Here is a 72,089-nt window from a genome sequence, read left to right as displayed (position 1 = left end):
GACTTTTTAATGAAGTCACACGCTGGGACTTGTGCATACGCACACTTGCTGAATTCTTCACTTGTGCGTACGCACACTTCGGAATGCTCTTCTCCTTTGTTTCTTCTTGTGTTATCCCAATTTGCATGCTTTCTTTCCACTTCTCTCAAGCCATTTTTGCCTAATTAACCTGAAAACACTCAACAAACCACATCACGGCATCGAATGAAATAAAAAGTGGCATAAAATTGCTCAATTTAGGCATGAAAAAGCATATTTTCATATTTAGGTTAAATTTAGAGAGAAAACACAAAATTATGCTATTTTAGTGAATAAATGTGAGTTTTTGTGATGAAATTCACTCAATTCAATCCAAAATTTACCATCAAATATGGATTCATCAGACGCCCCTCATCACGTCGAGGTGAGTCCTTCCTTGAGGAGAGCGAGAATGTAACACCCTACCACACAGAGCTTTACGCCTAGGTCGTAAATCAACGGTGGTGAGGTATCACGACTTCTAAAAACAAAATACATACATATATAATGGAAGGAGTATGATATACTAGGAGCCCATGAAGAAAAGACATAAGAAAAATTGCATCACGGTTAGAAACCGGTAATATACGTAAGCAGAACGACTAAAGAATATATATATGATTGAAAGGTTATACATAGCAACACTAGCCTTGCCCTGCGAAGATAAGGCCGACTAGTTAATATAATACAACCCAAGAGTATAAATATAAACATAAATCCTGTTTCTCTAGAATCAACCTCTAAAAGGGATATAAAATACAATATTGGAGAATATATATATATATATATATATATATATATATATATATATATATATAATATCTAAGCAAAAGTCAAAAAATCCCCAAAAGACAATCTTCACTTCGCAGAGAGAAACCGACACGCCCAATGAGTGCATCATGTAACACCCTAGCTACCAGAATGTCACGCTTCTGGCTACGCCAATCTGATAGATCGGGTATTACAACGACTCTTAACATATTTACTACTAAAATAGGAACCTGTTAAAATTTAAAATCGTATAACCATTCAAAAGACTTTTTAATCAAAAACATAAATCCATACTTAGTACACATTTTATATTACTTACAAAGAATATATATATATATATATATATATATATATATATATATATATATATACACACACATAATATTACTTTACAAGCATTTCATATCAAATTCATATCTCTCTTACAAAACATGTACAATTAAAGGCGAGGAAAACATAATAACTAAAACAATATAAAATATCGTGTAAACAGAAAACGAAATAAATTCTTCATAACTTCTTCGTCCATACCCTGAAAAGGAAACACCTGTAGAGGAGTGAGAACATCGTCCTAGCTGGTTCTCACTATAGAGTTAGAGAATTGCTATAATAAGATACGTAAAATAAAATTGTTTTCAAAATACAGTGATCGTTGTTCGCCTTATGTATCTTTTCAAAAAGAAATGTTTACATTCAAAAATCCCAAAATCCTTTTTAAACGAGAATTCTGTTGATTTTTCAAAATCCAAAACCTTTTTCTTTTGTATCAAATATTAAAACTTATCATACTTTACTAAACCAAAAACACAAACCAATCACAGCCCTAGGCCCACACAACTCAATCAACATCCAATCCACCACCATTCACTCAGTTACAAATACAAGTAAGAAGGTTCAAACACAATCAAGTAGTTACATCAAGTAGAGCAATTAGCAGTTAAACATAATTATTCTATGTATGGCTCATATGGCTCATAAGGCTCTTGGTATGGTGGGTAAAGATTAGGGTCATATGGGGGTATTTGGTAACATGGGACTTGTGAGTACGGTAGTTCAAAATTATGTTAGGGAGGGGGTTCATAGGCATATCGTGGGGCTTGTTGGTAACTACAAGGAGGTCCACCATAGGTATTGTCTTCATATGCATCATGGAATGGCTCTTGCTCATAGTACGTTGGTGGAGGTTGTTGCCAAAATGGTTGATCATAATCTTGAAGTTCCTCCCACCTTTGATTGTCCCATACTTGATGCATGTTCTCATTGTAGCGTCCATTCCCTACAACATAATTTGAACCAAACTCATAGCCAAAGGGGTGAGAATTCATAGTAACAAGAGAGAATAAAAACAAAAACTAATAAGAAATAATGAAAATAAACTCCTAAAACTAGAAACAACTAACAAAGAAACAAAAAGGCAAATATATTCACAATATTCACAATAACCAATAATAAGGCACATATTTGCAATTCTCCGGCAACGGCGCCAAAAATTTGACGGAGAAAAAATGTTGGTAAAGATTTTCACTAAAAATATTGCGTTGCAAGTACAGTTTTAAACCGACAATTAGATCTCAATCAATATTTAAATTATTTGTCACTTAAGCAAACCCAATAAAATTAACCAAAGTATTTAAACCTCGGGTCGTCTCTCAAGGAATTGCAGGGAAGTGTAGTTTTTATTGGTTATGAAAAAGTACATTTTTGGATTTTGTTGTGATAAGAGGCAAGTAATGTAAATAACAAGGAAATAAAATAACAACTATGGATTAAAGGAAACAAGAGGAATTCATAAACTAAATTGGCAACATAAAGGAATCAACAAGAGAAGTAGATAAACTAAAAGTAATAGAAAAAATAAAAATGGAAGAAACCTAAATTAAAGCAAGATAGAAATCTGATTTGAGAAGAAATAAACCTAAAAAACCCTAAAACCTAGAGAGAGGAGAGAGCCTATCTCTCTAGAAAACTACATCTAAACCTAATTAATGTGAATGAAAGTGTGAATGAATGATTCCCCAACTCTGCAGCCTCTAATCTGTGTTTTCAGGCTTGACACTAGGCCAAAACCAGCCCAGAAACCGCCCCAGCGCTTTCTGATATTTGCAGCACGTGACGCTTTGTCACGCGTACACGTCGCCCACGCGTACGCATCACCTAACTGCAAGGCAACTATTGCAAATTGCATATCATTTTGAAGCCCCGGATGTTAGCTTTCCAACGCAACTGAAGCCGCCTCATTCGGACCTTTGTAGCTCAAGTTATGATCGATTTAGTACGAAGAGGACAGGATTGACAACTTAGCAATTCCTTCAATTTCTTGTGTTCCTTCCACTTTTGCATACTTCCTTTCTATCCTCTAAGTCATTCCTACCCTATAAATCCCGAAAATACTTAACAAACATATCACGGCATCAAATGGTAATAAGAGAGGATTAAAATTAGCAAATTTAAGGCCAAAGAAGCATGTTTTCAATCATAGCACAAAATTAGGAACGAAAATGTAAAACATGCGAATTCTATGAATAAGTGTGAGAATAAAGGATAAAATCCACTCAATTCAGTATAAAATAAACCATAAAATAGTAGTTTATCAAGGGGCCCTGCTGAGTCCTATGAATTAATAAAAGTACTACTGTTTCTCTTTGATCCGTGTTTGATTAATTCTAAGATGTATATTCGTACTTCATCGTGGTGAATAGGATGATCTAACAAATTAGCTCTGTTCACCACATTAAGACGAACGTGCCTGACAAACACCCGTGTTTACTTGGGTTCAAAGTGCGTCTTTCACCAGACAATGACGAACCAACAGCTTGAATATACGTCGCTCAGACGACTAATCCACGACTTCGTTGGGGACTTCTCGAGACATCATTTCAGTCAATTTCTGGGGAGATTAGGGTCTCTGTGGTAGAGGCTAGAACCTAAAGATGCAGCATTCTCTAATCCAGAAGATCCGACCTTATCTGTGGCATTTTGAGTAGGGTCATTAAGGAGAATGGACTGTACGAGCTTCACTCTCAATCAGAATGGATCCGCACTAAACCTGGGGTTCAGATCTGGAGGAGTATTGGCAGCTGCTCAAACTAGTGTCAATCACATACAGCCTGCCATTGAAGAAATCACTCACAAGCAAAGAAAGTAGTAGTACCAGAGTTAATTCAGAAAGGCAAAGCAACTTTAATCCTTAACCCTATTCCTATCATTTATTCTAATTCGGTATTCCTTTCACACATCACTCTTACAAGCTCCATATATGACATAAAATCAGTAACCTTCTAATCTGCCTGACTAAGACCTGCAAGATGACCATAGCTTCCTTCAAACCACAATCTCCGTGGGATCGACCCTGACTCGCTCAGGTATTACTTGGACGACCCAATGCACTTGCTGGTACTGCTGTACGAAGGTGTGGGGTTCGTGCGCACCAAGTTTTTGGCGTCGTTGCGGGGGATTGTTGTGTTTGGACAAACTAATGGATTGTCTTGCTCGCTAGATCAGGTAATTTTTATTTTATTTGAGTCTTTTATTTTTTTTATTTTCTTCTCCTTCAATTTTCAAAAAAATCAAAGAAATAGTTTTCAAAAATTTTTATTCTGTTGATCTTTGTTTTTTTTTTATTTGAGTCTTTTAATTTTTGTTTTCTTCTTCCTTAATTTTTTGAAAATTTTAAAACCTTTTTCAAGAAATATTTTTCTTTTCTTTGTTTAATCTTTGTTCTTGGTTTGAGTCTTTTATTTTATTTTCAAAAATCTTTCAAAAATATTTTCTTTTTTGCATTAATCTTGATCTTTTTATTCAAGTCTTTTGATTTTGTTCTTGTTCTTGTTTGAGCTTTTTTCGAATTTTCTTCTCTTTCTTTCAAAAAAAATTTCAAAAATAGAGTCTTTTGTTTGAGTCTAATATCAATTTTTTAAGTTGGTATCCCTTATGAGTTCTTTGTTTCCCTTGAATTTACGAATTTATTCTTTGTGTTCTTTCTTGGTGTTGAAGTTGTTATTGCATTTTCTTGTTTTGATCTTTAAAAATTTAAGTTTGGTGTCCTCTTGTTATTTTTCTTTTGAATTTTCGAAAAAAATTTTTTGTTTTCTAAAAATTTTAAGTTTGGTGTTCTTTGTTTGTTCTTATGTTCTTTAATTTTCTTGAGTCTTGTTCTTAGTGTTCTTGTCAATCTTCAAAGTGTTCTTGTTTTTCCTTGTATCTTTATCTTAAAATTTTTTAAGTTTTGTGTCCCTTGGTGTTTTTCTTTGAATTTTCGCACACTAGGTCCATCTAAATCTAAAAATTTTAAGTTTGGCGTCTTTTACTTGTTTTTCTCTCTCCTCATTAAATTCAAAAATAAAAAAATATCTTTTCTATTTTTATTTAATTGTTATTTTTGAAATTTATGATTAAAAATTCAGATTTTAATTTCAAAATTTCTATCTTATCTTATCTTAGTTTTAAAAATCAAAATTCAAATCTTTTCAAAAACTTATCTTTTTCAAAATCTTATCTTATCTTATTTTAAAATTTAAATTTAAAATTCAAATCCAAGTTTTAAAATTTAAATTTCAAATTTCAAATTTTAAAAATTAAACATTTTCAAAATTCAAATCTTTTTCAAATCTTCATCTTATCTTGTTTCAAATTTAAAATTCAAATTTCAAATTTCAAATTTCAAATTTCAAATTTTCAAAATTTAAAATTTAATTTTCAAATTTCAAATTTTAAATTCAAATCTTTTTAATTTTAAAACTTATCTTTTCTTAACTTCCTTATCTTCTCTATCTTATCTTTCTTTAAATTTTAAAATCAAATCTTTTTTAAAACTTTTTAATTTCTTATCTTATCTTTTTTCTAATTTCAAATTTTAAATTCAAATCTTTTCTTATCTTATTTTAAATTCAAATCTTTTTTTAATCACTTCTCTTCTCTCTCCTCTTTTTTAAAACCTCCTAACTAACTCTTCTCTCTTAATTTTCAAAAACTCTCCCTTCTTATCTCTCTTCTATTTTCAAAAATACATTAACTAATTTTCAATTCTTTTTAAATTAATTAACTTAGTTTTCGAAAATTAATTAATTAATAAAATAAAAATAAAAATATTTTAATTCTTGTTTATCTCTCCTATTCCTATTTCTTCTTCCTTTCTTCTATCTTTCTTCATTATGAATCCAAGTGGGAATGAAGAGTTCAGAGAAACTCTGGAATCCTATACAAATCTCAATGCTGACTTCTATGGAAGAAGTATTAGCATACCTCATATCAGAGCAAGTAGCTTTGAACTAAACCCTCAACTTATTACCATAGTGTAGCAAACTTGCCAGTTTTCTGGACTTCCACAGGAAGAACCTACAGAATTCTTAGCAGATTTCTTAAAAATTGCTTGCACTGTACACCACGAGGGAGTAAACCAAGAGGTCTACAAGTTATTGCTCTTTCTTTTTGCTGTAAAGGATCAAGCAAAGAGGTGGTTGGATAACCAGTCCAAATCTAGCTTAAAAACTTGGAAACAATTAGTAAACAAGTTTTTAAATCAATACTTCCCCCCAAGGAAGATGACCTAGTTGAGACTGGACATCCAAGGCTTCAAACAAGGAGATGGTGAATCCCTTTATGATGCTTGGGAGAGGTATAGAAGGATGCTAAGAAAATGTCCCACTGAAATATTTTCAGAATGGGTACAGTTAGATATCTTCTATTATGGACTTTCAGACATGGCTAGAATGTCTTTGGACCATTCTGCTGGTGGTTCCATACACATGAGAAAGAGCATTAGATAAGCTCAAGAGCTTAATAAGACAGTTGCCACTAATCAGCATATGTACTCATCTATTGAGACTTCTACAAAAGGAGAGGTAAAGGCAGTATCTACTAAACCTAACCCTCCAAAACAGGATGGCCCATTAACTCAGTAATTGCACGCCCTTGCCCAGCAACTACGGAAACTGCAAGATGCTTTACGAGAAACTTAGGCTTCTAACAGGAATGTGGAAGCACAACTGAGTCAAACAAGGTAGTAGTTATCTAAGCAGATAACAGATGAATGCCAGGCTATTCGATTGAGGAGTGGAAAAACCTTGAATTTCCAACCACAGAACAACAAGAGGTCAGGAAAAGAACAACTGACAGAGGATAACCAAGTCTCTGCACAAGATGACTCTGGGCGTTCAAATGCCCAAGGAGGTGTCACTCTTGGTGTTGAACGCCAGGAAAGGGCAGAGACTGGGCGTTCAAACGCCCAAGGAGGCAACACCCTTGACGTTGAACGCCCACAAGGGAGTGATGCCCCTGGCGTCAAATGCCAGGAAGGGGGCAACAGCATGGGCGTTGAATGCCTAAGCAAAGGAGGTCAGTCACAGGCTGATAACAACCCACCTAAACAAGCTAGTAACCCCCCTTCCAGCACACATGTCACTCAGCCTTCATAAACCAAGATTGATAAGTATAAGGCTAAGATGCCATTTCCTCAAAAACTCTGTCAAGAGGAAAGGGATAAACAATTTGTACGCTTTGTTGAGTATCTTAGAATATTAGAGATCAAGATTCCTTTTGTAGAAGCTCTTGAATAGATACCTTCTTATGCTAAGTTCATAAAGGACATTTTGAGTCATAAGAAAAATTGGAGGGAAGTAGAGACAGTGGCTCTTACTAAGGAGTACAATGCAGTCATTCAGAGGAACCTTCCTCAGACACTGCAGAGACACCCTAACACTCTTCTCAGAGACACAAAAGTGAATCCAAGAGTAGAGTGTCTGGCCCTCAGTAGTACCAAGGAGGCCGAACCTCAGGAGCATGCTACTGAGGGACTTAAGGCAATCATGGACCAAAAAGATTCTGAGAATGCCATTGAGCATGATCTTGCAGAGCTAAAAGAGTCTCAAGAGCTACCTTTCCTTGGCGTGCAAAAAGAATTGGCAGATGAGCAGTTAGCTCATTTCCCAGCAGCCCTTAAGGAAATGCAAGTCAATATCTCTTTTACAGAGGTATTGGAAAAGAAGACTCCCTACACTGCCTATTTAAAAGGTATTCTTTTTGAAAAAAAAAAGACCTAAGGGAAGATAAAATAGAGATACTCACTAAGAAGTACAGTATCCTAATTCAGCATGAGCTACCAAGGAAGATGCCAAACCCAAGGAACTTTTAGATCCTATGGACTACTGGAAAGATCAGTTTTTACAAAGCCCTGTATGATCTTGGCTTAAGTCTAAATCTGATACCTTTCATAAGGCAGAGGCCAAATCTGGAGAAGCTGAAAAGGCATTGAACGCCAGTGAGGAAGCCCTCACTGGGCGTTCAACGCCCAAGATGGCAGAGAGCCTGGTGCTAAACGCCAGTGAGGAATCCCTCACTGGGCGTTCAACGCCCAATCTGGCAGCAGAGCTGGCGTTGAACGGCAGCCAGGGAGCACTGGCTGGGCGTTCAACGCCCAACCAGGTAGGCTTTCTGGCACTGAACACCAGTGAGGAACCCCTCACTGGGCGTTCAACGCCCAAACAGGCAGCCATTCTAGCGCTGAACGCCAGTGAGGAACCCCTCATTGGGCGTTCAACGCGCACACACCCAGGAAAGCTGGCATTGAACGCCAACAAGGATACCTCTGCTGGGCGTTCAACGCCCAAAATGCTAAAGGGACTGGCGTTTAACGCCAGTAAGGGTGCACAGCATGGGCGTTCAATGCCCAAAGAGCCACCAGAGCTGGCGTTGAACGCTAGATAAAGCCCACCCTTTGAGTGCTCAAACCCACTCAAGAAATCCCTATCCAAGAACCAAAGGAAGCCAAGGCTCATATAGAGACCATAGAGGTTCTTTTGCATGCACCTCTACCGTGCATGAGTTCTGATGAACACTCATACTCGGATGAGGATGAAGACACTAGGGAAGAGTAAGTTGCTCGGTACCTAGGAGCTCTTATGAAGCTGAATATCAAACTGTTTGGAATAAGGCCTTTGGAGGAAGAACCTCCATTGCTTTCCAAAGAACTCAATGCTTTGGTTCAGCAGAAGCTACCTCAGAAGCTTCCAGATCCTGGATGCTTTCTGATTCCTTGCACCATAGGCACCATGACCTTTGAAAAGGCTCTGTGTGACCTAGGATCAAGTATAGTCATGGAGAAGCTGGGAATCCAAGAGGAAACAAGGATTACCTTGCATAAGGACTGGATGGTATTCAAGGTCCTTGATCCTCCATTACCCCTAACAAGGGAGGCACTTGCATAAAGGATTCAACATCCAAACCTCCTCCTTTGGATGGAACTCATTCAATCCCTCCTAAGACCAAACGTAAGTTTGGTGTGAGATGTACACTATCCACAAAGGAGGAAGGCCCCAAAAGGAAGATACCTAGGGGCTGGAAAAATAAAAATATCCCTCCTGAGGGCTTTTCACCATGGAAGATGGTGGTATTCACTTATCTCATCATGGTATTCACCATGGAAGAGGGAAGTGACAAAAAGGGACACCAGTATACTGCTACAAACCCAACCCTGTCTCAGGAAGTGAACAAAATCCTGTCTCTTGAATGTATTACGCTATTCCATGAAAGCACAGGAAAGAAGCTCCCAGTAAGGAGTAAGGATTTATTCCTCTATGACTATCTTCCTCCTTGAAAGGAGTTGTCCGTCAAGCTAATGACATTAAAGAAGCACTTGTTGGGAGGCAACCCAATCTTAATTAATTATTTATTTCCTTTTATTTTGTTTTGTTTTTCTTTTAGGGTCATGATCATATGCAGCAGTCAGAATAGAGACAGAATTTACAACAGTGAAAACAGAACACTTTGGATGGAATGTTAAAGTTGAACGCCAGCTAGGGTATCCCTGCTGGGTGTTCAACGCCCCTAATGGGCAGCATTGCTAGCGTTGAACGCCAGCCAGGGAGCAGCCCCTGGGCATTCAAACGCTAGTGCAAGAGTGCATGGAATCTGGAATTCCTAACCTCTCAGGACCAGTAGGTCCCACAGAAGCTCCACCTACCCCACCTTTGTCTACCCTACTATTCCCTATTTGCTGGAGGACGAGCAAAACTCTTAAGTTTGGTGTTGCAAAAGCTTTGCTTTTTTACTTCTACCACTCCTAAGTATGGCACGAAGGACTGGTGAAACCTCAAGGAAGAGGGAGGGAAAGGCATTTGCCCCCACAAGAAGAGGATGGAGCAAACTAGAGAGCATGCACATGAGCCTGTGCAGCCACCTCAACAAAGACAAAGGAGTGATATTAAAGAGATCAAGCAGTACATTGGATCCTCAACGAGGAGCACTAGCCACCACCATTAAAGGTGGATTCGTTCTCTTTTACTTCCTTTCCTTCTATTATTTTTTTCTGTTTTCAGTTATGTTTTATCTGTTCTCTTGTTCTAGTTGCATTATCATTTGCACTGATGTCTTAAAGATGTAAAATGTTCCATATATCTCTCACCTTGCTTAAAAAAAAAATTTATTTAAAAAGAATTGAGAGATACATGAATTTCAAGTTTAAAATAAGAATAGTTTAATTATGTAGATGTGGTGGCATTGCTTTTATTTTCTGAATGTATGAATAAAAGTGCATATTTGAAGTTGAAATTTATGAATGTTGGCTCTTGAAAGAATAAGGAAAAAGAAAAAGTATTATTACTAATCTAAAAAATCCAAAAATTGATTCTTGAAGAAAAAAAAAGCAGCAAAAAGAAAAAGAAAAAGCATGTTGCAAAAGAAAAAAAATCATATGCATGCAAAAAAGAAAGAAAAAAATGGCGAATAGAAAAAAATAAAAAGCAGAAAAATTCACTACTGCCCAAAAATGCAGGAAAAGGAGGGCAGATTGAAAAAGTCAATAACCCTTTAAATCAAAAGGCAAGGGTGAAAAGGATCCAAGGCTTTGAGCATCAGTGGATAGGAGGGCCCAAAGGAATAAAATCCTGGCCTAAGCGGCTAAACCAAGCTGTCCCTAACCATGTTGCTTGTGGCGTGAAGGTGCCAAGTGAAAAAGCTTGAGACTTAGCAGTTAAAGTCGTGATCCAAAGAAAAAAAGTGTGCTTAAGAACTCTGGACACCTCTATCTAGGGATTCTTGCAAAGCTGAATCACAATCCAAAAGGGTCCACCCAGGTAAAGTGTCTGTGGCATTTATGTATCCAGTGGTAATACTGGAAAACAAAGTGCTTAAGGCCACGACCAAGACTCTAAAAAACTGTGTTCAATAATCAAAAAGAACTTAACTAGGAGAGTCAATAATATCATCTGGATTCTAAGTTTCTAAAGATGCTAACATCTCTGAATTTTAATGGATAGTGAGATGCCAAAACTATTCAGAAGCAAAAAGCTACTAAGTCCCGCTCATCAAATTGTAACTAAGCTTCATTGGAAACTTAGAAATTTATTGTATCCTAATTTTCTTTTTTATCCTACTGTGTTTTTAGTTGCTTGGGGACAAGCAACAGTTTAAGTTTGGTGTTGTGATGAGCGGATATTTTATACGCTTTTTGACATCATTTTCATATAGTTTTTAGTAGTTTTGCTTAGTTTTTCTTAAGTTTTTATAGGTATTAGTGTTAAATTCACATTTTGGGATTCTACTATTAGTTTTTGTGTTTTTATACAATTTCAGGTATTTTCTGGCTAAAATTGAGGAGCTGGAGCAGAAGTCTGATTCAGAGATAGAGAACGTACTATAGATGCTGTCCGGATCTGACCTACCTGCATTTGGAAGAGCTTTTCTGGAGTTACAAAAGTCCAAATAGAGAAATCTCAACGGCTATGGAAAGCTGACTTCCATATATTTTCAGAAATATATAATAGTCTATACTTTGCTTCGGATTAGAATGCCCAAAACTGGCGTCCAACACCAGCTTCTTGCTCCCTTCCAGGTGTCCAGTGCCCAAAAGCAGAGACTAGCGTCCAAACGCCCAATGAGGACCCCCTAGCTGGTGTTTCATGCCCAAGAGACCTCATAGTACGTGAATCTCATCAAAGCTCAGCCCAAACACTCACCAAGTGGGCCCCAGAAGTGTATTTTAGCACTAAATAAACTATTTTACCCTTACTAGTCATTTGTTTAGTATTTAAGGGATTATATTTATATAATTCAGACCTTTTTCGACCTGTTTACAGATTTTACATGTTTTATATTGTATTCTACTTCAGTATGAGTTTCTAAACCTCCTAGGTTGAGGGGAGGAGCGCTGCTGAGTCCTATGAATTAATAAAAGTACTACTGTTTCTCTTTGATCCGTGTTTGATTAATTCTAAGATGTGTATTCGTACTTTATCATGGTGAATAGGATGATCTAACAAATTAGATCTGTTCATCACATTAAGATGAACGTGCCTGACAAACACCCACGTCTACTTGGGTTCAGAGTGTAACAGCCCAGACCACCCGCTAGTACGATATTGTCCGCTTTGGCACACAAGGCCTCACGGTTTTGCCTTTGACGATAGGGATGATAGCCAAAACCCCCCACACTCACTCGTCAAAATGCGTCATGCTAGGGAGACGTATCCACACCCTTATAAGGCATGCTTCGTTCCCCTCTCCAACCGATGTGGGACCTTACAATCCACCCCCCCCCCCCAAGGGAGCCCAACGCCTTCGCTGGCACATCGATCCGGGCTCCGACTCTGATACCATCTGTAACAGCCCAGACCACCCACTAGCACAATATTGTCCGCTTTGGCACACAAGACTTCACGGTTTTACCTTTGATGATAGGGATGATAGCCGAAGCCCCCCACACTCACTCATTAAAATGCGTCATGCTAGGGAGAGGTATCCACACCCTTATAAGGCATGCTTCGTTCCTCTCTCCAACCGATGTGGGACATTACACAAAGTGCATCTTTCACCGGACAATGACAAACCAACAGCTTGAATATACGTCTCTCAGACGGCTAATCCACGACTTCGTTGGGGACTTCTCAAGACATCAGTTCAGCCAATTTTCGGGGAGATTAGGGTCTCTGTGCTAGAGGCTAGAACCCAAAGATGCAACATTCTCTGATCCGGAAGATCCGACCTTGTCTGTGGCATTTTGAGTAGGATCATTAAGGAGAATGGACTGTACGAGCTTCACCCTCAATTAGAATGGATCCGCACTAAACCTGCGATTTAGATCTAGAGGAGTATTGGCAGCTGCTCAAACCAGTGTCAATCACATACAGCCTGCCATTGAACAAATCACTCACAAGCAAAGAGAGCATTAATACCAGAGTTAATTCAGAAAGGCAAAGCAACTCCAATCCTTAACCATATTCCTATCATTTATTCCAATTTGGTATTCCTTTCACACATCACTCTTACAAGCTCCATATATGACATAAAATCAACAACCTTCTGATCTACCCGTCTAAGACCTACAAGATAACCATAGCTTGCTTCAAACCACAATCTCCGTGGGATCGACCCTGACTCGCTCAGGTATTACTTGGACGACCCAGTGCACTTGCTGGTACTGCTATACGAAGGTGTGGGGTTCGTGCGCACCACGTACCCGGAGTAGGGGACAGCTTCACCCTGCCTCTTACCCAGGTGATGTTACAGTTCTCAACCTAGAGCAAGCGGTTTCACAACTCAACCCTTGCATCTTACCCAGAGTCTCGAACTCTTATCCGGAGCAAGTGGATAACACCACTGCATCTTACCCGACTTTCTCGCCCCTTACCTTGAGCAAGTGAATGACACCACTACATCTTACCCGGAGGCAGAACACAATCAATTTCAATCTTATTATTATTATTATAATTCATTCATAATCCTTCAATTTCACAATCAAATTCAGTTTTCATCATCCTGTCATATATCACTTTTCTTCAAAATCACTTTACTTTGAAACCAAAATCAAACTCATCTTTGCCTCAATTTCAAAACCCTCATACCTCAAGCTATTTCAAGCTCATAATCTACTTTCTTCTCAAAATCAATTCTCTTTCAAAACGGAGCCATGTTATGTAACATTTTCCAAAACTTCCAAAAGATTTTCAAATATCATATCAAATGGAAATTCTCTTTGAAAAGATTCAAAATCCTTCACTTTAAATCATCTATTTAACTACTTTAAATCAGAGTTATCAATTAACTTCCTTGGCAAAGACTCAAGACTCTAGGGAGAATAACCTATCTCATTTCTTAAATTCTTTAAAAATCCTCGAATTCATAGTTACTTAAATTAGAATCAATTAAAATGGAGATTAAAACCAAAACCAAAGCATATAAGCCAAAAGTTCTGAACCAACTTCAAAACCAAATTATTTAAACCCAAGACAAATTTCAATTTCATTCTCAAAGCTGAAACATTCCCAAAGCTCGGAATTTGTTTAATTTTGCTAAATAAATATTTAAAGAATACTTTAAAACTTTTCCTTAAAATGTCGTAGAACGAAATTAATCAATCAAAGTTCAATTTCTTTTAAACCCACTAAAACTCCTCCAAAGGTACTTCTTTAATCAAACTCCAAAACATAGGTCTTTTCATATTTAAGTCAACCTTAAAACATATACTTTTCTTAAATAGATTAAACTCAAAACATACTTATTTCTTAATAAATCAAGAATCAATTAATAGAATCTCTTGAATCCAATCTTTTTCTAAATAACATTTTAAACAGAGTCTTAAATCTCATAATAAAATTTCAACAGCATTTCCCCTAAAACTTGGACTTTGCCACCCTTTTCGGGTTCTAACCAAACCACTCCTCAACCATATTCTAACAGGTTCAAAACCAAATTAGTTCAAAAATCAAGCTGATTCCAAAATCAATCATTTTTCAATAATTCAACTCATTTCCAAAACTTCAATAAAACCAATCCAGCAACCACCAATTTAACAAAATCTATCAATAATTCAATTTAAAACAACAATCATATTCATCCAAACAGCCAGACAATACATAAGGCTTATACAATCACTAAAAATGTATTTCTCACATCAATATCCGTTTATAACAATTCCAAATTATAAAAATTGAGTTTTTAGTAAAACCCCTACCTCGAAAAGTCGAACCCATAAACTAAATGTGACAAGAACCCTTTCTCCCAGCCCGAAATCAACTGCGGCTTCAACCACAGGTCCGCTCACTTTCGCAATAGCAGAAACGGCTTTAATCGCAATAGGCAATCTCGATAACTCAATCTTAAAACATAAATATTGCAGAAAACCTTAATAACATATAACGAAAAACTAGCGGCGTGGGTTTGAAATAAAGTACACTTACGGTAATAGTAGAATAGAGCAGCCGCAATCCCGAGCTGACCCGGCGGCAGCTCCAACAGCGGCCAGAAACTCCGGTGGTTCACCCACAACCTTAATTTTGACATGCAATTTCTCGGAACTCGACCCTACGGTACCAAAATCTCAACATCTTCAACAAACTTTAGCAAAACATTAACATTGAGAGTTCCAAAAAAAGGGGAAGATATCGTGCTCAGGATGGATGCCGGAACAAAGCGGTGGTAACTCCGACGGCGGCGCTGACAACGATGGCTCCCTCCGGTGAATACCCAACAACGGTGATAGTGAGGAAACCACAGCAGCAGCGGCAATGAGCTCTCTCTCGCAAGCTCCTTCTCTATCCTCGACGGCATCCCTCTCTCTATCTCTCATCTGTTCAGTCATCTCGATGGCAACTTGGTAGGGTGCAGTGACGGCGGCAACGAGGATGAACGGCGATGAAGGTGGCTGGGTCACCGATGAGGACGACGATGGCGACGGCGGCTTCCCTCAACGGCGAGCTCGCAGCAGACGTGACACCACTCTCCTCTGTTTCTCTCTTCCCTCTCAGCATTGGTGGATGGCACGATGGCGAGCAGAATGCAGCTGGGTGTGACGGGGTGTGGTGGAAGGCGCATTCTTCTCCCTCTCCTTCACTTCTTCCTCGCGACTCCCTCACCCTCTGAATCTCTCATTTCTCAGCTTTGTTCCTCTTTGCTATTTTCTTTCTTCTTGGTACCATGGGTATTAGGGTTAGGAGGAAGGTGAGTGGTGGCTGAAGAAGCTAGGTTTAGGTTTAGAAAAAATTAAGGTTAGTGAATTGGGAATTTAGGGTTTTTAATTTGGGAATTAGAGTTCGGGTAGAGTATTAATTTGAAACCAAAATTTAATCCAAAATAATTAACTTTAAAAATACTATTTATTTTTTTTAACTTACAAATTATTTTTAATTAAGTATTCTAATTTAAAATTATAGATAAATAAATAAACTTTCTTTTACTTCATAAAAATTAATCAAAATTTTCAATTATTTAATTTAAATTATATATAAAACTCTCTTTTATTTTCAATTACTAAGATTTTAAATCATAATTAAGAAATTACTTAATTTATATATAAAATCTCTTAAAATATAACCTTAATTAAGTATAATAAATCATAAATAAATTTAATATTAAATTTTGAGTTAAATCTCAAAGTAGTCCCTGAACTTGCACTCGAGCCTCAAAGTGATCCCTAGACTTAATAATTACTCAAATTTGTCTTCAAAATTGCCCTCCGGAACTCATAGTAGTCCCTAAAATAATTTCCGTCTATCTTTGCCATTAGAGAGGACTGAAACAACGTCGTTTTGTATTTATTAAAAAAAACCCCGATCACCTCATCTGCTAGCTTCATTTCAGATTCACAGAGAAGCGCAATCAACATTTGCTTGACCTGTTAGAAATAATGCAAAAGAACAATGAAGCTAGGATCACTAAAATTAATCGGACGTAAGCGAAGACGTAGATGAACACTACAACAAATCATATTTTAGTGGCGAATATCACTTATTAAGTGTTCGTAGAGCACACTTCTATAGGGCTAGTTGTTTTTTGATATCATGAAAAATAGAGTTGAAATCTAAGTAAATTGACACATAATAGGATTGCACTATATGCTACCTCTTGGCGTTCCATAAAGCCTGTGCTGTCCAAATCATAGAGCCTAAATGAAACTGCAAGAGAATTGCAAAACCTAAAATATGAGTTTCACAATCGAAATCTACTTTAACCAAAAAAGGGGTTACAATGTCTTCATTAACCTATTTGCATTGCAAATCATCGATTTAACAAAGTACATTTGTGATGCTAGATAGGCATTCACTCATGCATGCAAGAAACCTTAAAATGAAGGCCTTATTCATAAACCAGACGCATGTTGTGCATGTATGGTACCCGATTGGCAAAGATATTCTCCTTTTTCCTATTATTGAAGATTGCCAATTGAAATTCTTCCTGCAAAGAAAGAACACTATAATCAAAGAACAGACTATGAAATGAATGTGAAGAACAAATAGAAATAAAAAGTATTGGTAATTGTATAAGCAATTCATCATGATACTGTGTGACAGATTCTATTTAAGAAAATGAAAAGCACAAAAAATAATATAGTATATTGTTGATCATTAATATCAAGAAATAAAAAAGCACACCAAATATCTCATAATAAAATGAACATCACAAAATAGATGCCATAAATACAACTACGTTTGAGACTAGGAGGAAAACGTATTTGCTATATGGTACCTTGCCTATTAGTCCATCATCAACAACCAAACTGCTTACGCTCTTAAATAACTCAAAAAGTGCTTCAACTTCACTGACAGTGACTGTGAAACCAAAATTTGCTGTAAGTTTAAACTACTAAACTGGTATGAAGGCTTGAGAAATAGAGATAGAGCCAATTCCATAACAAATATAAAATAAGACGATTCTGTTTTTCAATAACTAATAGACCAAAAGACCGGTAAAACATATGAACCAACCAATTGGAATTGAAATTTGGAGAGGGAAAAACTAACACTTTTCCTACTAAAGTGGTGATAGGATGGATAGTAAATAACTTGATGCCATAGAAAACACATGCAGCTATTCTTAATCTTTTCAACCTAGTAAGTAGAAGAGGCTAAATTTTTATTTGTGATTTGGTTTATGACAAATTTCAGAAGGGGAACAGAAAGGGAAAGGGGAACTGGGGATGGGTTGGAGAAAGGGAAGGAGAAGGGGAAGGGAAAGGAGAACTAGGGATGGGTTGGGAAAGGGGAAGGAGAGCGGAGAAGGGGAAGGGAAATGGAATGGGGAAGGGGAGAATTTTTTTTAATAACTGCAAAACGACAACGTTTCAGTCATCTCCAATAGTAAGGATGGACAGAAATTAATTTAAGAACTACTATGAGTCTCGGAGGGCAATTTTGAGGACTAATTTAAATAATTATTAAATTCAGGGATCACTTTTAGGCTCAAGTGTAAGTTCAGGGACTACTTTGAGATTTAACTCTTAAATTTTTAAAAAATCCGGAGTCTTACACATCACGTCCAGTACCTGTAAATATGGAAATTTCTGAAATGGGTGAGAACATCATCCTTTTTGGGGTTCTCACCAGGGATAACAGATCCAAAGTAGAGACGATGTAAAGACTACACGAATCCTTTAGGCAATCCTAACACTTCAACAAACAGAAATCCAAGCCTAGAAATATACTAAAACAGAAAAATAGTAAGGTATGCAAGACCAACTAACTGCACTCATGCACCTTTGATTTTCATTCGACATTTCTCTCTCCAATAAACCTCAAGTCCTTCTCAAACTATCTCTTATTAGTTCTCTCACCTTTCACTTATCATGTTTCTTTCAGTCTCAAGTTCTCCCTATTTCATCTTAGCCTCCATATATACAAGTTCTCATAATAGAATAGTAACAACAAACATAAGTAATGAAGTTCAAGCACAACCAGATTCAATTACAGCAATTATAACAGATAGCAGTTATACAATAAACACACCCAATCAATGTCACATAGATGCAAATGATGCATGCCTGTCTACTGGCCATGAACTCACGTGTCAGTTATATTGCCAGACCCGACTCGGATAAGCGGGATTAAACCACCATCCTTGCTTGGAACACGCAAGCGGGATTAAACCACCATCCTTACCTCCACAGTAAGCGGGATTAAACCACCATCTTTACTGGGCACCTGGAATAAGCGGGATTACACCACCATCCTTGCTTCGGTTGCATTTACAAATAAATCAATCTACAAGCGGGATTAAACCATCGTCCTTGCCCAACACAAAACAATATGCAAGCGGGATCACACCACCGTCTTTGCTAAACAATTTATCAATACGTAAGCGGGATAGAACCTCCGTCCTCACTGTAGGCGGGATAAAATCACTATCCCTGTATATGCATAATAACCACGACAAGTAGGATCAAACCACCATCCTTGCCGGGACAAAACTCTTTATTCAACCAAGTCCCAAGGATATAGTGCCCGACTCACTTCCTCAAGTTCTTTCAAGTACATAAACCCTTTAGATAAGACATTGCTCAACCTCATTTGTTTCTCAATTCATATTCACTTCTCATTCATCACCAATATAACACTCCACCATATTTATACAAGTTAACCCATCCACAGAATTTCTCCAAGCCTAAGTCACCGGCTCTAAACTCATAATCAAAATACCCCTTTTAATTCACTTATTGTTTCTTCCTTGATTCAAAGTCTAAATACTAGCAAAAAGGTTTTAAACAGGTGTCACGGAAGTTTATAAGCATGCCAGGAAGGTAAAACCAGTAAAAGCAGAGTTTTTATTTAAAAATAGGGTATGTGCATACGCACAGGTTGTGTGGGTACGCACATACCAGAAGGCTTTTCCGGCCTGTTTGTATGCATGATATTGTGAGTACGCACAACTTGAAACACCTGCTCTATTCTATGCATATGCACAGAAGTGTGCGTGAGCACACATGACGATTTCCAAATTTTTTGCAACATCACAGAAATTAGACTTTTGACCCTAACTTTCAACATTCATAATTTCCTCTACAAAACTCCAAATTCAATAATTTTTATATCATTTTAAATCTCTCTTAATTATCTTTAATTTAAGCTAAAGTTCACTTGAATCCAAACTTCGAGGACCAAGTTATGACTCGCCAAAATTGGTTAAAATTTCTAACTTATCAAATTTATCCAAACACTTAATTTGACAAATTCCTCAATTCCATTCAATTCAAATCACTTCCTTACCCTTTCTAAGCCTTCCAAACATTCCATCATCAACTTCTAACTATTCCAAACCTAACCAAACCAATTATTCTCTCAATTATTCATTTCCAACAATTCTTATCAACATTCAATATTAATAAACCACAATTCATCCAATTCCACCAATCCTCCATTTATACATTTATAATTCAACCTAAACCACATCAACCCTCTTTCAACCTCAATAGTTATCATTCAATACACATCAATAATTCTTCACCAACCTATACCATCAAAACACACTTCATCGTGTCCACATTAAATTTCTTTCTAACATTCCACAATTTCAATAATCGTCAACCTCATCACCAAACATAATAATTCACATACAATTAATCACATATCACACACGTACCTCTTAGGGGACTTCTCACCCCATTTACGGCCTCCGGCCCAATATTCATATGCATAGCCATAATAAGCAACACAATCCACATATAACATACTCATTATATCTCATATCCAAAATCCACAACAATTTAACTCATATTTCACAACAACAACAAATTATCAATACTCAACCAACTAATCACAAACTCATACAATTCATTTCAATCCTATCCTAGGGACAACTAACCTAGGCATTCACATAACTTTACATAATGCCTACTCGAAACTCAAACCCGTACCTTGAATGTCGGCGGTTCAAACCCTTGAAGCCTTTTCTCGCTCAATCTCCATGGTCCGCCACCCAAATTTGTCAATCAAGTTCGACTTCACACTAAATTCAGCCCCAACAATTTTCTATTCCATATAATCTAGTCACACAATATATCTCAGCATTTATTTTTGGGTTCATACATGAAACTTGGGATAGTGAAGGGAGATAAGTTTTCTTATCTTAACCCATACGAAATATGAATGGAACCCACTAGGAATCCGTGCCAGAGCATCCCTAAACAACCAAAATCACAATAATTCAACAACCCCAAAACCAAAAACGTGAATTTGTAAGGAACTGAAAATTGGGCAAAAAACTGAGAGTTCCACAAGGCTTAAATAGAATTGAAGAGGATGAGAAGAGCTACGCGTGATCGCAAACGACTCGTCAATCAGAGCTCCAGATACAAAATTATAAGCGAAAGAAGATCAAAGTGAATAGTGACAAGGGTTTTCTTACTTCTCTTTTCTCTTCTTCGTGGAACTCAAGGGAAATGGGGGAGGAACAATGAGTTTGGTGCTGATATATAGTGTAGGCTTGGACCACTTACGCCTGGTTCACTCGATTTAGTCCGATGGCCCAATTTTGGAGCAAAACCTTTAAAATTAGTGTTTACATTCGTATTTTTAAAAATTTCTATCTTCTCAGAATATAAATTCTAAATTCTTAATCTTATTCACTTATAATTAATTTACTCACTCACAGTGCCGGACAGACTTAAGCCGGTATTGCTGATTGAATTACCAGTACGCATTTTTATGCATATTTCCGCAGAAGATTATTTTTTTCCATTCGAAAAAATTCACTAAATCCAATTATCATAGTTAAATCTTCAAATTCCTTAGCCTTGATTTTTGACTCCGTCTGAGCGCGTTTTAACTATTTTAACTTAATGATTAATTATCTAATTAATCATTTTATAATTTTCTCAGATATTACATCCTACTCACCTTAAATAAAAATTTTGTTCTCAAAATTTGACCACTCGTAACTAACTCTTGATGATTCTTCCTCTCAAGTATCTCTACTTTCCATGTATGCTTCTCAAGGTCCGTTCGATTTCAGGCAATCTTCATTAATGAGACTTCCTCAATAACCATAGTAAGATTCGCGACTTACATAACCTGTTCTCACTCTTTATAAAAAGCAGCTGATAACTCCACGCTACTAACGTCCCTTCCGATTTCATAAACCTAATTCAAATTGAATGTTCCAACCTGCTTTCGCTGCGTCACTCTGATTATTAGCCACCAAGAATCTAGCTATTCTTCTATGTTAATCAAAAGTCACATTGTCTCAATACTAAGAAGAGTCCTTTCTAATCATATTTAACATCAAGCTCTTATGTATGCTATTTTATCCTGGTTTGATTTCGAACGAACTTAACCAGCAGAACTTTTTTTCCAGCAAAACTCCTATGACTTAGTCTTTAGCTAGTAATGTTCTCATTTATTCGTATTTTTGATATGTCGTTCTTATCCAGAACCGTTACACAGCTGGTTCTACTTGATTTCTTCCCTCGTTATTCTTTCTTATGCCTCCTGTTATAAATAAAATGCAGTGAAAAAGAGAGAGCATGGAGAATAAAATTTGTGACTGAGTTGAAGTCCATTGAGAAGGAAAGATTTTTCGTCTAAGTATGAAAAGAGAGGGGAGAGGTAAGAGGATTATTTTGTCGTTCTTAAAAAAGAAGTCACAGTTAGAATTTTACCAATTACTCATGGTATCTTTAATTTGAGAATGAAATATTTCATTAACTCAAACTTTTTTTTATCACAGTAGAAATTTGATTAAAAGAGTTAAAATGATTTATGAACCCAATTAAAAAAATATAAAGACCTACAAATTTAATAAAATTATAAAAAATAAGGAAATAATTAAATCTATTTGTATTTAAAATGATAAAATACAAAAATATGATTAGTAAGATAAAAAGGAGACATCATTATAATTAAAACTTCTTTTTCATTTCTATCTTAAATAAGAATGTAATCTTATTATTTACATTTTATTAGAACTTAGAAGTTAGAACTTGTTTAGATTATGTGGATGCTGGACTTTTATTATTTTTTTATTTTTTATTTTTAATTTATATCACACAAAGTAATAATAAAAAATAGATTCTCTTAATTTTTTTAATTATTTAATAAAATACTTATTTTATATTTTTAAGTAAAAAAAATATTAAATAATAAAAAATCAAGTTTACTAAATAATTGAAGGAAAAAAAAAGGAGACATTCCCGTTCCGTAACAGTGTCTTTCTTCACTAGTGAAATGGTGAATAGACCAACCAACAAAATTATAGGAGAGAAACACTATCAAGCAGAGGCATGACCTGGAGTTCACTGGCAACAAGAGGTAAGAGATAGGCAACTTTGTCCCCACATGACTCTGTTTAGTAATCTTATTTTATATTATATTAATTTAAGGCATCAAGATAACCAGATAAGACCTGAGCCACCAATAATTGAATTTATTAGATGATATAAAGTTTTAAACAAAACAAAAAACGATGCTTACCATTAATGATAATAATAATAATAAAGAAGAAACCTTTCAATCATGTGATGAGATCGTTATTCTATTACTATATAGCCACAGCCCACCCAACACCAATTTTACTCTTCTTATTCTTATACCTGTTCTTCTTCTTTGTAAATTGCATTGATGGCTGTTTACTCTAATTGCTTAACTCAAATCCCACTTCGCAATTATGGATCATCTCTCAAATATCCAAAGAAAGAATTGAAGGCCAGGAGCAGCTTTGTTCCTCTGAAAAAGGCACCAGCAGTGAGGATCACAAAAGTCACAGCATCCATTAAAAACAAGGTCAATATAATATCCTCTTTCTTCTTTTATTTTTCTGCACTTCACTACAATACAATACAATACATGCTACTTTCTGTTTGATGTTTATTCTATTTTTGTCCAAGCAGAAGAAAAAAACAATTACCATGTGGGTTCAGAAATAAAAATTAGAAAATAGAAATAGTATATTTGGAATTGATTGATGTGTCTAAACTCTAAAGAAAACAGGTTTACGAGGATAGATCAGAGGGCATAGTTTGCTACGAAGATGAGCGGGGAGAAATAATATGTGAAGGGTATGATGAAGGACCATGCTTTCAAAGAATTCCAAAGGCAAGCTATCACCTTCCAAATAATCCAAGGTAGCTAGAAAATTTGATACTCTTGATAGTCTTTTTTTGTTGATGGTTATTGTTATATGACTTTAAGACTGCATTTGTCCAGAGATGCTGAAATCAGGAATCTTGTTATCCAACAAGGATGGCTTCAGATTGCTAAAGAGGAAGAAAAAGTGAACAATGATACAGTTGAGAGTCTCAAAAGAGACTTGAACTGCAATGGCTTTAACTCCTTTCGCTAGTCACTTCAATCTTACCATCTTGTATGTATTCGATCGATGGCAATTCTTTTCTCAATTTAATTGCCTCTCCTTTTCAGTCATTGATGTATACTACTATCTCTACCCTACTAGTATTGTAAATTATATCTCATGGAACAGCAGAGCATGACTTGCAATAAATTTGTTTGTCTTTGCGTCTTAAAAGCACAGCACACATACATATTTTATGCATTTGCATTATTTACAAAGGCTATCTTTCTATCCAAATGCATATTTTTATATACAAAAATGCTATCTATGTATTTGTATTCCAGCATGTATTTTATACGTAGTAGCTAATTTTAGTGTATACGAAACATAACTTTTTTATATATGGCCAACAAAGCCTATGCTACAAAAGAAAGGAAAAGAATAAAATGAAAAGCTAACTTACTAGATACTCACAGCACCCACAGTAATGAAAATTAGCGATTAACAGTTTTAAAGAGAAAGTATAACGATCTAGAAGAGAAACAGAATCACCCATTTAATACTATAAAATGAAAAAATATATTTTATGGGATGTAGGAAGGATGAATGTGCAAGGAAAAGCAAACAAATTGTGAATGTGCCCAGGCCAACGTATGTGTATCTGAGGACTGAGGAGGCAATGTATATGCATGTTGAATTATGGATCATGCAGAGCTCATCAAAACCTTGGTATTGTTGCACAAACAGAAGAATCATTGAACCGAAGTCCTACATTGTGATTTTGATTGTGTTTATGATAGTGTGTTATATATCCTTGCATAAATCGGATTGGGGATGATGGCCGGAGGAACAATATAGAGAATGTTGTATTTCAACTTGGGTTAAATACTACTTTCTATCATCACCAATCTTGCATTCACTGCTGCACTCTTTTTTTAATTATTTGTGACATCAAGATCAGGCATGGAGAATGCAAGTGATATACTTCCACTCTCGATCTTTTTAAATCATTTTTTACCAATTTGAAAAGTTAAATCCAATATCAACTAAACGAAAATCCATAAGTTGTTCAACCTAATGTAGTATACGTGATTTGCAGTATGCATTGTTAATGTACAAATATGAGTAAATTTTAGATTTCTTATTTTGAATTTAAAATCACTTGTAATTATGCTGTCTTTGAAAAAAATCGATGGCTTTAACAATTCTCAAATTCAATATAATTGGCTTTTTAGAGATCAACTTATTCTAATATACTCATTGAATTTATAAATTGTATATTATTTATTATATGAATTTTCTATTTAAATTTAAAAAAATAATAAATAAAAACTCAGATACAATCAATTTTAAATAAAATTAATAATTAAAAATTATTAAATAATTTAATTAATTTAACTAAATTTTTATTCAACAGCTTTTAATTATTAAATTCACATTAAATTGACGGCACAGATCTATCAAATTAATATGCTAGGAGTCACCAAAAAAAAAAATTAATATGCTAGGAACTCACTCAATCCTAAACGGCATTGAGAGAACTCATTGCACTAAACGGCGTCGTTGATAAATCCTAATTTAGCAGTAATTCCCACAATCTTGGCTTAAATCCCCAAAACCCTAATTTTACAGACTCAGGAGTCAGGATCACTTTCAATTATTTTTCCGAAGAAGGCGTTCTATAATTTCCATCTGTATACATACAGTGTTAACCACCAGTCGTATGGTTGTGCGTTGTTTTTGTGCTGTGCATAGTCTCTCTTGTAATTCGAATTGGAACGAGAATATCGGCGATTAAGAGAGAAGAGAAAAGAGGAAAATGTGGTGGAGATCCGCATCATTCATACTAGACAGGCAGCAGAACGACGCGGCTCTGAGGCCGGACACATCGTCCACCATTACTCCTCCTCCACCCACTGAATCCTCTTCCGCAATGGGATTGCCCACCGACCACAACCCTAACATCTCCGCCTACTACCAGACAAGGGCCGCCCACCACGCCGTCGTTACCAGCGACTGGCTCGCCCAGGCCCAGGCTGCCGCCGTCGTTGCCCACGACCCCCCTCAATCCACCTCCACCGCTGATCCCGACAAGCCCTTCAGCGTTATCGACGTCTTCAACAACTGGCGTAGACAGCCCGATTTGGCTGAGGCCGTCGCTGCCATTCGCGCCCTGGCTGCCGTCATCAGGTCCAGCCAGGCCTCCACCATGATGCAGCTCGAAATCGAGCTCAAGAAGGCCTCCGACTCTCTCAAAGTAATTTCAATTCACTCTCTTTCTTTCAAGAATGGTTGGATTTCTTAAATGAATGTTTCCTTATTAAGCTGGCTTTACTTTACAGGCTTGGGATACGACTTCAATCTCCTTGACTGCTGGCTGTGATTTGTTTATGCGGTATGTGACGAGGACCTCTGCTTTGGAGTATGAAGATTTTAATTCAGCCAAGTCTCGCCTAATCGAGCGCGCTGAGAAGTTCGGCGAAATCTCCTACAAGGTATTAGTTTATTCATTAATCTTAATGCAACTTATCAATGATCGATCAGCTGTACCCTCTTCAGTTTAAATTACTCACTTCCCAACTTGTTTGTGTTGCAGTCCAGGAAAATTATTGCCATGTTGAGTCAAGAGTTTATATTTGATGGCTGTACAATTTTAGTCCATGGGTTTTCCAGGGTTGTCTTTGAAGTTCTAAAACTGGCAGCACAAAATAAAAAGCTATTTAGAGTCTTCTGCACAGGTATTTTACCCTCTTACTCTCTTTGTTTTTGTTTATATATTGATATATAGATTTACTTCCAACTCACAAGCCAGGGCATTCATAATTGAGCTGTTAAATTTGAAATCTTTACCCGGAGCCAGTAGAAAAAGGTCCTTGTCTTCAAATGTATTGCCGTTGCCTGATTGTTTGGTTTTTGATAGTCACTCCACTGTCATTCATTGAAAACATAAACATTGCCACTTAGTAGGATAAAGCTTGGTTTTTGAATGTCGATTTTTTGCAAAGTTTCAGTTTCAATTTTTTCCACCATTTCCCTTGATTAATGCCTGTGAACCCTGCATCTCTAGTTTGGTCATTATAGAAATTTGTGATCTGAACTTCAAACCTTTTGTGCTTGGGACCACAGAGGGAAGACCAGATCGAACAGGATTACGGTTGTCAAATGAGCTGGCAAAGCTTGACGTTCCTGTGAAACTTGTAATAGACTCTGCTGTTGCGTATACTATGGACGAGGTGGACATGGTTTTTGTGGGTGCAGATGGTGTTGTTGAAAGTGGCGGCATAATTAACATGATGGGGACATATCAAATCGCATTGGTTGCAAATAGTATGAATAAGCCAGTTTATGTTGCTGCTGAAAGCTATAAGGTGTTTGCATGATAACAAAATTGTTTCAGATGTTGAATTAGGAGCGGTCTTGTCTTTCTGTGTTTACAAGTTTTTCTTTGTGTTGCTTTGCAGTTTGCTCGTCTCTACCCTCTTGACCAGAAAGACTTGGCTCCTGCCTTGCGCCCTATCGATTTTGGTGTACCAATTCCATCCAAGGTTGAAGTTGAAAGGTCTGCCAGGGATTACACTCCTCCTCAATATCTGACTCTGCTTTTCACAGATTTAGGTGTTCTTACTCCATCAGTTGTTAGTGATGAGCTGATCCAGTTATACTTATAGTCATCCATATATATGTAATTATTTTATAACTATTCTTTGAATCTGTTAGCCTCAATTCAAGATAATGTATTGTCTGATGGATTTTTGTTTTTCACACGAGTACGTGTGTGTCTTTTAACTAATTAGGGATAGTTTTTTTCTTATAATCAGGCAATACTTATGTGTTAACCGGCATCATTGCTTATTCCCCTTCTAATTGTTAACTTTGCCAATTCTTACAAAATTTCATGAATTGGCCTGGTAGCAAGTAGCAGCACTGCTTATGGACTATGTATACTTAGTGTTCGCGTATAAAGCAAACATGTTAATGGCTATGAGCAGGTGTTGATAGTGATTAGGTACAAAGTACAAACACTGACAAAAGAGGGCTTCGGCGTCGGCTCATCACATGTCAATGTAAGTTTGGTTAGCTTCTTCCCCTCTTGTTCTTTGATTCCAAATATCTTTACTAATATTCTATAAGACTAATTTAATCATTATAATTCTTATTGTTTATCCCTACTCTATGTTGGGTACTCTAGATAATTATTATTTTACCTCCACCTATGTATTAGTATTATACATTGGGTGCTAATCATGCTTCATTGATCAAATGAGCTAGCACTTATTTTTAAGAGTTAATTACCAAAACAGTATATGAAAGATTAGTACTTGAAAGATGTTGACAAAACATCCCCTAAAAGAATATTAATTTTGACAAAAGTGACTGTCAACTGATTTAGATGACATTAACGTTAAACACTGACCTAACTAACCAAAAGGATGATATGACTCCGACATAGCAATCAACAATTATAATAATTATAAAAAATGAGAAATGTTAGAGTTATCAGAATGTATTGTTTTTTGTCATCAGTTGGCTATCAATGTTTAAAAGTATGAAATAAAATATATTGTTAGATTACTGGATTAAAGAAATTAGATTAAAAGAATTGAGTTAATGACTAACTAATGAACAAAAACAATAAATTGTGATAATTTTTTAGTATTTTTCATAAAAAAATCCAACAATTATTAATAAAAAAAAGCCTCCATAAGTTTTATAATTTAAAAAGCTTCAACGATTAAAGCTATTCTTTTAAGAAATATCTTTTTCCTCTGCTTGACACAAACACAACAGATCCAAATTCAAAGCACAACAAAAAAAATTCAAATTCAAAAAAAAAAATCAAATTCAAATGTCGACGTCAAAACCGCTATACATTAAAAAAGATCAGAGAAAGAGAAGGGAAAACAGAGAAAGAAAAGAAGAGGTTAGTCGCTTTTGTCAAAATTAATAATTTTTTAGAGGTTGTTTTGTATAACATCGTTAATGTATCATTTTGAGTACTTGAATTTTTTAGATACTATTTTGATAATTAACTCTTAATAAACAATCTTTTCAATTGGAAAATTACAAGTAAATAATTAGCAACAATGTTTTATTAAAGTAATTTATAATTTAATAAAATTTGAATTCCGATCAATAGTTAAAAAAAATCGAAATGGACCAATTCGACCAAAAATTTGGTAAATCAGTCCATGTCATGCGTTTTTGTTGCACGTCATACACAATGTTAACGTTTAAAATGTACTATTTCAGTTTCAAAAAATTTCAAATATCTTATTTCAATCTAAAAAAGTTTCAAACGGAATATTGTTCCGTCCTTAAATTTGAAACGAACGATTAGCATATTGAAAAGTCAATAATGTTTGATTTCAGTACGTAAGTGAAATCAATCTACCAACTATCACCAATTTAAAAATTTTTCCTTTGATTTTGGATCGTCGATGATTGATTGATAGAATTTTGGAATTTTTTTTACAAGGAGATTGAGAAAAAGAAATGTTAAGGTTTTGATTATGCTTCTCTAACCCAAGGAAAAAGATATAATTTAACAATAACGTTGTTAACGTTCACGTCACTTGTTCCATTAACTATTCATGTCAAATTTAATAGTAAGATAACATTGAATTGTTTGAAATTTTTTGGATAAAAAATTAAAATAGTAATTTATCCTAATAATATGTATTGTATAGAAGCCCACAGTTTGTGATTTTTTTTCTTTTTACAGTACCAAAAAATTATGAAAGGGTAATATATATAAACTCTCTCTCTCTCTCTCTGGGCACAGTTACTTTAAAACGTAATGATGGAGAGCCAATCAATGATTTTTTTATTCGATTTAAAAATGTTCGAAATCGATGTTATGTTTCACTTCCTGAAAGTGAAGTAGTGAAGATAGCTGCCATGGGATTAGGATTTTATATGCGTGAAAAATTGCTCAATGTACATATAACTGATCTAGCTGATTTGGTTGAAAGGGTTCGTCAAGTAGAAATTCTTCAGAAAGAAAAAGAAAAGTTTAAAAATGAATAAAACTACAAAAGTAAACTTTTTGCTCGAAAAAAAAAAGTTTCATATGTTAAAACGGGATCTTCGGGTGAAGAGTTTGATTTCGAATTTTCTGAAGTTGATTTGGCTCAATTAAAGAAAGATCCACCTTACATTTGCTCCTCATTTAAGAAAATTACAAATGTTAAAAAATCTAATTATTTGAAATATAAGAGTGGAAAAAAGTATAGTTTCGATATTTTAAAATCGGAACAGATATTTGATGTGTTCCTTAAAGATAAACAATTAACTTTACTTTCGATAAAAGATTTGAAAGAAAAGCTTTATGAGATATCCTCCACTAAACATTTATGATGGTGTAACCTCTCTCCACCTTCCACTCTCTTCGGCACTCTCTTCATCTTCTCTTTCTCCACTTTACCTCCTTTAACATGAGAAAGAAACTTCCTAACCGAAGAAGCACCCGAACCCCATTCCTAAAAATCCTCCATCGTCCAAAGGACCTCAAACCCACACTCACATATACATTCACTCTAACTCTTCTTCACCCTCTTCTCATTTCACTGATTCTATGGCTAGAAAAGTCATATATCCAAGAGGTTCAACTCGCAAGGAAACAAGATCATCACAAAAGAAGGCTTCAAAGGGGAAGGGGCCTATGCCTCGAAGAAGACGAAGACTTTCCCTCTTCACCTTTTCGCCGTTCTCCACCACGGCGCTCCACCCCTCATCCCTCAGGCCGGTCGGCCCCCTCTCAGCGTCCAAAGCGGATGGTTCTTCATGACACCCGAGAACCACCGAATCTTGATTCTCTGGATTTCCAGAATAAATATGGTAAAAGTCATTCTCACTCTGACCCTTATCCCCTGTACGGCTTATGAGTTTCATTCCCAAGTTTTGGTAAACCGCCCTTTATGTGCCTCATTTGTTGTTAATCAGGAAAATCTTGCTGAAAAAGGAATTGATTTTACAACATATTTTCATGATTTAAAATGGACTCCCATTTTTAAAATCCAAAAACCTATTTATCCAAACTTGGTGCGTGAATTTTATGCAAACTTGATTTTTCATGATGGAGAACTCCATTCTTATGTGAAAAATGTTCATCTTTCTCTGAGTACTGCATTGGGATATCAAGATGAGGGGGCAGGGCCTATATGTCAGGAAAATAGGATCAACATGTTGGTATTTCCCTACAAGACGCGCTGGCTAGGGTATGTGAGAATTTCTCTTCTCTGGATGGTACCCCTTTAACTCATAAGGCTCTCGGTCCTATGCGAGCCCTGCTGCATCGGATCATCAATCATGTCATAATGCCAAGAGTGGCTCTTATCAAAGAGTAACAATTTGGGATACTCTTGTATTATTTGCCATTCTGACTTCTGCCCCTATTTTATTTGCATATCTCATGATCAGGCATATGTGGGACTGTGTTCGTAGTGACAAAAAATGCAATCTGCCCTATGGCATATTTTTGACATGTATTTTTGAGTACTTTCAAGTTGATCTTAGTAATGAGCCGGTTAAGAATAGGGTCTCTACAATCAAAGGTGGGGGAGTTCCTGAATCTGCAAAAGGGAAAAAGGTTAAAAGACCAAAGGCATCTGTATTCTCTGAAAGCGAAGATGAAAGTCTTCCCCCTGCTGAAACTTCTGACAGAACTCGGTTCTCTGAAACAGTAAAGGATGTCCTCACTGAATTCTCCAATATGTCCAATCTGATGGTTAAATCATATAAAGAGGCTAGAAAGCAAGCCTTTGAGAATAAAAAGCCTGGATAAAGTGCCGTGAACGGGTGAACTTGCTTATCAAGCATTTGGAATCTGTTGACAAGGACGCGGCCAATTCCGGAGGAGAAGAAGACATTCTTGAATCTGATATCAACTTGTCTGATGCCCAAGATTTGATCTCTGTTGTTTCTATCTATGGACACACTTTATTTTGCTACATTTGAACTTATTTTCAGTTGAACTATTTTTACTTGGGATGACTGTAACTAAATACTTTGATACTGTTTTATATATTATGGGTTGCATTGCCTTTCTCTAATTTTTTGCAAGGTTCCTCCTTGATGACAAAAAGGGAGGAAAAGATTGAAAAATAGGGCCAAATTATACGGCTGAATTGAAAATGGGCCTGCTAGATGCTCTGTTTCATTATCTTTATGTGCTCTGATCTGTTTGGGCTGATATCTTTATATGCTCTGATCTGTTTGGGCTGATTGATGCTCTGTTTAATATTTTATGCTCTGATTTATGATCTGTTTTAAGATGATCTGCTTTGTTTTGGCTCATTACGTTGAGCATTTTAGAGGATTAATTCTTTATGAATTTTGATGATAGTAATTTGCTCAAGTACATGTGTGATGGACTATGGACTTATATTAAGATGCTTTGATAATCATTTTCACTTGTAAAAATCTGGCTATGTTTTAAAAGATTCCATGTTTTGAAAATTTGTATCATTTTAAAACTTTTAGAACATACATACAGGTGATGCTTTCATGAATATTGTTTGGTAATTAGGCACACATTAAGGGGGAGCATATAGAACAAAGGAAAGGGAGAGGATTCGGCCAAATCATCAAAGGAAAGATCTCTAATCCTAATCCTTTCAATTTAGTATAATAATGTTTATCATCAAGGGGGAGATTGTTGAGTTTGAAAAACTTATATCTAATAAAAATGATGATCAAACATTATTAAATATTGGTTAGAGAATTATTATATTATTTGCTTCCAATGGTTTGTGTAATATGTGTATTAGTGTGCAGGTTTTCATTAGTAGGCCAAAAATTAATCAAGCCCAAATTTGATTAATAATATTCCAACTTTGTGCAAATCTATTTAAATCAAATGGCTAAATATATTTGGGCCAAGAAACATGTGCACAACCAAGACAATTCTCCTCTTGATCCAACAAATCCTATATCCGAATTAGAAGAAGAAACGAATGGATCAAGGGTTGGTTCGGTTACCTACTACATTTGTGATTGGAATTCAAAATCTAATTTGGTTAAATGCATGCATAGATAATCGAAACTCAAAATTAAATTGAGTTTAATTTAGCATTGAAGGCTTTGTCTCTTCTCTCTCCTCTCTCTTGTCTTTCAGTCACATCCATCGGAGGAAGAAGAAGATAGAAATTATTAGAAGAAAAATGAAGTCACAAAGAAGCCTATGGAAGAAAGGCTATAAAGAAGGAAGATCTGAATAAAGGCAAAGCAAGATATTTGCCATTGAAGGCATTATTTGAAGAAGGGCTTCAAGATTTTCTTTACCAAAAATAGAAGCAATCCGCCTCTGTCAGGAAGAAGATCTCAGTTGCAAAAGGTCATTTCCATTTTTGTTCATCAAAGAAATAAGATAGTCTCTAGAGCTACGCATAGGAAGAAGCAAAAATGGAAATCAAGAGGTTGTCCTGGATCAGAAGATCAAGGGTCCGAATCCTTTCTTGGAGCCAAAGACAAGATCAAAGGTTCAGATTGAAGGAGCTTGATGAAAATGGTTGAGAGAGGTACTTGCATGCTGGTTTTTGTTTTTCCCTCTCTCTTTTCTTTGTCCGAACCGCTGCTGCTTTTGGTTGGAGAAGAAATTGATTGGTTGAACCGGTTTCAACCTTGGAAGCTTCCCCTTCTATATTAAGGGTGAACGGCCAAGGGTTGAGATCAAGGAGAGAAAATGAAAAAGCACAGAGTTCTCATAGCTACCCAAGCTTCCTGAGTTCTTCTCCTTCAATGATATTCATTTAGTCTTTTTTCTTAGTTTTGTCTGTTTAAGTCTCATGGTGAAAAAGGCAAACATGGTGAGGTTTGTAAGAAAAAGACAGTGAGAGAAAAAAGGTAGTGATCAAAATTAGAGAAAAAGTCATAGATATCTCAGAGTTTCTTTGTACATCTTTCCGTTGTGAGTCATGATCCTGTGGGGATTTTCTTGCAAGTTGGGTTAGCACTTTGCGGTTGAAAGCTAGGTTTTGAGTCCTAGTCAAATTCAAATTGGGTGTAGAATCTAGATTTGTCCCAGATAGGAATGGGTAGTTTCTAGGGAGATATTGATGTTTGTAATATTGAGAAAACATAGTGAAATTCTATCATTGTTGTGATGGAGACTAGATGAAGACCACATTGCACCTAGTAGCTGAACCAGGATATATCTGGTGTTAATTCTTCTTCCCTACTCCTTTCTCTGTTTCTGTTTATCAGGAGACAAAAAATAAAAATTTCTCTCAATTCGACACAAGACAAAACATAAGTGTCTCTCAACTCAACACGAGACAAAAAGCAGAAATATCTCCTGAAGTTCCCTTAAAAGTCAGAAAGTAATATTCATCAAAAAAGGGCTAAGATTCAACCACATTCTCTTAGCCACTGATTACCATCAGTATGTATTCTTTTAAAACCTGTCTGTTGAGGCTTTGATGTATTTTTGGGAGAGATAGAAAACTACTGTTATCAACTGATTTTAATTCTGTACCCTAGTCGGCCTAAACTTCGCGGGTCGCGACTAGTGGCTATATATATATTGTTTTATCTTATGTTTCTCTACGGCTTTATCTTTATATCGTTTTAGTTCATGCTTTATCTTTGTTTTGTTGTCGATACGAGAGTGTTATGACTTCGCGATTTTATTTTCACTCATTTTCAGGATTTTCGAGTTAATACTCCTTTCAATTATACTTATATTCATGTATTAAAAATCCACCTGAGAGTCATACCGTAATATCATTGACTTATGACTCGAATATTAGGGTGTTACATTACGGCGGTTGCCCCATTCCTCTACCCATCCCACAAGTAACACTCTCCAGTCATGAAGTTGCACTCCACGAAGAGTGATGCAATGCTCTGCCGATAGAATGTCTTTTGCTATCGGGGGGGGGGGGAGGAGTTGTGCATACCCAAACTAATGCATCACTCGATTCGTAAGGTGCCATTTGACACACTTGAACGACAATAATGGAACAACGATGTCACACACTTCAAGGTATCCATGTAGCTCGTCGGGTATGATCAATCCTTCGTACGGCCGCCACACAAACTGCCACATATTATTAGAAAATTAGAACCCTAATAATAATGTTTAGATCCGGGAATCACATGAATCCTAAATATTTACCTCGTCCATGTAGCCTATTTCGTGCCTAAATATCGCTGCGGTCTTCGATAACTAAGCTGTTATTCATGCGGAAAGACTCCACTTGAAACATGGTTCATTGAAAAAATTAAAAAAGGCAACATGATTCAAATATGCATCGTCAATATAATGCACAAGTAAAATAGGAACTGTTACCTCATGGCAACTGGTATCTGTGCTGGCGGAAGGTACTGTCTCAGTACAAGCGCAATACACGACAGTCACTCCCATGGCCAAACAAACAACAGATTTAGAGGGTCATCCATCTCCTTAGTATCATACCGTGATGCACAACATAGTGCCTTGTAAAGATGTGCGAGACATGCTGACTCCCAACTATAAGTATGGATCCGCTTAAAATTGCGAAGCAACGGTAGATACTTCGCGTGGGCATATGCCAACTTATCCGTGAATAGGGTCGAACCCAACAAATAGAAAATCTGGCATTTGACGTATCTCTGAGTGTCCAATGGCTCTGCGTCTCTGATGCTGCGAACCCAACCCAGCTTTATAAGATTTCGAAGAACTACTGACAACCGGTTCATGACCGAATATCGCGATACTCTGGCTATGTAGGAAGTCACTACTACTATCTGTCCAGCCACTCACAGGCTCTCCATCAATGATAGGCCAAATATATGAGCGACATCTTCCAGTGTCATCGCAGTAACCTCACCCATCGGCAATAAAAAGGTATGAGTTTCTTGTCTCCACCTTTAAACTAGAGCAACTAATAAGGGGTAAAATCCTCTTATCACCCCAATCCTAAAAACATAGTAGAATCCCATTGAGTGTAAGTAGTTTTTGACCATCGGATTCCATGTCTGCGGTGGATCCAGTTTACGAACCATTAAATTCCTATTAGGCTGGTTCAACAAAAATATATTTATTCAATAAATATTAGTTTAAATAAATAAAAATTATTACAAATAAATATTTATAATACTAATTTACATCAATATAAATATTGTTATTTCTAATCGTAAATAAAAAACAGTTATTTATTTAAATATTATAAGTAAATATTTATATTTATGTTTTAGAATAAATATAAATAATTTTTATTTTTGAAAATAAATAAATATTTAATAATATTTATTTATTTATCAATGTTTAAATTCTTTATTAAATGTATAGAAAAATAATCCCATTATAACAAAAGAATTCAAAAAAATTATATATTCACATTTAAAATAAAATATGAATATATTAGACAAATTAAAATATTATTCGAAAATATTAATAAAATACAAAAAAATAGGGCAATTCACCTAAATAAATTGTTTCACCTTCAAAATTACGCAAATGCATTGTTTCTAAAATGAAGACGCAAATGCATTGTTTCCTATATCTATGGAAACTGCTACTGTTAGTAGCGATTTACACAAAACACAGAATCCGCTGCTGCCAGCCGCGGATTACGTTGAGTTGTGGCAGCATGAAAATCGCTGTTGCTTGTCGCGGTTTCTGTATGATTATGGTTGGTCATAAACCGCTACTGTCAGTAGCGATTTATGTGCATTGGGACACGTGTGTAAACCGCTAGAGGTAGCAGCAGTTTACGTTGAGTATGAAAACAAATAGTAAAACTAATTTTTATCTAAAAAAATAATTACAAAATAAATAATTAATGTTATATTCTATTTAAATAATATCATAAATAAAAAAATTTAATTTATCATTTCACAATATAATTTAAAAAATATAAATATGCATGTAATAAATTTTTTATTTGTATTTATTATTAAAAGTGAGACCAAATTACAAATTAAAAAATACAATACTCAAAGAATTAAATTATATAAACCAAGACTAATTTTTTTTATTCTCATCTCTTTTAAAATTTATAAATAATAAAATAATTTATTTTTAGCCAAAAGTTCATGAGTTTTAAAAGGGATGAAGATAAAAAAAAAAGGAATGAAGATAAAAAAATTATTTTATAGAAAAAAATGTATGCTTTAGTGAATTTTTTACTAAAAAAAGATTATTTTATCAGTCATGAGTTTTAAAAGAGATGAAGATAAAAAAAAATTAGTCTTAGTTTATATATTTTAGTATTCTGTGAGTATTCACTCTTTGATTTGCTATTTAGTCTCATTTTAATAATAAATACAAATAAAAATTTATTACATGCATATTTATATTTTTTATTTTATTCATCAAAATTATGATGCTATCACTATTATTTATCCAATCAATCAACTATAAAATACAAGTAGTTTTTATTTTTTGGCATAAGACAACAAAGTTGCACAATAAAAAAAATTCATTTAGCTAGAACCTGAATTGCAAATCAGCAGCAAAGAATACAACCCATGTTCCAAACTCTCCGATTCTCCTTTGTATGGTTGATATAAATAAAAGAGAATGAATTGATTTTTAAAGAAAAAAAATATATGATTTAGTGAACTTTTGGCTAAAAATAAATTATTTTATTATTTATAAATTTTAAAAGAGATGAAAATAAAAAAAAAATTAGTCTTGGTTTATGTAATTTAATACTTTGAGTATTGTATTTTTTTATTTATAATTTGGTCTCACCTTTAATAATAAATACAAATAAAAAATTTATTACATGCATATTTATATTTTTTAAATTATATTGTGAAATGATAAATTAAATTTTTTTTATTTATGATATTATTTAATAGTATATACCATTAATTATTTATTTTGTAATTATTTTTTTAGATAAAAATTAGTTTTACTATTTGTTTACGCATGTGTCCCAATGCACATAAACCGCTACTGACAGTAGCGGTTTATGGCCAACCATAATCATACAAAAATCGCGGCAGGCAACAACAGCGTTTTCATGCTGCTACAACTCAACGTAATCCGCGGTTGGCAGCAGCGGATTCTGTGTTGTGTAAACCGCTACCGCCAGTAGCGATTTCTATAGAAATATGAAACAATGTATTTGCGTCTTCGTTTTGGAAACAATACATTTGCGTAATTTTAAAAGTGAAATAATTTATTTAGGTGAATTGCCCAAAAAAAATAATACTAAGATAATAATAACAATACTATATTTCTATATAATACTAACAATAACAAAAATTACAAAAATTTAAATACATAAAAAATAAAATTTATCAACTTATATAAATTAAATGATCCAAATAATTACGTACTATTTTTTGAAATAAATATAAACTAATAATTTTTTTTTATATTTACTCTTTTTTTTAACACACTAAACTCTTTTTACTTCTTCCTCACTTCATTTCTTCTCTCTTTAATACAGAAAGCTCGCTACACATAATGCATGAAATGGGTATTGAGGGGCTCAATTTATAGAGAGCTTCAGCTGGGGTGAAGGAACTGTTTCCTGCATGCATGCAGACAGCCTCCAACACGCTCACCTCGTGTTGCTGCAGCTCCTTGGGAAGGCGTGAAAACCTCTGCAACGTTTGCTTGATTTACCGGCAACACGCCCAACGCTTGTTGCCAGGGAGCTTCCACACCTGCTAGCTCGCCACATCACTCCGCCCACCGCGTGTTGCCAGGGAATTATCGCTGATGGAGCCTGGGACCACGCCCCCGCGTGTTAAACCTAACACCTAGAAAACGGCAAAACACCTTTCTCTCTAATATTGAGCAAAAATACCAATGTGTATTCTGTATTTTTGTTTTCATCCATTAATTATTTTTTATTCAGCATTATAAATTTAATATTATCATTTAATTTAAAATTAAAAAAGAAATAAAATAGAACTAACTTTAAACTCATTCATATTATTAAAATAAAATAAAATTGACATAGACTAAGAATATTCATTTATTCTTATATAATCCAAATTTTAGTTTTATTTTATTTTATTTTGTTATATTTTATTTATTGTTCAATATATTAGATAGTAAAATAGTAAATAGTAAAATCTTAATTAAAAGAAAAATAAAATTTACGGCAAACATAATAGAATAGAAAAAATGAGTGCACCTAAGAATTTGTTTCTCAAAGGCAAATCCCCACCCCAACCATGTCGTCTGTTGTGGTGAAAACTGAAAACCTGCAACAGGAAGAACAAGACGACTCCCGTCCCGGTACAGTGTTGCATTATTATTAGTTTATGAAGAAGCAGCCAAGAAAACTTTTCCAATCGTAAATTGGAAAGTAATGGAAAAAACAAAAAAGGGCCCATTTTGAAATAACTCTTTCAAGTTTCTACACTACACACTAGGCACGAGTACAGATTCATTATTCATTGATTTAACACACTCTCAAGTCTCACCATTACTTCCCACTCAGTCCCAACCGCTGCTCCAATGGCTCCTTGCCACACCCTCCTCTTTTTCATCCTCACCGTCACAGCAACACTTGCTGCCGCTTCCCCAGAGAAGAAGAGCACCTTCATAGTGCAAGTCCACCACGAAGCCAAGCCCTCCATCTTCCCAACCCACAAGAAATGGTACGAATCCTCTCTTGCTTCTATTACCAACCATGCCATTGCAGCTGAAACCACCACCATCGCCGCCTCCGCCGCCGTCCTTCACACTTACGACACTGTCTTTTACGGCTTCTCAGCAAAGCTCTCACCTTTACAGGCCCAGAAGCTGGAATCCCTGTCCCACGTCGTCGCAGTGATCCCGGAGCAGGTCCGCCAACTCCACACTACCCGCTCGCCGCAGTTCTTGGGCCTCAAAACTGCCGACAGGGCCGGCCTCCTCAAGGAGACGGATTTCGGTTCAGATCTCGTCATTGGAGTCATTGACACCGGTATCTGTCCCGACAGAGAGAGTTTCAACGACCGCGACCTCGGCCCTGTTCCTCCCAACTGGAAGGGCAGCTGCGTCGCTGGAAGGGACTTCCCCGCCACCTTGTGCAACCGAAAGATTATTGGGGCTCGCTACTTCTCCGCCGGCTACGAGGCCACCAACGGCAAGATGAATGAGACCCTTGAGTACCGTTCTCCCAGGGACTCCGATGGCCATGGCACCCACACCGCCTCCATCGCCGCTGGCAGGTACGTTTTCCCTGCCTCTACCCTCGGCTACGCCAAGGGAATGGCTGCCGGCATGGCCCCCAAGGCCCGCCTCGCCGTCTACAAGGTCTGCTGGAACGGCGGTTGCTTCGACTCTGACATTCTCGCAGCTTTTGATGCCGCCGTCGCCGACGGCGTCCACGTTGTCTCCCTAAGTGTTGGAGGCGTGGTGGTGCCCTACTACCTGGACGTTATCGCCGTTGGTGCTTTCGGGGCCTCCGAGGCTGGCGTGTTCGTGTCTGCTTCCGCCGGAAACAGCGGCCCCGGAAGTCTCACCGTGACGAATGTGGCCCCTTGGATGACCACGGTGGGTGCAGGAACCATAGACAGAGATTTCCCGGCAAACGTGAGGCTGGGGAACGGCAAGATAATAAGAGGGGTCAGCGTGTATGGGGGACCGGGTCTCACTCCGGGGCGGCTGTACCCGCTTATGTATGCGGGGGGCGAAGCTGGCGGAGACGGTTACTCTTCTTCGCTTTGCATGGATGGCTCCTTGGATCCTAAGATGGTGAGGGGAAAGATTGTGGTGTGCGAAAGAGGCATCAACTCCAGAGCAGCCAAAGGTGAGGTGGTCAAGAAGGCAGGAGGCATTGCTATGATACTGGCCAATGGAGTCTTTGATGGTGAAGGCTTGGTGGCCGACTGCCACGTCCTCCCCGCCATCTCCGTGGGCGCTCGCGGAGGCGACGACATCAGAAAATACATCTCAGCGGCGTCACAGTCGCGGTCACCACCCACAGCCACAATAGAGTTTGAGGGTACAAGGCTTGGAGTGAGGCCAGCCCCAGTGGTGGCATCTTTCTCTGCTCGTGGGCCCAACCCCGAATCCGCTGAGATTCTGAAGCCCGATGTGATAGCTCCCGGGCTCAACATCCTGGCTGCATGGCCCGATAATGTTAGCCCTTCTGGGGTTGCCTCCGATGAGCGCAGGACTGAGTTCAACATTCTTTCAGGCACTTCAATGGCATGTCCCCATGTTTCTGGTTTGGCTGCACTGCTGAAGGCGGCCCACCCTGATTGGAGCCCCGCCGCCATCAGGTCCGCCCTCATGACCACTGCTTACACCGTCGACAACACAGGAGGTGCAATGCTGGATGAGTCCACTGGGAACGCCTCCTCTGTTTTCGACTATGGTGCTGGCCATGTTCATCCCGAGAAGGCCATGAACCCTGGCTTGGTTTACGACATCTCCGCCTATGATTATGTGGACTTCTTGTGCAACTCCAATTACACTGCCAAGAATATCAGGACCGTCACTAGAAAGGGTGCCGACTGCAGCGGTGCCAAGATTGCCGGTCATGCCGGCAATTTGAATTACCCATCCCTGTCTGCTGTGTTCCAGCAACACGGGAAGACACAGATGTCCACGCACTTCATTAGGAGCGTGACCAATGTAGGGGACCCAACTTCAGTTTACAAGGTGACCATTGCAGCTCCGGAGGGAATAACAGTCAGAGTGGAGCCGGAGACTCTTTCTTTCAGGAGGTTGGGTCAGAAATTGAACTTCCTAGTGAGAGTGGAAGCCCGGGCAGTTAAGCTTTCGCCCGGGAGTACGAGTGTGAAGAGTGGTTCCCTTGTTTGGTCTGATGGCAAGCACACTGTCACAAGTCCCTTGGTTGTCACAATGCAGCAACCTCTCTAGTCTTCAATACTCGCCAGTCTTGTTTTTCTTTATTCCAGGTTTCGGTGTACAAATTTTACCTCTTAGGTCTACTACATGTATCATAGATATTATAGAATGCCTTCCCTTTATCAAGGATTTTTGTTTTAAGAACTTTAATTTCTTGTAAAATTAAGAATGATGCTTGTTGAAAGACAAGGATGATGGAACTATCCATATCCATGTCCCATGTGACCACCAGTTGGGTTTTCTTTTAGTTCATTGCTAATTACTAGTTACTAAATCATATTCTATGAAAGATTTGGTGAGCGCATATGCACAGAAATGGTAGTGTTATATTGGATCCTTGCAGCGCACAAGATTGTGAACCAAAAATTTCTTGAGAGTGGACAGGCTGATAATGACAAACAAGACAAGAATTCCCGTGGTTATGTGGGGGGTTAGGTGACCCTCATTGCGCCTTTCTGCTGACAAATGTATTTCTCTTAGATCTCATTAATATTGTTAGGGCATTGATAACATGGATACCACCCATCTTGGTATCACTACGTAAGTGCCTATACACGGTATGTGTAGGGAGTCAGACTCACACATTAAAAATTAAAATAAAACTAGGAATTGAAAATGAAATTAATTGAAAGTGAAAGAGCTGGCAAGGATGTGAGAGAGAGAGAGATAGAGACAGGTGGGAGATGATTTTTCAGAAATGGTAGGAGACACGAACTTGACAAGTTGTCATCATTTGGGCGTGAGAAAAGTTTTTAGTTTATATAATAATAAAAAAATACATATTTTTGCAAGATTTTACAAACTAGATTGATTATCAAACCGATATAATAAGGGCACTCTGTTATATAGCCCTCTATTATATATATTAAAATTGTATAGAAAGAATATAAATTTTTTTATGATTATTTTTAATTATTTGATTATTATTAAAAATATAGGTCCTAATTTTTTTAATTTCTATTTTATCCCATAGAAAAAAAGATTTGTAAACTTACATTTTTATCATATAATTCGTCTTATAAATATATTAGTTCAATTGATTCAATCGTAGTTCAATTGGAATTACCATTTTGTAATAAAATTTGGAAATGTTTAGGGGGTCAGCAACTTTTGTATTTTCTGGTTAACACTTAATCATTAAAACAAAAGTAAGTGATCTCCTACCATTAGATGTAATCTCACACCATTAAAAATACTATTGATAGCTAATTGATGGTTACAAAATACCAAAATTACTGGCCCCTAGCATTTCTCATAAAACTAATTCAGAAATCCGTTGTTAGATAATTAAATCAAGAACATTCAAGAATAGTATAATACAACACTAGAATATTAAAAAAAATTCAAAATCAAATTAAATTGGAATTAAAAATCAAGTTGCACCATAAATTAGAAGATGGTAAAAACTACAAAAATTATAAGTGATGAACTAGAAGTTAGAAGAATCACAAGTCAAGCTTTATCTCCTAGTCAAAATTAGAAACTACAAATCAAGTTGAAAGAATCATGAAGCATATATATATATATATATATATAAAGTTGCACTCATCACCTCCATACTAGAAGAATTATAATTGCATTGGAAGCTTTAGGATTGATGACTAAAGAATTTGAAGTAAAATTGAACAAGAAATTTGACTAGTCAAAGTTTCTACTTGTTTCTTGAATTATTATAACTAGTGCTTAGTTGTTATAAGAATTATTATTTTATTATAAAAGTTTGCCTATATAAAGGCTTCATATGTATGTTGTTAATTATCTTTCCATGAATCAAAGTGCTTAGTGTTTGTTTCAAAAATTCTTCCTTATATTCTTATGGTTGTTAGTAAGTTTGAGTGATGAAAAATATGGTAGTGTCATTCATGTGAGTGAGTAATTTTAGGGTCAATAAAGTGTGAGTATTTTACTTTCATTTGGTATCAGAGCTGGTTAATCCACCACTTGGTGTTTGAAAGTTTGTGAGGTGTGAGAGAATTCTCACATAGTTGTTTATTCATAGAGTTAGTATGGCAAACACTTTGATGGGATACTTTGATGTCTACCTATTTAAAAGCTCAAAATCTGTAGAATTTTATTGAACCGGGTTTACAAAAAGGAGCAGATGCTACCCAACAGAGAAGAGATCAATTGGCGTTATCTCAAATTCATCAAAGTGTAGATTATATGGTATTTGACAAAATAGCAAATGCCAAAAGTGCAAAAGAAGCATGGAATACGTTGAAGCTGTCATATAAAAGCGTAGATAAAACACAGCAAGCAAAGATACAGTCTTTCAGAAGAGAATATGAAATGTATGAGATGTCTAGCTCAGAAACTGTTGAGCAATATTTTACTTGTGTTACAGATCTTGTCAATTAGATGAGAGTCTATGGAGAAGATATGCTCGATAGCAAAGTGGTGAAAAAAATTCTTCGCACCATGCCGATGAAGTATGACCATGTAGTGACTACGATAATAGAGTCCAACGATATGGATACCATGACGATTGCAAAGTTGTAAGGAACCATAGAAAGCCACATCAGCAGAATACTGGAAAAGTCAGAAAAATCAACCGAGGAAGCCCTCAAAAGCCGAGTGAATTTAAACAATATTGTAGAATCAGGCTGTACACAAGAAGGATGAGGTCGTGGTTTCAATCTTCAAAATAGAGGTAGAGGAAGTTTCAGAGGTAGAAGTCGTGGCAATTACAACCAAGGAAGTTATAATAATTTTACACCACCTAATCAAGGAAGAAGGGGAACAAATTTCAGACCTGTCAACCGAGGAAGAGGTTGAGGCAATTTTTATCAAGAAATAACTAATTTCAACTGATTTCAATGTGGAAAGTATGGATACAAAGTAGCAAATTATAGATTCAAAATGATGAATAACAATCAAACACACGTTGCAGAAAATCAGCATCAAAATACTGATGATAATCTTGGTACTCATACTTTATTTTTTACAAGTAATTCATGTGCTGAAGATGAAAATGTATTGTACTTGGATAATACCTGTAGTAATCATATGACTGGTAGAAAGGAGTTATTTTCTTCACTAGATGATTCAGTTAAACTATTATTAAAGTTTGGTAATAGTACAAAGATCCCTATTGAAGAAAAATGGCACATATCAATTAGATTGAAGGATGGTTCCTTGAGTTATATTTCTAATATTTTCTATGCTCCTAAACTTGATTACAATTTACCAAGTATGGGGCAATTATCTGAGAAGGGATATAAGATGATAACTTATCGTAGATATTGCACTGTGTTTGACAACAATAGAAGGTTCATAGATAAAGCAAAGATGACTTCAAATAGAATGTTTTGGTTAAAAATTCAACATGTTAATCCCTCTTGCATGAGTTCTATGATACTTGATGATAACTGGTTGTGGCATATGCGGTTTGGACATTTTCATTTTTCTTGCTTAAACTACCTATCAAAAAAAGGACTTGTTTCTGGTCTACCACGGATTCATATTTCCAATTGTTTTTGTGAGATTTGTCAACTGGAAAAGAAGCATAGAGATATATTCCCTACAGAAAAGTCATGGAGAGCTAGAAGATTACTTGAAATTATGCATTCATATCTCTGTTTTGTAGAAATTCCAAGCAACGGTGGTAACAGGTACTTTATCACTTTTATTGATTATTTTAGTAGATATACATGGGTACACTTTCTGAAGCAAAAATAAGAAGCATGTGATATCTTCAAGACATTCAAGGCGTTTGTCGAAAAACAAAGTGGCTGTAAAATCAAAATTCTCAGAACAGATAGAGGAACAAAATATCTTGCATGTTCAGAACACTTTAAGCAACACAGAATTCAACACCAACTAACAACTAGATATACTCCTAAATAAAATGGAGTTGTTGAAAGAAAGAATAGAACCATCATAGATATGGTCAGATGCATGCTCAAGTCAAAACAAATGCCTAAAGAGTTTTGGACAGAAGCAATCGCAATAGCAGTTCATATTTTAAACAGGTGTCCAACAAAAAGCATTCGTGATAAAACTCCAGAGGAAGCTTGGAGTGGAAAGCAGCCTTCCATTCATCATTTCAGAGTCTTTGTGTGTATCTCTTATGCATGCCCACGTACCAGATCAATTAAGGAAGAAGTTAGATGACAAAGGTGAGAAGTCTATCTTTATTTGCTATAGCACAGACTCAAAAGGATACACGTTGTATAATTCAAAAACAAAAAAAGTAATCATCAGCAGAGATGTGACGTTTAACGAGAAAGGCATGTGGGATTGGGACACAAAGACAGAAAAGCAGCCGATTGTAATTTCAAATACATGTGATGATGAAGAAGAAAGACAACCGGACACAACCAAACAACCAAAATCATCTAGAAGACCTCAAAGAGAATGGAGACTACCTGTTAGATTAGCATATTATGAAGTTGGCAATGAGAATTATCCATCCGATGAAGAAATTATAAATTTTGCTCTATTTTCAGATTGTAAGCCGTTGAACTTTGAAGGAGCTTCTAAAGACAACAATTGGAAAAAAGCAATGGATGAGGAAATTCATGCCATTGAGAAGAATGACACATGGGAGCTGACAGAGCAGATAAGAAGCTGATTGTAGTAAAGTGGGTACAAAACTAAGTACAAACCCAACGGTGAAGTTGATCGTTTCAAAGCAAGATTAGTTACTAAGGTAGCGTTTGTTTGCAGAGACTGGAACTGAGACTGAGAGATAGAGACTCAGCATTATGTTTGTTGAGCTAAAGACTGGTACTTAAATTTCTGTCTCTGTCTTTAAAATTTTAGTATTTCAGTACCTCCAAAAAGTAGGGACACTGGAGACAGAAAAATTTAAAGACGGGGACAAAAATTTTAATTATAATTTGTACCTAAATTACCCCATTCTAATTTTATAATTCCAAAATTACACTTAATGTAAATCAGGGCTTCTTGATCAACCCTCGGGACTCCATCTTCTGATTCTTCTCATTCTTCTTCGAAACAGCCACTGCAGCCCCTCAAGCATTCTTCTTCAAGACCAGCCACCTCGTCGCCGCTGGCCTCACTACCGCTAGGTAAGTGAGTTGCCGCTTGCAAGTTCATCTTCGTAGCCCCCATCTTCTCATCTCCTATTTTCTCCTTCACAGAAAAATTGAAGAACGAAGCTGCCGCCTCTCCCCGATTACTGTCCACCTCAACCATCAACTCCTCGTCCGAACTGCTCTGACCCAGGTTAGTTTTATACAAATGTTGTTTAATTTACTGATTCCTTTCATCTTTTCCGTTGTGCCCTAATCTTTGGATTTGTTCGTGACCTAGCATTGGGACTTTTCTCTTCTTGTGATAATCAATTTGATCTGTGGATTTAACCGTTATTTGTGTAATACTTAAATCAAATTTGTTTGTATTTGAAAGGTGTATTTGTACTCAGAACCTCTTTGCTTGGTTTGTAATTATTTTTGTTGATGGTGTGAAGTAGTAGCATTGAAGTTGAAGAAATTCTTTGCCTGGTGTGGATTTGTTCGTGACCTAACTAATCCATTTATCTCAGCTTTATAATTAATGAGTCTATGATGTTTACTTCCTTTTAAGTACCACTAATTGGATCATTACTCAATTCATTAGCCTAACTACATCTATTTGTTGATTTCATTCTGGATTATACTTTTTTTCCAATTTTTTCATGTCTGCGACTGCTATTGTTCCATGTCTGCACAGAGCTCTCAGGACTATGTGTTCGTTTTTAGGCCATAATTCATGTGTAGATGGCATGTGCATCTTCAAATGCATTATTTTCATTCTATTGGATATAATATTTATTTATTTAATGCACCTTGTCTTTGATTAGAATGAAATTAATTAGCCAATTAGAACCCATTTTAATAAGTTTCCAGGTCTATGTTTGGTTTCTAATAATAGTTATGGATTAGTGCAGCTTCATACCTCAATAGGTGCAGTTTCTATATAAAACCCAACTCAATTACCCAATCATTTGTGTCAAGTGTGAACAACTTCACATTTTAATTATCAAATCTTCTTTTTTGCCTTTTGGAAGAGTTTGATGTGCTTAAAATACTTGAAAAAGTCACTTTCAGTATATGAAATGAGAGAGAAAAATCGATATTATCATTTTTATTATGTTTCTATTGTATTTCCTATTTAGAGAAGTAAATAGAGTTACATGTCTTTTGATTCCAGTTTCTTATTCTTGTTTTTGGTTCTAAGAAGATATAGCAGATTTTGCATGAAGAAGTGTCAGATTTATTTGAATGTTTATGCGTTTTTTAATGTAATGACTTTGCTAGGAAGAAATGGAGCGGTCGGAAATTATTAAGCGCTGCGTGTGTTTTTATGAAGAGATGAGATCCAATCTTGAAGATTTGATATTGTTTTTTGTGCTTACGTTATTTGTTTACTTTAGGAATAGAAGTAGTGGCCAACTGTCGTTAGGCAGAAGAATGAATAGTAGAATTAGACGTGAGGTTTTAGAGCGTATTGTTGGTGAGGGTGATAGGAATTGTATCTGGGAGTTGAAAATGAACACAAATTTCTTTGCTAATTTGTGTGAGTTGCTCGAAGTTCAAGGAGGACTTAAAGAAGATGGTCATGTAAGCCTGCTGGAGCAGGTTGCAACTTTCTTATTATCTTAGTGCATCACAAAAAAAATCATAGTCTGTAGGTTAGATTTTGTAGGTCCGGAGAAATAGTAAGTAAGTATTTCAATAAAGTTTTAAAGGCCTTTATACGTATGCAAAGCATTTTGTTTGCCAAGGCTACACCAGTTGAAGAGGATTGTCTTGACCCCACATGGAGAAGGTTTACGGTAGAGCTTATTCAATATTGTGTATGATTTTTTTTTACCTGAAGGATTCTATATCTGAGTATCATAACTTTCTATGGATGATAGGGTTGCTTGGGAGAATTAGATGGCACTTATGTAGAGGTTACAGTCCCCGAGTCTGAAAAGGCAAGATATCGAACAAGAAAGGGTAAAATCTGCACCAATGTCTTAGGAGTGTGTAACCGGGAGATGGGTTTTGTTTATGTACTCAGTGGATGGGTAAAATAGCGAAACTCTCGCGCGATCTAGAAATTTCACAAATAAATTCGCGTTGCAAGTATAGCTTCTAGATCGTCAAGAATTCCTTTCTTACAAAAACTTTGGTTGTCACAAGTAACAAACCCCTTTAAAATTGATAACCGAATTATTTAAACCTCGGATCGTCTTCTCAAGGAATTGCAGGGAGGTGTTCTTATTATTGGTTATGAGTCTTGTAACTTAGGGGTTTTTAAAATAAGGAACAGGTAATTTAATTGACAAGAAAAATAAAATAATAATAATAAAAATCTCTTAGCAAGGTATTAGAACTGGAAATCCTGTCCTTGTTATCCTTATCAGGTGTGATGAGAATTGGATTCTGCTCCCACTCAGTTAAGTCAAGTGGACTAATTAATTTGATCCTCGAGTCCTAGTCTTTCCCTTGGAAAGGCTAGAGCTATTGGAACTCAAATTAATCAGCAACTCCCAATTTCAACCACTGCTTTATTTGATAACTCAAGCGTCACCAATTACTTATCCAGAGCCAAAAGGGAGAAAATATCTAAATTAAATTAAAAGCATTCATATAAATAAATCAAAGCAAAGTCAAATCTGAAATACCTCAAATTATATTAAATAAAACATTCAAATCTAAATACGAAGAATTCATAAGCCAAATTGGTAACATGAGTCAGATACGAATAAAAGCATTAGAATAAATAAAAATATAAAAGGAATATTGAACCTGAGAAGAAGTTGAAATCCTAAATCCTAATATAAATCCTAATCCTAATCCTAAGAGAGAGGAGAGAACCTCTCTCTCTAAAAACTACATCTAAATCTAAAATTATGTAAATTGAATAATGGAAGACATGTCAATGAATGGATGCATTCTCCCACTTTATAGCCTCTAATCTAAATTTTCTGGGCCGAAAACTGGGTCAAAAATAGGCCAGAAATCGCCCCCAGCGATTTCTGGTACGTACAAATCGCGGGAAAGTGACGCGGAGGCGTCGTCCACGCGTTCGCGCAGATTGGGTTTTTGCCAGGTCACGTATCCGCGTAATCCACGCGTTTGTGTCGTCTAGATTCGGGGAAGCTATGACAAATTATATATTTTTGCGAAGCCCCGGACGTTAGCTTTCCAATGCAACTAGAACCATCTCATTTGGATCTCTGTAGCTCAAGTTATGACCGTTTGAGTGCCAAGAGGTCAGGCTGGACAGCTTTAGCAGTTCCTTCAGTTTCTTGTATTCCTTCCACTTTTGCATGCTTTCTTTCCATCCTCTGAGCCATTCCTGTGCTGTAATCTCTGAAAACACTTAACACACATATCAAGACATCTAATGATAATAAGAGAGGATTATTAATAAGCAATTTAAAGGCCAAAGAAGCATGTTTTCAATCATAGCACAAAATCAGGAAGGAAAACGTAAAACATGCGAATAGTATGAATAAGTGGGTAAAGAGTTGATAAGAACCACTCTATTGAGCACAAGATAAACCATAAAATAGTGGTTTATCAATGGGAGGGATCGGCATCTGATTCATGGATACTTCGAGATGCAATAACTCGTCGTAATAGTCTTAAGATACCACACGGTAATTATGTCATCTTTGGATTTAAGCCTGTACATATAGCTGGAGTTCATGATAGTTAAGCTTACATTGTTTGCATTACTTGTCTATAGGTAATTACTATTTAGTTGATGCTGGTTACACAAATGGTCCTAGGTTTCTAGCACCGTATAGAGGCATTTGATATCATGTTAGAGAGTGGGTCCAAGGAGCACATGCACCTCGCAATTACCAAGAATATTTTAATAGGGTTCATTCTTCTGCCAGGAATATTATTGAGTGATGCTTTGGTTTGCTGAAGAAGAGGTGGTCAATCTTAAGAAGCCCTAGCTTTCACCTTCTAAAGACACAAACTCAAATAATTATTGCTTGTTGTTTGCTACAAAATTTTATTCGAAAGAGTATGGATATAGATCCGGAGGAGCAAGGTAGCATATTGGATAAATTTATGCCTGATGGAGATGAAGCACAGGACGGAATGATTGATGTGGTTGAAAACACGAACGAGTTGACACACTGGCGTGACAACATAGCAACTGAAATGTATGAAGAGTGGCGAACAAGTCGTATGGAGTAGAAATAGCTTAATTTGTGTTGGAGCAGAGTAATGAACATTATAATCAATTAAGTAGTGAACATTGTAATATCACCATTTTAATTTGTAAGACTTGTTGTAATGGGAAACATTGTAATAGCAACCTTTTATTTATAAGAACAACTAGTTGTTTGTGATTTAGGGTGAAATATTTGTATTTGCCTATGCCATGACTTGTGGGTTTTGGTTTATTTGTGGTTATTTGTGTTATTTTTTGCTATTTTTTTTATTTTGTTAATTTATGTTAATTTTGTTAATTTATGTTAATTTCGTTAATTTGTGTTAATTTATTTTAATTTTGTACAAGGTTAATTATCTTAATTTTGGTAGGTGAAAATGGATAACAAACGTATGTGGACTGATGAAGAGACTAATGCTTTTGTTGGCTTCATAGAGGAGTTTGTGGTAGATGGTCAGAGGGTTGACTGTGGTCAATTTAAACCCGGAACATTTGAGAAACTAGCTCTGAAGATGCTGGAGGCCTTCTCCGGGTGTACCCTAACTGCAAAACACTGCAAGAATAAGCATAAGTGGTTGAAGGAAAAGTATCAGTACGCCGCTGACATGCTTGGATGCAGTGGATTTGGCTGGAATCATGAAAAATAATGTGTCGAGGTTGACATCAAAGATGTCCTTGATGCATGGTTAAAAATGAGTGTGATTCATATTTTTTAGTTTTTATTAAAGCATATAAGCATTTGGTACACTTTTAATTACACTAACAACAAATGGTGATGTTTATAAGAAGAGGATTAGGATAAAGAGCCAGCAAAAATTGAGTTGTTTGTTCATGTTAATTTTGAAATTTCTTTTGTTCTGTTTAGTTTTCCTTTCATGCTGTTGTTGCTGTGTGGGAATAGTGTGAGAGATTGATTAATGTAGTTGGACCTGTGTCATTATTAAATTATTAGGAACTTGATTAATGTAACTAATTTGTAACTGTATTTGTGTCATTATTAAATTATTAGGAACTTGATTAATGTAACTAATTTGTAACTGTAGCTGTGTCATTATTAAAAACAAGAAATAATTGGTGAAAGTATAAGTGGTCAGAAAATGAGATTGGTCAAATTTGTATGTGTGTTTGTTTTGGTAACATTGGAATATTTTGCTTAGATATGTTTGTTAAATTCGGTTTATATTTTCACAGGCACATCCAACCAAGTTCTATAGTCCTGTACTCCTGACAAGCCCTTTCCTCTATTTCACCGGCTGGAGGGTATATTTGGTAGGGATAGAGCCACAAGAGTAGGTGCAGTTAGTGGCTTTGATGCGGAGGAACATGTTAATGAAGAGACTGAAGACACTGCAATTGGATTTGATGACTCTGAGATGTCTCCACAATCAGACATCGACAGAGGGCCATTCTGAAGCTGGTGCGAGTGGAGGAAGTACAAAGCGATATGGGAGGAAGAGAAAGCAAGCTGATGTTTTAGAGAGGATGGCTGACCATATCCAGCAATCTTCCGCTGACCAAAGGAAGAATGCCCAACTACTTGCTGATGCCATTGTTGGTGTGAACGAGAAGTTTAAGGTCGGTGAGAAGCTTACACAGCTTGGGTTCGATGATGAAGAGGTGGTGAAGGCAATTCTGAAATTTGCTGAGAGTCCGAATGTACATGCGCACTTCTAGGGCTTGTCAGATTCACAGAAGATTGTCCTTGTGCGTTCCATTATCTAAAGTTGACTGTTGATCGACACTTGTTATATAGATTTGGCTTAGGGTATTAAGTTTTTCACTATAGGGATAGCTTATTTTGTGAGATGGTTATATTTTAGATGGTTTAACATACAAACTTATATTTGGTATACATTTGGCAGTATATTTTGGTATTGCCTTTATCTTGGTCTGTATTGAATAGGTTTTGTTGGCTTAGTACAATATTTTTGGTATCCTAACTCCCATGGTCTGTATTTTTGGTGTCATAACTCCCATGGCCATCTAACTAACTTCTCAGAAATGATTTAACTAAACTAGATTAACTATTTCAACTATCACAACTAACTTCTGCAGAATCTTTAGCAATGGGTCTTTGATTCATTCTAAGTTGAGGTCTCCCAATATGGAGAAAACACTTGGTCTTATTACGATCTATAACCCAATTAATTGGACATAGTGCTGAGTAAGAAAGGGAAAGCAAAATAGTTGAATGCCAAAGCATGAATAGTAGATAAATTGAGAATACCTTCAAATTTTGAAAGAATATATACTAAGTTACAAATTGAGAAGAATGGCACATACCCATTCCTTTCAAAACATGCTATAAGGTAAATGCACTTGACATGAATCGTGTTTAAACCCAACCCATTTATGCTTAAATCTCTTTTGATCCCTTTCGAGTAAATTATTTAAATTAAATGACTCACATGTATTATCACAACATAAAACAACTTTCTTCAGTAATAAAATATATCATACTTGCGAATTTGACTAAAAATAAGTGTATACACATACTGAAACATGTACTCATTTATATTTAAAAAAATTTACACAATTTGTCGCTTGCCTGTTTCAATTCAAAGGTCAAACTACAACTTAAATTGCTGAGTTATCACATCTTTACATTTGAACATCTTACAATTACAATAGTTGCACAGTAATTTACATGAAAAAACATTTGAACAGGGTGACTTGATCTAGTAACTCCATTCAATCTGATTTGATACAAAGGTGAAGCCATCAGTACCCTCGTCTTCAGCAATAGAGTATTAAACGTGGATGCCACCAATTTTTCCCTCTTCAAGGAACAATGTGGATGTTCCAAGATAATACACATATATGGGATATGCAACTGCTTGAGCACAGTATTACTAACACTATAAAATGGATTAGAAATTATGCTTCATATGAAGTATCTTCAAGCAATGGCCTCCTTTGCTCTCTTCTTATTGAAGATTGATCATCAGCAGGTTCGTTGAAAAGATCAACGCTTCTCAAAATGACCCCTGTAGCATTAATTACCATTAACCATAGTCAAGCAAATACTTAGAACATTCTTCAAGCAATTAGTAGCAGTATCCATGATGATGTCAATGGATATATTTTTATTATTTGGTGGAATTAGGAGGGTGGTGTGGTTAACAATAACCAAAACAACTTGCACCTTTGATCTCTATAGCGATAGCATGCACATCAAATTTAGGAGAACAAATTTAACACCTCAGGTCAAGTAATAAAGAGTAACTGCAACTTGGTAACTTCTTTTTTTTAATGATTTATGGTTCCCCAAATGGAAATGAGGGATTCACAAATCAGAAATGAGAGATTCACAAATCAAAAAATCAGGGAATCAAAAATGCTATACGAAATTATCAATTTTGAACTTCACAAAATTAACAAGTAAATAAGATAAATTGACAAAAGATACCATGTCCGCTGAGAGAGAAAGAACGGAGACCAGAGAAACAGCTCCGAGATGGTGGCGACGGTGGCGACGCAAACCACAGGCGCGCAACCGGCAGCAAAGTCACAAACCTTGGGAGCAACTAGCGCCACGAACGTGAACCGATGGAGATGCGCCGTCGTCGTTCGGACCCTTGGAGGTGCTACCATCGGTGGAGGATTCCTTCACCGAAAAGGAGAGGAGAAAGGGCAGATGAGAGGATAAAGGGGGTTAGGGTTGCTTGTTGAGAAAAATGAAAGTGGATTTGGGGGTTAGGGTTGTTAATTAAAATTACGGGCATTTTTGTAATTTTAAATTTTTAGTCTCTACTTTTATTTCAAACCAAACATGATACTGAGACATAAATCAGTCTTGTACAATTCTACACTAAACACAATACTGAATTGGATTTCTGTCTCTGTCTCTTGGTCTCTGTCTCGCAAACAAACGCTACCTAAGGGATACAAACAAAAGCTAGGTATCGATTATTTTAAAGTATTCACTTCTATTGCTAGATTAGAGACTATTCATATGATTATTTCACTCTCGACTCAAAATAAATGGAAGATACATCAAATGGATGTTAAGTTTGCATTTCTAAATGGCACCTTAGAAGAAGAAGTGTATGTTGAGCAACCTGCAAGATATGAAGTTGAAAAAAGCTTTGTACGGGTTAAAGCAAGCACCAAGAGCGTAGTACAAGAAGATTGATTCTTATTTCACTCAGAATGGTTTCAAAAGATGTCCATTTGAGCATACGCTTTATATAAAGTTCGTTGAACCTGGGGATATCTTGATCGTGTGTCTTTATGTTGGTGATTTAATCTTTACTGGCAACAATTTGAAGATAATTACAGACTTTAGGGAGGCTATGATAAAGCACTTTCAAATGATGGATATGGGCTTGATGTGTTATTTCTTTGGCCTCAAAGTTCTTCAAAAGGATGATGGAATTTTCATTTCTCAGAGGAAATATGCAAATGATATTTTGAAAAAATTTCAAATAGAGCACTCAAAACCAGTTCCTACTCCGGTCGAAGAGAAGTTAAAGTTGCTAACAGAAGATAAAGGAAAAGCAGTAAATCGTACTTATAACAAAAGCTTGATTGGAAGTCTAAGATACTTAACTGCAACCAGACCAAATATTGTATTTGGAGTTGGATTACTTAGCAGATTTATGGAGGAGCCTTGCACTAATCATTTGCAAGCTGCAAAATGGATTTTTCGATATATCAAAGGTACTTTAAATGATGGTATCTGTTATGAAAATACTAATGAAGTGACTCTTGTCAGTTATACTGATAGTGATTGGGCTGGAGATATAGAAACAAGAAAAAGTACTTCAGGGTTTGTATTTCATCTTGGTTCTGGTGCGATTTCATGGTCTTTAAAGAAACAACCAGTAGTAGCACTCTCTACAGTAAAAGTAGAACATATAGCAGCAGCAAATTGTGCAACGCAAGCAGTTTGGCTAAGAAGAATTCTTGAGAAATTAAATGAGAAACAAAGTACTCCAACAACGTTAATTTGTGATAACAAGTCAGCTATTGCACTTTGCAAAAATATAATATTTCATGAAAGATTGAAGCATATTGATATTCGATTTCATAAAATCAGAGAGTTGGTAAATGAGAAAGAAGTTGTGATCAAGTACTGTCCTACTAAAGAATAACTAGCAGATATATTTACAAAGCCGTTGAAGACCGAGCTATTTTAGAAGTTGAAGAAGATGCTTGGAATGATAAATTCTACAAGCTTGATTTAAGGAATGCAATGTTAGATAATTAAATCAAGAACATTCAAGAATAGTACAAATACAACATACTTGAACATTGAAGAAATTCAAAAACAAATTGAATTGGAATTTAAAACCAAGTTACACCATAAATTAGAAGGTGGTAGAAACTACAAGAATTACAAGTGATAAAACTAGAAGCTAGAAGAATCACAAGTCAAACTTTATCTCCTAGTCAAAATTGGAGGCTACAAATCAAGTTGAAAGAATCATGAATTGCATTGGAAGCTTCAAGATTGATAACTAAAGATTTGAAGCAAAATTGAATAAGGAATTTGACTAGTCAAAGTTTCTACTTGTTTCTTGAATTATAATAACTAGTGCTTAGTTGTTATAAGAATTATTATTTTATTATAAAGACTTGCCTATATAAAGACTTCATATGTATGTTATTAATTATCTCTCTATGAATCAAAATGCTTAGTGTTTGTTTCAAAATTCTTCATTATATTCTTATGATTGTTAGTAAATTTGAGTGATGAAAAATATAACAGCGTCATTTATGTAAGTGAGTAATCTTAGGACCAATAAAGTGTGGATATTTTACTTTCACCCATGTTATGCAAGGGAATACTAATCGTATTATACTACATGGTTATATAACAACTACTAAATTGAATGACTTAACATGTGCAATATCGTATACTTAATTAAGTCACAATTTAAAAAAACACAAAATTATCATGAAACATATCTACTAATAGAATGTCTAAAAGAGCACAAGTTTATTAAGTATTCTAACATATACAAGATACGGCTCATTATTTTTAATATGACTATAAAGTGTGTGTAACGCTGAGTTATAAAGGTATGCGGGGTTAATACACTGTTATGACGGCATTAAATTTTCGAAGTTAGGAGAAATAAATTGGACCGTCCAATTTTTTTGCGGCAAAAAAAGGAACACAAATCAGGCAGTCTGATTTGTGTATGCTAAAAATATTTTGAATCAACGTTTGTATAGTAATCAGATGGTTCGATTTCATGCATGCAATTTTTTAATTCGTATATAACTAAAATCGGACAGCCCGATTTTAGTTCTTTAAAATATTTAAACCGATTAAAATGCAGTCGGACCGTCCGAGTTCTGTGTTTATATATAACCCAATGTTGGCCGAACTCTCTATTTCTTCTTCGTCTCTTGATTCTCTCTTCTGAAACCCCATCTGGTTCTTTCTTCTTCTTCATTGTTTCAACAGCAACAATACTAAGATTAAGAGTGTTTGATGTGAATATATCATAATGGATGATAGAGTGATGTTAAAAGTATATTATCATGGATAGATTTTGTTACAAACAGTTGAAGGAGTGAAATTTGTGTGTGAAAATCCATTAGATATCATTATTCCATTCACATTGTCGTTTGAAGAATTAAAAGGTGTGATTTGTGAGAAAATGGATTCTCAAATATCTAGGAGAGTGTCGTGCATTTTGTACAGGTATCCTATATCTGTGTTTGGTGTGTTATTTCAATTTCAAACTAAATATGTAACCAATGAAGCGAGCATGCAAGATATGTTTTCAGTGTATATGAAAACTCGCTCATAGATATCATTCATCGAGCTATATGCTGAGTTCGAACAATCTGAAGCAGACCGAAATATTGAGTTGGATGATTATAATAGTGATAGCGAGGAGGAGTTTGAAAGTAACTATAAGGTCGTTGATCTGGGTGGAGACGAAGATCAAGCTAACGGCATTATGGAGGCAGATGTGGCGGAGGTGGCAAATGCACTAGTAAACCAGCATTCGTTTGTGGAGCCTACTTTCATGCGCTCGTTGGATTTGGAGGCTATGCATGCACTGAAATTTCCTCAATATATGAATGTAGGTATGTATTTTTGATACAATATATGATAGATTAATATTATAGATTGATTAGATAACATGACCAACATATGATCTGTGGAATATCAATTAATCATGTATATTTTTTTTTATTTAGTAAGTAGCATTTGATTAAGTATTTATTTTTATTTATTTATTAATTATTTATGTATATTTTATAATTTATTATATATTGTGGTTAATAATCTATTATTACTTATTTATATTTATATTTTGGATAACGACAAATGTTGATAGATTTTATATTTATATTTATATTTATATCATTACTTATTTATATTTATATTTATAATTTATAATTTATAATTTATAGATAGATTTTAACTGTTAAGACATTTATTTAACAATTATTTATCAAAATACATATTTTGTGGTGTGAATGTAGCAGAGCTTCCTATTGTGGTGGATGGTGAATTCATCGTGGGAATGGAATTCAGTTCTAGAGAGGCAGTGATTAAGGCGATGAAAAATTATACAATCCGTCGAGGTGTAGATTATCGGGTGTACGAGTCGGAACCAATGACATTCTATGCTAAATGTACACAATACGACGCATGTTGTGATTGGCTGATCAGGGTTAGTAAAATGTGCAAGAAGTACTGCTGGGAGATAAGAAGCTACAATGGTAGTCACACTTGTACTAGAGCAATAAGTAGAGGGAGAGACATCTGAGACGTGACACTTTTTTCTTAGTAACTTGCGACAGCATGTGGTGACACGTGATGGTGTGGGCTTTATCTCCGATCGACATGAGTCCATCAACTCAGCTATTGCTCGTCGTAATGGAGCCTGGTTTCCTCCTAGAGCTTTCCACATGTTTTGTATCATCATATAAAGTCGAACTTCTTGAGAAAGTTCAAGGCTCCATACCTACAGAAGCTTATCATCAACATAGGTAAATTTGAATACAACAAAGTTTATTATTGTTACAGAATTTGTTATAATGCATGTTTTTACAAGGAGGCCTTTTGTTTATCATAGGATATTCGAGAACGGTTTGCGAGTACGAGATGCGTTATCAGCGATTACATGACCGGGGTGAGGTTTACCCTAAACAAAATACAGTGCAATCACTCTAATAAATTACTTTACCTGCACTAGGTGCTGGATCATCGCCGCGGTCTTCATCATCTTGACCATTTGAATCATCATCGCCATCCTCATCCTCGTCATCGTCATCCGCATCCGTATCCTCATACTCATCCGGATGGTCAACTAGGTAGTCATCAGCGTCATCATCAACTGCCTTATTACTCTCCTGAATTAGACTCATCAGAATACGTCGTGGGTTCTCGCTCTGTATGATCCCTCTCGTGGCACACTCCTACTCGAGTCAACAGACTGTCTACCTCCAGAATGTGATGAGGAAGTGCAGTTCCGAGTTCTCGAGTCCAAGGACCTCCTACCTGAAGCAATACCACTTGGGTGCGCCCTCTGGTCTGTGGGAATGTCACCGTAGTTACCTGAATATGAGTGACCTAGCACCAGAGCCATGAATCCAAGTAGTTGGCTAAACAAGGCTTGATCCCCTTATTCAAACTGTGAAACACCCCAATACTGTTAGTGTAATGGAACGGATGGTGTAAAATAATCCGCGAGCTGAGTCTGAAGAATATATTACTAAGGCTGTTGTGTTTGTGGATGTGAAACTGGGTGTGGCGGTGGCGGAGGTGACAGAGGCGGCTGTGGTTGCTGCTGTTGGTTCTCTTGATCATCCACTGGATTACCCTCCTGATTTTCTTGAAATGCGAGATCTGACAATTGCAAGCGAACACCATATGTACCACGATACCAGTTATGTAAATATCTAAAGGATAATGTAAAGGCACTAGGGGCGCAGCGAGAATGTGATTCGTCCATTGCATCACCCGAAAAGAGTACACATCGAACCAATCTTGATTCTTAGGTCCAGTCAGTACCTTGCCGTGTGCTACACTTAGATCCCGCTCTTGATGACGAACGCCCTGGCTCAATCCAAATTGTCTCTTCAACCTATCCGACGCATCCACTCAACGCATTCAAAAGATATCAACGACATCGTGGCACTCCAAATAACCAAGTGCTGACGGATATCAGCAGGAATCACGCCTACCTCAATGCAATCAAATGCATAAGCCTCCCAAACAAACTGAACAGATCGAAATTAACAGAGGATTACACACCAGATAATAATATGGCTAAACAAAAATATAAAATAATTGAATACAACATACTTTTCCTTCTTGCAGATCATCCAATGACCTCCTAAAGTAAGCAAGAGAATGATATTTGTAAGGCCGATTAGCACGATCCCAATTACGCCAGCTGACATCAAACAATCCGTTATATAAATGTTATCATAAAACTCAAAATTAAAATATGCTACACTTATTCAAAGTAGATGGTGATTAATTTTACCTGTTTGCAATCGGAAAGCCTCGAGGATTGTCGGAAATCGGCGAAAGAAATGGTAGACGGATCCAAGCCTATGTAAGCAGAAGGGTCAGTGGACCATCGATCTCCTTGCAGTCGAGACGAGTGGCCCTACACAATGCTCTATACAAGTGAGCCGGACATGCCGAACCCCAACTAAATTGTATGATCCCGCTGAAGTTACGGAGTAACGGCAGAAATTTTTAGTGCACCGCTGCCCCAGACTTGTCTCCAAATAGAATGGTCCCAAATAATAACATTATGTGGCACTTTATGTGCCTCAGAATCTGAATATCATTATCCAAGACTAAATGATCCTTCAGTCTCCGAAACCACGTCAACTTTATGAAGCTTCCTCTACAATCTGTCTTCCTAGGTGCAACACTAAAATGATGCAAGCATGCATTTGACCTCTAAGGCCTCATAACTACTCAGGGTCGGTCCTGTAACTGGAAGACCATTTATCAGAAGACCAGGAATTATTGCCACATCTTCCAATGTCACAGCACACTCACCAATTGAAAAATGAAACGTGTGAGTCTCGGGCCGCCATCTCTCAATCAGAGCATTAACCAATGCCGACTAACATTGGACTACTCCAATCTGAAAAATGTGATAAAAACCAATCTCCCGTAAATATTCCTTCGCAATTTAATTGTACGGACCCAATAGCAAATAATGATCACATATTAACATCCATGAACCCTACAAAACGTAGGCATATATCACATTAATCAAATATAACTATAATTAATTAATTAATAATATTTAACATTTTTCTATTCTCATTATCACATAAGCAATATAATATAATTAATAAAATTTAAATAAATCTAAAATTTAAATCTAATTATTACTATTGCATCCATTAAAAATATATTTTTTAGTATCTAAACCCTATTTATTTCTTAATAATAATTATTATTCATTATTTTATATTTATATAACTAGAATATAAAACTTAAATAAATATAAAATATAAATTTAATTATTATTACATCCATTAAAAATATATTTTCTAATATCTAAACCCTATTTATTTTATAATAATAATTATTAATCATTATTTTATATTTATATAACTAGAATATAAGATTAATAACTGCACCGCAAGAAAATTTTTTCTTAATCATAAATAACTTATTAAATTTATTTTTATAATTTACTGTTACTAACATAATTAATTACCTAAATTAGGCTAAACTAAACTAAACTAATAATAATAATAATAATAATAATAATAATAATAATAATATACCTCAGTAAATTACTTACATACTTCACTAATTATATTCAATACAATAAAATAAATATTAATTACACATCTATCTAGCTAACAAGATACACTAATTAATAATTAAATATCTAAACAAAACACTTATAATAACAATTAATTTAATCATTAATCAATCTTCAAAATTTATTTTATTATACTGTTCTTCTAACAATTAATAACTATTTGGATGATTAACATCTTTTATTCTTAATCTTTTTGGCATTATTGATTTTTGTTTACCCTCCTTACAGCAGTCTCTTGTTGAATTTTGGTTTTACAGTTTTAATGAAAGAAGAGAAGAGAAGAGAGGACGAATGTGGGGTTGGTTTGCTAAAGAATGAAGGGGGAACGAGATTGAAAAGGATAGGTGGGTAGGGTTTATTGGTTTTAAAAGTGGGTCCATGGACTGGGTTTCCTGCATGCGTGACGCGTGGCCGTTGGTGCACAAATCGGACGGTCCGATTTGTGTACCCTCGAACCCCGTAATCGGACCGTCCGATTACTCTCCCTGAAATCGGACCATTCAATTTTTTCATCGTAGCCACCACACCCTAGTGAAATACAACAAACCCTAATAACACAACTATACATTATGCTGGGCTCCATATCAAAATAAAAAAGTGTACAAGATACCGTATAAAATAATTTTTAGAGCATTATATACTTGACATAAAAAAAAAACTATCCATCTACTTTTACAAAATTTGCAAAAAAAAAATTTACTCTCGTAAAAAACTAGGTCCTTATATTAAAACACACAATGTCTTTTTATATCAATCTGAATCATAAATAGAAAGATGGATAAAACTTTAAAAATACAAACAACTCCTACTGCAATTCTATATGTGATTGTTCTCATACTCCAAAATTTGTGATAGAATGCATACCCTATTTATGTGAACCAATATAATATAGACATGTGGCATCATTAATCTCAGTTAATTAATAATTAAATAATTTTAAAAATTAAAATTTAATGTATTTCAAAAGTATATTCAATATTATTTGTGTACAAATACAAATACTTATATACCTTAATCATATATGATTAACTATGGTTAAGTATTTTTGTTTATTAAAACTAATACAAAATTTTTAAAAAAAACTCTTCCTTTTCTCATCAGGTTTCTCTTTCCAAAACACGAGTTATTGTCTGTTCTTCTAACTCAGAGCACTTCACCCTCAACCCTCAGATCTAAACCTCTCCCACCACCGCCATTCACCACCGCCGTTCACCACCACTCACCAACACCACCACATCCCTTCTATCTTTCACTCCTTCGTCTATCTCTATCTACATCACCGTCTATCCCGTCCTTAGCCTCCGTGACCCTGATTACAGCATCCCTTGTTTTTGCCTCCAACGGCAGTGTTGCTGCTGTCTTTCACGTCCTGAGTCTCCCTGACCCCTGTGTCCGCCGCCTCCGATCCACCAGCATAGCAGCGTCTCCATCACCGTCTCTGACGTCCACATGTGACCCCTATTCAACGGTAACATTAGGTTAGGTTTTCATCCTTCAAATTATTCTCTGATCACTCTCTGTTCAAACAATCAATTTTATTTTATTTTTGTTATTCGAGCTTGTTTCGATGCTTGCATGTTCAAACCATGAGTTTCATTTTGTTGATTCCTTCTAGTGATTACCAAATCAATTATTAGAATTGTCATTACATTTAATTTATGGATCAAACTTGCTGTCATGAATACAATATTTTAAGCTGTATGTCTACTATATAGATTGTTCTTTTAGATTAATGGTTGTTTTTCAATTTTATATTTAGTTCTACGCCTACTGTAACTTTGGCATGCCAGTGGATTATATCAGATCATTTAAATAGTTGTTAGTATTTTTTTTCGTCTAAAACTTTTAGAAATTTGGTAATTGGCTTGCTGGGATAAAATAGTTTGAGTTCTTGTTGAAGCTTGCATATGGGTATTAGATCTCGAAATCACCAAGAACAGCGTACATGAGATTAACCTGTGAAAGTAAATTTTTAAATTATAATTTATTATTCAGAATACATTTGTTTTAGCTTATTTTTTTTTTTTTACACATTTTTTGTAAATTTTGTAGGTTTTTTAATTAATTATTTTGCCCATTTCAATTGTAAGTGAAAAGTTGATTAAGAAGGATGTGATATTGAAGAAATCCGGTTCAAGAAAGGGAGCAGACCTTGTGTTTTGTTTTATTAGTTGGCGATGTACTGTTTTACTGTGGCATTGACTATTTAGTTGATTGATCTTAGGATATTTGACATAGCCACCACATAGAATTTATGCTCTGAATCATGGTTGAATTCAGCTGAGTTATGTTTGAGGTTTCGAAATTTGACGTATCATGAAGCTGGGTTAAACCTTTTTCGTTTTTGTTTAGAGTTTCTGAATTTGATATATCATGAATTTGATTTTTTTTATATTAGTGTACTTCTTCTCTTTAGGTTTTCAAAACATGGCACAAATAGTTACTAAGAAAACCTTCCATTTTTTTTGTTGTTGTTGTAGTTTGTCTCTTTAAAACCAGAATATTGCAATCAAATAGTGACAAAATAAATTCACAAAATTAGAAGATTGAAAGCAGGAAGTTTTTGCATAAATCCTTTAATTTGTGATTGATATATATATAATGAATAATAAGATAAGGACTTATATTTCTATCTTTAGATCCACTCCTTCTCCTTCTAGTGAAGTTTAATTTATATATCTATAGAAATTGAAAAGTGCAAACTAAAAGTGTTGTTTGTATTTTTTCTCCTTTTTTAATTAACTTCTTTTTTTCACTCTTAGCTTATTCTTTTTATCTTTATTTTCTTGTTTTGAATTTTGTTGGTATAAATTGGAAGTCTTAGTAAAAGTGGGAAGTGACAGTTTATACTCAGTCATATCATCGGAGCACTTTCAAAATTGATCCATCGATATCAGTTCTTTCTAATTCTCTTTTTTAGTTATAATATATATTGAGGTTGATTATTACCTTTAAATTTCTTCTTGTTTTCCCACCTAATTATTGAGGCATGCATGTCGTAGCTCAAAAGCACTAACTTGAGCACTTTTTAGGTAACGGCAAAACACAAGCTATTGAGAGCACCGTATTAAGCATTCAACTACACTACTCTTTGTAGCTGCCACCATCTTAGAAATTGAACTACACTATAAGTAAATAATTTAACATGTTATCTCTTTGATTTTTTTGAAGATTTAATTATTAAGACTATTTAGTGATTGATTGATTGATTGATTAAGCTTCTTCGCATACTTTGTTAGATACGAATTGTTAGTTTTATGATTGCTTGAGATGTTTCTTTTGAGCATTAGTGTTTGACTTCTAGAAATCCTTTAGAATTAATAAGCTCTTGATGAGAAAAATCACTTATTGTTAGTCTAAACATTATTAATATTAGAAATGTGTAATTTTATATTTGATTTACTATTTTTTGTTTTGTTTATAGGCAAACCATGTTGAAGGGAAAAAAGAACTTAATTAAGGTCACAAATTTTGAAGAGCAAATGTTAGAGAGTAAAAGTCATGAACTTGTGGACATGATGATGATAAATTTACTTGCTACTTAGTTATTTCAACTCTCTTTTCTTATTGTATTTTTTGTAAAATTAGATGATATAGTTCGAGGTTGTTATAACTTAGACTAGTATTATGGTATTTTAAAAAGTGATGATGATATAATTAGAAGTAGTTATGACTTAGACTAGTATTATGATATTTTGCAATGATGATATAATGTGATTGTGAATCTAACATAATACTTTATAAATCAAATTTGATGGTATATGTTCAATTAGTTTCCTTTCGTAATTTGATTCAAATAGTTAAGGTTATTTATTGACACTAAATTTAAAAAATAGTTGGAACTAATTTCAATGCAATATGAGAAAATTATTGTAAATAAAGAATTATATAATTACAAAAAACCGTTGTTAAAAATTATAAAAGGCAATGGTGTTAAAACCGTTGCCAAAGGCAGCTACAAAATGGCAACGGTATTTAAACCGTTGCAAGAAACAACACCGAAGGCAACGCTTTTAAACCGTTGTCTTTGTGTATGACAAAACTACAACCGCTTAAATCTGTTGTCTATCCAGTTATGGTTTTAAACCTTTCCGTCATGGAAGACAATGGTTCTAAACCATTGTCTATCTAGTAACGATGCTAAACCATTGTTTAAAAATGGTTGTCAAAACCGTTATCTATGCCAGTTACTATGGCAACAGTTTTTTTGGTTACCGTTGCCTTAGGTAAAAAACTATTGCCTGAGAATTGGCAACGGCCGCATATACCACAGGTAAAAAACCGTTGCCTAAAGTTCTAGGAACGGTTTTTTTATCTATGGAAATGGTTTTCAACCGTTGTGAAAACCCTTATTTGTTGTGGTGATTATGATAAAAGAAGCTCGAAAATTAGAGAAGAATGGGCTGGATTTGAGAGAGAATGGGCGTGATTTTGAGAGAATATTCAGCGTTATAATGTCATGTTTATCAACAATTAACCACAGTTAGTTACTCATGGTTAAAAACACAGCAGAGAGGAGTGAAAGGCTGAGATAATCTCAGTCCAGAGGCTGGGGACGAGTTACTTGGGTAGCAAGTAAGAAGATTTGGGATCTCTAGGAGTTATTTGCGGAATACTAGTCAAAAATTCAATTCGGGGTAACCTTTACCGTGTGGTAAAATAATTAATGGTTAAAATTTATTCTTAAAGAGATAAATCTTGAATGGATGACTAATATAAATCTTGGGACACAATTATCTAGGTAAAAATTATTTTTACCACTAGTTCCGAGGTTTTCAATTACTAGAGTTTTTCTCGGCACGTGCAAAACTGTCACTAAAAGTATTTTTTCGACTCAAAAAGTCTCTTGGGAGAAAAATAAGCTAATGGTAAGCTAATATTTAACATTTATTAGTCAAATTTGACTTAGAGGAATTAATTACCCTCGTAAAGTCAAGTTTGACCTCATAAATCTCCTTTTTTTTAATTTTTGTTCTTTTAACCTTTGGGCCTGCCTCACTATTTCTTGTTGGGCCGTGCTTTTAGATTTTGCAAGTTAAATTTTAAAATAGTTAAAAGAGTCTATTTACCAAGAATCGAGTTCTTACAATTTGTGGTTACATTTTAATTATCTTTTTTTAGTTTAACTTCAATTTTTTTTTTTTCAAAAGAAAGGACTAGCATTTTAAACCTGCTTTACTTTCGGGGCGGGCAATTGTTGGTCAGGTCTTGGTGAAGTAGAGTAGGGCAGGATACCCGCTTTGCTACCCCTACTTTCTTACTAGTGATGATTATAAAACAAGATGTGCTTTAACCTCCATTCATGTGAAACGAAGTCATTTCATTGAAGATTGAGCACCGATATAAAATTACACTGTTTTATTTTATTAAGAGTAATAAATTAATGTGTCAAATCAATGCACGCTTAACAAAAATGAGTTCCAAATCTAACACGAGTTACATTTATGAATTTGGGTCAATTAAAATCTCTTGCATACTCACTTCGTCGGTTATATATTTGGTTTGAAATTGAACGAATCCACTAAATACTGGGATGGGATATCTGTATAAAATACATGAAATCTTCCTTGACATCACAGAATCTATCTTCTCACAAATCACACCTTTGAGCTCTTCAAATGAGATTGTGAAGGGAATAACAACATCTAATGGATTCTCACAAATAAATTTTACTCCTTCAGATGTTTGTAACAAAATCTGACCAAAATAATACACTTTTAAAAGAACTCTATCATCCATTTCTCTCACAAATCTAAACAGAAACAGAACCCTCACTATCAATTTTTTTTACCTCATAACAAAGAAGAGAGAACTAGGAGTGGAAGAAAGCAGAAGAACAATATGAAGAAGAAGACGGTATCTGCTGCCTTGTTTATGAGTTACACATTTTTATATACATATATTTGCATAAATCGGATCCAGCGAGTTGTTCCAACTCATTCAAAAAAATTATATAATAATCAATTTGGACCATCCGAAGTGATTTTCCTATTATTAAAAAAAAATAACTTAATATACAACACGGATGATCCGATTTGTTTCGTCCAAAATTCGAAATTTCCCTCCTTGCAAATCCGACCGTCCGATTTACCTAGTGGCGGAACTTGAAACAAAATTTGGAGGGGCCAGATAGAAGATAATTGTCAAGATATTTTTGATATGAACTCCATTTAAGATAAGCTCGTCTAATCTCATCTCTCTGGTTTGGGTGATATTGCCAAATTTAAAGCCGTTTTCCAGGGTCTCGTTCCAAAAAATTAAGGTCAAACTCATCAGATATAACTTTTTGAACTTTTAAAGGTTGTATCTCATTTTTTTCGTGATTCATTAAAGTAGAAGAACTATCTACAGGTGTTGATATTGTAAAAGTTATATGTTCTCCTTCTTAAATATTAGCCTTTCTTTTAAAAAATGCATCAATTCTTTGATTTTTCATTATTATTTTATATAAAATTTGAATATATATCCTGTAAAATATGTAAAGAAGAAGTTAGAAGGACAAATATTAAAATTTATAATATTTATTGAATTTTTTTATCAATTTAAATAAATATAATATTATTAATACTTATTGAATATTCTATTATTTTTTATCATATAAAAATTAAATTAAATAAACAATAAAATATAAAATAATATTAAATTAAATAAATAAAAAATATCTAATTTTTTATATTTAAACTTAAAGATAGAGAAAGTATTGTTTATTAAATTTATTGGATACGTTAAGTCATAGTAAAGTATTTAAGTCAATTAAACTACCTTTTATCTTTTAAAAAAGTACTACTAATTTTTTTATAAAAAGTTTGGGGGTTATGACCCCCTCTTGTCTAAACTAAGCTCCACCCCTAAATTTACCCATTATATTTTCTTGCAACCACAACTCATATGGTCCGAATTATTCACATAACAAATCAAAAAAAGCTGGCTCACATATTTATCTAGCACCTCAATACCCTCATAACACAGCACATCACACTTATGGCTTCCATAACCAAAAAAATGAGCCCCAAATACCACATACTTATAACGCGTTTTAAAATCCTTCTTGTGCAATAAAAAATCCCCCTCGTCTTTTATTTATGTGAACCGGGCAAGAAATGACTTGCTGTGTCTCGCCATAACCTAAACAACGCGAACATGAAAGATGAAACACGTTTGTTGAATAGGACCAACGCCGTCGTATGGTGGCACTCGTAAATCTGCAGTGGAGCAAGGGCATAATAGTAAACACAGCAAAATACTAGTCTCCCCCATTTCTCAAAAAGAATATATTAATAAATAAACTTCCCACTTCCTCATCAAACTCATAAGTCGTAATTAATTATTATTATTATTATTATTATTATTATTATTATTATTAGTATAAAATTAAAAACCCTGAGATATTAATTGAGAAGGAAAAAGGGAGAAAAGAAAAGAAAAGCCTTCATTTTTGTCAAAGTATTCGTTCAACCAAAGGAAAAGCCATTGTTGTGAGCTCTGACCTGACCTGTGCTTCGTTCTAACAAAGTTTGAGCTTTTTGTCCTTCAAAATAATCTGATCGGCCAGTGAGATGTGTGGAGGTGCTATTATCTCCGACTTCATTCCGGCGGCGGCGGCGGTGACAGCTAGGTCTCGCCGGCTCACCGCGGAGTACCTGTGGCCTGACCTGAAGAAAGGCAGCTCAGGGAAGCGCGTGCCGAAGGCAGCGGTGATCGACCTCGACGATGATTTCGAGGCCGATTTCAGGGAATTCAAGGACGACTCCGACATCGACATTGACGACGATGAGGATGATGCCAAGCCCTTTGCTTTCGCCGCCGCCAAAGCTCCCAAGTCCATATCCCGTGGTGGTATCTCTCTCTAGATCTCTTTTCATAATTTTATCACTCTTCACTGATTTTGACTGATATTTTTTTCTTTGTTTTTTTTTTTCAATAACTTATTATTCTATTGAATTCATATTATTTTTAAAATTTCTGTCTAATAATTTTCTGATCTGTGTTCTTTTTTTTTTTTTTAATTTCTGTGAAGTTGATAATTAGCGCCGGATTTATCTAGTTTTAGATCTGCGAGACAGATTTAGGGTTTTAACTTTAACTGATCTTGTGTTGTTTTCTGGAATAATCTCTTTATGGGTTTATAAAAATTGTGCGCACTAATTTTTCTGCTTTTCTGGTTGTTTTGACCATCATTTATACAAGAATCCGGGCTTTTTTCAACTGATTTTGAGTTTGGGGCTAACTTTATGAATCCTGTGGGAATGATTATTTTTGGTTGTATTGGTGTACAAATGATGCTCAATTTCATGATGCTATCCATCATAGCCTTTTTGCTTATGTAGTTATGTTGCTGATTTCCTTGTAACCCAGTGTCAACTTCTAGTTTAATGTCCTCAAATGGTTTCTGGGAATCATTAAGAAAATGATCATTTGGTTGTGTGTAATTATATAATTCTTTTACCTGTTTCTGAGTGTTGATTATCCTTAACCGACCCTTTTTATACTGATGGACCTCCAGCTGGAAAATCTGTGGCGGTCAAAGCACAATCTGAGAAGTCTGCAAAGAGAAAGAGGAAGAATCAGTATAGGGGAATCCGTCAGCGTCCTTGGGGGAAATGGGCAGCTGAGATCCGTGATCCAAGAAAGGGTGTTCGTGTCTGGCTAGGAACCTTCAGCACTGCTGAAGAGGCTGCCAGAGCTTATGATGCTGAAGCACGGAGGATTCGTGGCAAGAAAGCCAAGGTGAATTTCCCTGAAGAGGCACCACGCACTCCTCCGAAACGTGCCAGGCCAAATCTGAATGCTGTTCAGCCCAATCTGAGTCATAAATTCAGTGTTGGTAACAATATGGAGAACTATGGTCCTCTGGATGGGTTTGAACAGAAACCACTGGTTAACCAGACTGCTAACATGGACTCCATTCCTGAGGGTGGAAATGGTTTCACATCCCTTACCTCACCTGATGATGTGACCCTTTACTTCAGCTCGGATCAGGGGAGTAATACATTTGATTATTCAGATCTTCGCTGGGGTGAACAGGCCCCAAAGACTCCCGAGATCTCATCCATGCTTTCTGCTGCTCTGGAAGGGGAATCTCCTTTTGAGCAAGATGCTAACCAACAGAAAAATCTGCAGTCTATCTCACAGGATGTGGTACCTGTGAAAGATGATTCTTCAAAGACACTGTCTGAGGAGCTTGTGGATATTGAATCCGATTTGAAATTCTTTCAGATGCCTTTTCTTGAAGGGAGCTGGGATGATACTTCATTGGAATCTTTGCTAGCTGGAGACACCACTCAGAATGGTGAAAACCTGATGAACCTGTGGAGCTTTGATGACATTCCTTCCATGTCTGGTGGTGTGTTCTGAGCAGCTATTGGTCTCTCTGTTTTTGTAAATAAAGCTACAAGTTAGTAATTTTCATTTTCTTTCCGCAATTGTTGTTTTATTTTCGTTGCTATGTGCATCCCTGAATGCGTCTAAAAAATGAACAAGATGTTATTAGACATTGTGTTGCTTTCAGGAATGATTGTCCTCTTTGTTGAAGATGGAGTTAAAGCAAGACTGAGCTTTAACCATGTGTGAAGGTCATTCTCTTGTAGCTAAAGAAGTATGAGACAATATATGGTCATATAGGCTACTTTCGCCTTGTCAAGGAACTTGCGTTTTTGGGGATTTTCAATTTGATGTTCATAAGGGTGATTGTGTATTATCTGTGTCACTGTCTTGACTTGACTTGACTTTTAATTGTTAACCTATTGTTTTTTCAATTTTCCTTTTCCCTTTTGATTTGGGTTGGTTTTGGATTTGATCCATGTGGTATTTCTGGCTGTATGGATCTGTAACTTGTAACAATTCTTATCCGAGTCAGTTAAATAAATCATTGAAGAGGATATTAGTTCCTTTTCTTTGTCTGCCAATATCTAGAGGGAGTTCTCTATCTGGGCTGATAGATTTCGTTAGCTGCTGCTTGTGTGAATGGTGACACTGCACATGTTTTGGCCAACAATATGAACGAATAAAAACCATTACCACTAGCAGGTAGCAGCACATGAGGAGCTCTCTTCTTGTGATGGTTGCCTGTGTTGGATCATCAGTCAGTATTTTAACAAAAGCTCAGTTCGTCGATCACAAGCTTTTACTTTATGAAATTAATTAAGGATTTTTCCAAGAATATTACCAGTGGATTCTTTTTTTAATAGAAATTACACATTAAATATTAGTATTTTATTTTTTTTATGCATCTAATTCTAATGTAGTGGAAAGTGTAACTTCTTTCTTTTACCACTTTTAACTAATATCCTCAAATCAGTGCATCTTTCTTTGAATTTTCATCCATATCTTAACCTTATCTATATAATTCGATACGTGTTATGGGCTTATGGCTTAAAAGAAAAAATCTATTTGTATCATTCGTATGCTACATATCTATTTCTTTCGAGGATTTATCTAATATTGTGTTTTTAGAGCCTGTGAAATGTTATAAATTGAGAAAGGTTTTATAAAGAAACACATTTTAATTTTGAATATTGTTCCGAGGGTTACCTGAAGGGTTGTCTTTGGCTTGTAAGTGAGGTCCAAATCTTCAATGGAGTGAGTTTCGACTTGTCCTATATCCTGTACCTGTCGTCCGAGTTGTTTGTGAGAAGGTAGGGGATGGTACCTGCAAAGCA

At 35.6% G+C, this 72,089-nt stretch overlaps 4 protein-coding genes across 8 annotated transcripts; all 4 read left to right on the top strand.

The window, feature by feature from the left end:
• Window positions 1–22,923: 22,923 nt before the first annotated feature.
• LOC112758655 (uncharacterized) lies at window positions 22,924–24,680 on the top strand. Of its 2 annotated transcripts, XM_025807368.3 has the most exons (4): window positions 22,924–23,264; window positions 23,472–23,605; window positions 23,688–23,844; window positions 24,370–24,680. In XM_025807368.3, exons 1-3 carry the CDS (start codon window positions 23,103–23,105, stop codon window positions 23,821–23,823), a joined length of 432 nt encoding a protein of 143 aa, XP_025663153.1. In that variant the 5' UTR covers window positions 22,924–23,102; the 3' UTR covers window positions 23,824–23,844; window positions 24,370–24,680. The 2 variants fall into 2 exon arrangements, with proteins under 2 accessions (XP_025663153.1, XP_025663152.1); XM_025807367.2 differs by lacking the exon at window positions 24,370–24,680 and having other exon boundaries at window positions 22,947–23,264; window positions 23,688–24,006.
• A 162-nt stretch (window positions 24,681–24,842) lies between these two features.
• On the top strand, window positions 24,843–27,754 carry LOC112758654 (uncharacterized). The gene is made up of 5 exons (XM_025807366.3): window positions 24,843–26,029; window positions 26,115–26,267; window positions 26,369–26,510; window positions 26,899–27,140; window positions 27,234–27,754. The coding sequence occupies exons 1-5, from the start codon at window positions 25,592–25,594 to the stop codon at window positions 27,438–27,440; spliced, it is 1,182 nt and encodes a 393-aa protein (XP_025663151.1). The 5' UTR covers window positions 24,843–25,591; the 3' UTR covers window positions 27,441–27,754.
• Window positions 27,755–38,867: 11,113 nt separating this feature from the next.
• Window positions 38,868–41,813, top strand: LOC112758652 (subtilisin-like protease SBT1.5). The gene has a single exon (XM_025807364.3). The coding sequence runs from the start codon at window positions 39,179–39,181 to the stop codon at window positions 41,534–41,536; it is 2,358 nt and encodes a 785-aa protein (XP_025663149.1). The 5' UTR covers window positions 38,868–39,178; the 3' UTR covers window positions 41,537–41,813.
• Window positions 41,814–68,325: 26,512 nt separating this feature from the next.
• Window positions 68,326–71,336, top strand: LOC112758651 (ethylene-responsive transcription factor RAP2-12). 4 transcript variants are annotated; one of them, XM_072220096.1, is made up of 3 exons: window positions 68,407–69,264; window positions 69,935–70,825; window positions 70,940–71,336. In XM_072220096.1, exons 1-2 carry the CDS (start codon window positions 68,988–68,990, stop codon window positions 70,783–70,785), a joined length of 1,128 nt encoding a protein of 375 aa, XP_072076197.1. In that variant the 5' UTR covers window positions 68,407–68,987; the 3' UTR covers window positions 70,786–70,825; window positions 70,940–71,336. The 4 variants fall into 4 exon arrangements, with proteins under 4 accessions (XP_025663145.1, XP_072076197.1, XP_025663146.1 ...); XM_025807361.3 differs by having other exon boundaries at window positions 68,407–69,267; XM_072220097.1 differs by having other exon boundaries at window positions 68,487–69,261.
• The last annotated feature ends 753 nt before the right edge of the window (window positions 71,337–72,089 follow it).

The sequence above is a fragment of the Arachis hypogaea genome, chromosome 16 (assembly GCF_003086295.3).
Source record: "Arachis hypogaea cultivar Tifrunner chromosome 16, arahy.Tifrunner.gnm2.J5K5, whole genome shotgun sequence".
NCBI classification, from domain to species: Eukaryota; Viridiplantae; Streptophyta; class Magnoliopsida; order Fabales; family Fabaceae; genus Arachis; species Arachis hypogaea.
The sequence above is the reverse complement of the archived record's forward strand: the minus strand, read 5'-3'. Positions and strand labels throughout refer to the sequence as shown.

Excerpts from the sequence above, each read along its gene's own strand:
- LOC112758655 (XM_025807368.3), top strand. The coding sequence starts at position 23,103 with ATGGCTGTTTACTCTAATTGCTTAACTCAAATCCCACTTCGCAATTAT. Across the intron at positions 23,265-23,471 it reads CAGCATCCATTAAAAACAAG|GTTTACGAGGATAGATCAGA; the intron begins GTCAATATAATA and ends TAAAGAAAACAG. Across the intron at positions 23,606-23,687 it reads CACCTTCCAAATAATCCAAG|AGATGCTGAAATCAGGAATC; the intron begins GTAGCTAGAAAA and ends GCATTTGTCCAG.
- LOC112758654 (XM_025807366.3), top strand. The coding sequence starts at position 25,592 with ATGTGGTGGAGATCCGCATCATTCATACTAGACAGGCAGCAGAACGAC. Across the intron at positions 26,268-26,368 it reads TCGGCGAAATCTCCTACAAG|TCCAGGAAAATTATTGCCAT; the intron begins GTATTAGTTTAT and ends TTTGTGTTGCAG. Across the intron at positions 26,511-26,898 it reads ATTTAGAGTCTTCTGCACAG|AGGGAAGACCAGATCGAACA; the intron begins GTATTTTACCCT and ends TTGGGACCACAG.
- LOC112758652 (XM_025807364.3), top strand. The coding sequence starts at position 39,179 with ATGGCTCCTTGCCACACCCTCCTCTTTTTCATCCTCACCGTCACAGCA.
- LOC112758651 (XM_025807360.3), top strand. The coding sequence starts at position 68,988 with ATGTGTGGAGGTGCTATTATCTCCGACTTCATTCCGGCGGCGGCGGCG. Across the intron at positions 69,268-69,934 it reads CAAGTCCATATCCCGTGGTG|CTGGAAAATCTGTGGCGGTC; the intron begins GTATCTCTCTCT and ends ATGGACCTCCAG.